Here is a 70,715-nt window from a genome sequence, read left to right as displayed (position 1 = left end):
GTATAAAAAAGTATCCAATAAAAATGGTGTCCAATAACAAACTACGAATCATCCATTTGAACTAGGTCTGAGAGAGTGTCTTCATTTGAGGAACAAAGTTTTAAGACCGTAAGCAATTGACTTCATATAACAATATTCACAACTTGGATTCATCTTTTATGAAAAACTATTTGATTTTCATCAGCCGATCTTTTTTATGGCCACCAGCAAGAGGGGGCCTGCTGTGCTAGTGCTAGCTGCTAGTGTGGGCTTCTAATCAAGGTTTTACGGTAAACAGACTCCATGTTCATAGCTCAGCTCCATCATCATCACCATTCTCTTAGCCTTTGACTCCAGGCACCACGCTGGTGCGTAACATCTGGGTCATCAGCACGGCACCTTCGCTGTGCCAGGGCGGACAGCAGGGGTCAGCCGCGTACCTGGATCTCCTTGGGGAAGGTGGCGCTGAACATCATGGTGTGGCGGACCCCTTTGGGGGGCATGGTGTCCTGCTCCACGATGCGGCGGATCTGGGGCTCAAAGCCCATGTCCAGCATGCGGTCAGCCTCGTCCAGCACCAGGTAACTGCACAGCAGAGAAGTGGGAGGGAGAAGTTAAGCAACTTGGCATTGTACACAAACAAGGGGAGACAGAGCCTGAATCGTAGCCTCGCGAGCCATCCACGTACTTCCGGCCAAGGATTGCCTCCACTACGAGTCTGGCCGTGCTCCTCTGTGGAGCATTCTGCTCAGAACGCCCCCCCTCCAGAAAGCAGCCAATAAACGAAGAGACGGGTTGGTGGGGGCGAAAGGGGGAGGGCGCTCGTGACGATGACGTTAAACGCCTGCGCTATGTTGTTATGAGTAACTATCGCCGATTGGGTGAGAGCTGTCCAATCAATTCAAACCAGAACTGGGCGTTACTTCCCGCTTCCTGCAAGCGCTTCAGAGCAAAGAAATGCCAGACCATAATACGAAATGAAATGGTAGTATTATGGGATGGTTAGGACCAGGCTACCTGAATCGTGGCCTTGCTGTAATAACTGGCATTTTGTCAAAAGAATGAAAACTAAAATCTACACCAATTAGGCCATTTGTGCAACATCAGAACAAATCTTTTATTATTCTGCTCATTTTAATCCAAATGCCGGTGGGCGAATCTAGGGCAAATGCTAAGACACGGATTTTCAAACAAACTTGATCTGGAATGGTATGTGTGTGTGAGTGAGTGTGAGAGGGGGTTGGAAATCCAACAGCGAGTACTCAGTAACAGGCAAACTGCCACTGTAGCCCCATCTACATTGGAAGGTTGGCTGTGAATGCTCAAAAAGTGGCCCAGATTTCCCCCCAGCTCCCGACGCAAAGTTCAAACAGCCAGTCCTCAATCTGACTTCAGTAAGCATACAACTGGCAGCGGATGTAGGATAAGAGTGTCCAATAGATGGGCTTTATTTTTAATGCGTGACCTTTAGTCTGAGTGTGTGTGTGTGTGTGTGTGTGCGCGTGTGTGTGCGTGTGTGCGTGTGTACACTTACTTGCAGTAGTCGAGACCGATCTTGCCCCTCTCCATCATGTCCACCAGGCGCCCGGGCGTGGCCACCAGCAGGTGGCAGCCTCGCTCCAGGTCACGGATCTGCTGGCCGATGTCGGCCCCGCCGTACACCACGCACGGGCGCACGCGGGAGCGGTAGGCAAACTGCCAGAGACACAAAAGAGCCCATTCAGACGCGGGTACTTTAGGCCCAGAACAAAAGGACAGCTCAGCGAGAGGGGAGAGTGGTGGGGTGGGGTGGGGTGGGGTGGGGTGGGGTGCAGGATAGGGCAGGGGAGGGGGTGGAGTTGCGCATGCGTCAGATCAGGGCAGACTGTGGCGCAGGGAGGCAGGAGCGAGCGCCGGCGCTAAGAGCTCAACGTTACCTTGCGGGACTCGTCGTAGATCTGAAGGGCCAGCTCACGGGTTGGAGCCAGCACCAGAGAAATAGGGAATTGCTTGCGGCGGCCATATTTCCCGTTCTCCTGCAGACGAAAAAAACAAAACATCAACATTCAATAATCATGCATTCATCAACAATGAATTATGTCACTGTATGACTATAAGCTTTCTGTTCAATATTAAACAATTAAATTATATTAACTCAAATGATATCATATTAATCTAGAATGCTGTTTTTGACATTCTAATATGCAACAGACATTTTGCTTGCTCTCAACACACAAGGCTGCCAATGTTCGAGGACGGCAGCATGGTTCTGATTTATTCAATGTTTGAATATCTGAGAGTGGCATTAGTCAACTGCCAGCCTCTGGATTAAAAAACAAAAAGCCTTCAGTTCAAGATGCCAGTGTGCCGTGCCAGAGCTGCCCGTACCTGTCCACTGTTCTTGGCAGCCTGCAGGGCCTCTCCAGGGCCCTCCATGTAGATCTGGCTGAGGATGGGCAGCAGGAAGGCTGCAGTCTTCCCAGAGCCTGGGAACACAGAGCAGACCCACGTTAGAGAAGGAAGAATGAAGGGGCGACACTGAGTTGTGGCAAGTACTGCAGTTTTACTACTACTAGTAGTAGTAGTAGTAGTAGTAGTAGTTTTACTAGCTGACACTGTAGGTGATCATGCAAATATGGTCATTATGAACGATGTGTTGGAGGCTGCAAGAGCACTCTAAAAGCTTAAAACATCCAATGTCCCATGATGCATTGCATTTTGTGTGTGTGTGTCGACGCGTGGCTTGTGGTGGCATCCCTAGCAGACCTGCCTACCTGTCTGAGCGCAGGCCATCAGGTCTCTCTTGGCCTTGATGATGGGGATAGCATACTTCTGTACTGGGGTGGGCCGCGTGTAGCGGCTCAGAGCGATGTTGCCCATGATGATCTCCCCCATGTCCACATCATGGAACTGAGGAAGATGGACACGCGTTCAGAAGTTAACATTTGACAAACGTTTATGCTGTAAAATGCCAGTCAGTAATGAGATTCCATGTTACCACCCATACTTGGAGACATTCATTGGAAATTATAACAAACACTAATATGGAGTACCAACTGAACTTCACATCTACAGAGGGAAGAGGTTTTACTTTAACAGGCAGACAAGGCAAGCGAAGATAATGACTGCAATCCAACTGTGTACTCCTTCACACCATTTAGTGTAGGCATTTAGAAACATTTCCGCTATGACTAACTCGTCTGTGCAACGTCACGGGGGCCCAGAGCAGCAGGAATGGAGGTGAGGCGGGACTAGGACTTACGCTCTCGATGTGAGGAGGGGAACTGGAGCCAGTGGCTTCCACAGGAATGTCGTCATACTTCTCAAAGTTAATCCCCGTGTTGCTGGCAGCGAACAGCTCACTGAGAGCAGAATGAGACGAGAGACAGAATGAGGGAGAGAGAAAGAACGTGTGAGTAAAAAAAAACGATAATAGCACCATGAGAAACCAAAACTGCAATAGCTACATCTATATATCTCCAGGCTTAGACCCTCGGGGTCATTCCCATGATCTAAAGTTGCTTGAAGGGTAAGATGATGGTGGGTGAGTGACTCACTGTTCCAGGCGCTCGTTGGGAGGGGTGGGTTTGGACCAGTCCTCTTCATCTCTGGATTCCTCCACCCAGCGGCTGTTCCCTCCGGCAGTGAAGCCCCCGCGCTCGTACCTACAAGGGACACCAAGCGCATCGCACCCATCAACCCAAGCGGCACATCGCAGACACTCAGAAACATGCAGTGCTCTGCTTGCTTTGTAGGCCTGCACAACTGTGTATGCTGCAAATACGTAAAATGCTATACATTCAGATTTTGAAGATAAAGAAACCTTGTTTGAAGCGATTTGTTCTCATACCTTCCTCTGGACCCGGTGCCTCTGTCGTTAAAGAAAGCGGATTTGCCACGGTCGGCCCGTGCCCCAAAGCTACTGTAGGCATCCCTGTTGACCCCAGCGTTCCAGCCGCCATCTTTGTTTTCATATCCATAAGGTACTTCAAAAGAAATGGCAGTACGAACAAAAGTTTGGATACACTTTTTTCTCCACATGATTAGCAGAAGAGGTGTTGGCTAGAATCACTCTATCCCTTTTTTAAATACATAATGCTTTAGACATACTCTTGCATATGGAGTGCATTGGTTTGTTAAAAAAAAGAAGAAAAAAAATACAGAAAGACAAAAGTTGTCCACACCTGCATTGTGCATGGGCTGCGTGAAGGTGCCGCCACGGTTTCCACGGAAACCGCCACGTCCGCCTCCCCTTCCGTCGTTACGAGGTGGGCCACGCCCAAAGTTGTTGCCGCCGCCATTCATCCGGTTGTCATGGTAGCCATTCACAAAGCCGTTGCTGCGCCCACCGTCCCATCCTGGGGAATCTGCGGAGAGGAGGCGGCGAGGTCAGATGAGGAGAGGAGGAGGAGGAGGGAACTAACTCCCCCCCACTGACCACCATCACAAATCACAGGGGGAAGCTTCCAAGCCCAGATATTTACGTTAAAACTTGATTTGGGCTCTGACAAGATTTTGGGTGGTTGTTTTTGTGATCATGACATTTCTGTTTTATTCATCTGAAACAAGAATATGGGCATATGTAGAGAGCAGGGGGGGGTTTAGGGGCCATAGCTGTGTTAGGCTTAAGCAGGCCGAGTGAGAGAGAAATCTGCCCCCGTGCAGTGAGAGGAGAGATAGCAACTGGGGGGGAAAAAACTAACAAAACAAAAAGAAATACCACTTTACTTTTGAGAACCAGAGTTGGCACTCCGAATATAGCTTGGTCTACACACACACACAAACACACACACAATTATGGCCAAATGTGCCGAGACAAAGAGCTTTGCAGTGACGTTCACCCACTGGAACATGTTGCACCAGAACACTGGTCAGCCGCAGAAGGCCATTACAGCACAGGGGCCATCTACACTCGTGACTGCCACAATGACATGCACACCAAGCCACTACTCTCTCAGGGGGAAAAGTACTGCGTTTTCCCCCTCGTAAACCAGGATAGGGCGTACGTACGTATGTGTGCTCATTCGGCTCAAAACAAATGTCACACAGAGAGAGCGCTGGAGGACAGTGAGGGCAAAGACTGAGAGTAAATCAAGTCGTGCAACTGTGCAACCCCAGGACATTTACCACAGCGGTCAGCCCAGCTGAAGACACTTGAAGTGTCGTCATTTCCGTCCATCATCACACTGCTGTCAGTATAGGCCTGGGAGACTGGAGGGGACACACACACACACACACCCAGGTGACGAGTCCAACCTAGTACTATCTGGTCTGTAAGGGATGCTTCACAATGCAAGCACCCGCAAATGCATTCAACACACATGCAGAGACCAGCACCAGACCAGCACTCTGACAAACACAGCCAAGGGCCAATTACTTCAACAACAGGAAGCAATAGCATGGGAAAAGGTACGCAAGAGGTCTCAATAGCCAAATCCATTCCTTAGCTCTGAGTGGTAGATATTACCCTGTCCAGAGTAGACCAAGCTTCACTTCATCTCACACCACAGCCTCCTCTCTTAAGTGTAGAAACACTCATTCTGTGCAACCGATAATCACTGTGCAAGTACCTCATAAACTGGGCCTGTCTGGGCCACAGAATTGAAAGCTAAACAGCTAAGATGTATCAATTCAAACAAGCTTTTTTTTTAACATCAACAAAAACTAGACAGACAAAGCAGCTCACAAATCTCTATGTCTGACATGCTTCTGGACTTGAGAGAGGAGAGACAAGAACATCAAAACACTGGGCGCTCGTTCAGTTCCCTCAGGTCAAAGCACGACACTGTTCCATTCAAACCAGTCCCAACGTTAGTACTGGGCAGCAGCCTTCACTCCTCTGTTCCAAAACTGGGTGCCCAACACCATTTGGCATGTGGGTACAGTATCTGGCTCGTTGCTGGTCAAAATTCCATCGCTTCATTCACAGTGATATTGGACACTCCACAATGACACACAGCTAACAATCAGGAATTGATGAGTTCTAGACAACGAGCAATGATTTCCTCCTGGTTTGATTGGTTCAGCCTGGTATGTGTGCTTGTTGACAGGGGCCTGTTTTTTTTGTTTGTTTGTTTTTTTGCCCGCCTGGAGCAAACTCTGGGCAAGCATCCAGATTGATTTCTAGACCTTCTCTGATCAACTAATTTAATTCAAAACAGGTCCAACGAGTACAAAAGGTACAGCCAAGGCACTCTGGCTGCCAAGTTGCCGACACTGGGAAAAAAAAGGGCAGAGGTAAACCTGACAGAGATGAAAGAACATGGATAATATGCATCCTGGCAGGGTTAGTGGCTGCCGTCCTCTTTTGCATCAATAGCCATACCAGTGATCTACTCAAACACCCTTTCTTGGAAAGTGGCCAGTGTCCAAACATGCATCCCAAAACAAGCTAGGATTAGCTTGTCAGAGCAGAGTCAGATTAGAAAGCATATTAGCATCTGCTATAACTGGGCTAACTCCTAAATTTTACCACCACTAACAAGGGGGGCTTTGGCTGGACTAGGGTCTGCTGTAGGGTCTCAGTGCTGGGCTGTATCAATGGTGAGTAGAAGCAAGAGGAGTCAATCCCATGCACACAATTCAGGTATACCACATCTCTCGGACCAGCCACCACTGTAGCTGTGGTAATAGGAAATCTCCTGGGTTTGGTATCTTGGGTAACCTGAGCAGAAGTACAGGGGAACTTGTAAAATAATAAATAAATATATGTTTAAAAAAATAAAAGAAAACTCTTCCCACTCGCCTCTCAAGCAATCCAAACCAAGATAATTGCATTTGGATTATTAGCTTATTGGCTAATAGTTACCAGTCCTATAGTAATTCCATCCTGCAGTACAGTTATTTCTCTCTCTCTGCTCTTCCAGCTGCCTAGTTTGCGGGTGCTGTTTGGGAGAGTCTTTGGAGGACATTTTGGATTCTGGTTCTGTTTTTATGATGAAAACTACACCCACAATAGACAACACACATAATAACATTGCATGCCCCTCATTTTCTTATCATCTTCATCTAAAAACACTGGAGAAATTGATGAACTGGTGAAATTTTAACTTTAATTATGGATGTTAGCGGAATAGGACAGTTGAGAATGCAAGCACCCAGCTGCTGCCTTGTGAGCATAGAGTAGGACCCACTGAGTAAGCAATTGAGTTGGAAACCATGTTGGCTTAACATGTGACCATTTCTAAGAGGGGGGGGGGGAAGTTAATTGTGTGATGTTGCTTGTTTTGTGATAAATTGGAGCTCCCCTGCATATTGGCTCTGATGGTATGTAATTAAACCGTCATGCATTTAGAAATGCAGAGCACCCTCAGCAGAAAGCCGACAGAACAGAACTTACAGCTCCTTACTGGTGGCACTGAATAACCGCTCTGTCTACCAGAGGGAAAAGCATTTCCTGCTGTGAAAAAATGAAGATACAGTCAAAACGTCTGGAAGGAAGGTCAAAGTGAAACGTTCACCGTTTGAATGACACACACATCGAGTGCCAGAGTTTAAAACTCTTTCTGTGCCAAACTGGTTTTTGAACAAGTCAAGTCAAGGTACTTGATGCTAGTGCACCCCGAAAAGATGCATGAAGAAGCATGCTAAAAGGGGCATTTGGAAAAAAAGACTTAAATATTCTTGGGTTGTTTTTGCTGGAAAGCAAATAATGTTGAGCTTAGGTAGTCTGAGCAAATAGCCTTTTGGTTGTGGAGATGGTATTGTGGAGTCAAACTCAAAAGAGTCAGCAGGAGAGACTCCAAGAGGGAGGCAGCCGAGAAGATCATACATCACGAATCACAACAAAGATCACAATGGGAAGATGACCGAGCTTTGAAGTGCACTGAGCAGTGGCGTGCTTGGTCACAGATCAAGTGTGAGTGTTTTGCTCTATCTTTTTGAAGTGTGGGAAAACAATTCCCTGCCATTTTATTTGGACTTGGTGCTACAAAAGAATTAAAGATAAAATGGTCGGAAAAGATTAGGAGAAAATACATTTTACAGAGCAGATGGTAACAATAGTCTGTCACCAGCTTGCCCATAAAGTACCGATTTGCCCTGCACCATGAGGGACTATGTCCATTAAAGCACCCATGGCCAGACAAAACAAATATGCTGCCTGGGCTTCAAAACGGCAATCCAGTTCAATATATGCACGGCCAAACATTGTCATGATTGGATGCATGACGATAGCACCATATCCATGGATTCTTATTTTAAGTAACCTTTTGTCATTTCTCAATTGTGTGTTAAGAAAAATTATGACTCAAACATTGCTACATTTAGACTATTTGCATTTGGAAACTTTTTTTTTTGGGGGGGGGGGGAGGGAAGAGAAAACTGCTTTTGTCTTAAAGAAAAGCTCCTGTCACCAGGTTCAATACTACATTGCAGTCAGATGAATTCATTCAGTAGACGCTTTAATCCAGAGCGATTTACAAAAAAGTATGTATGAGTGTTGTGCAGTTCAAGAATCAGACATAACTATATTATAGCTGATAACAGTTAGATAAAACTGCTACTAGTGAACACCTGTATGCATACTTACCATTTTTAGAAGCCTCTTTGTTTCTCAAGTGAGGCGGAATGTAACGCCCTGGACAAAAAAGATCAAAACACAACAAACAATTAACAATTAGCTGGCCCCTCAAAACGATGTTTCCAAGTTATGCAAGAATATACATATTATTCTGATTTGATTTTTTTTTAAAGCCAACATACACTTACTGCCAGTGCCACCACCCTGTACGTCTGCAGAGTTCAAGTCTAGGACAGCAAGCTGAAAACAAAACAAATGGAAATAACAACAATGTTTATGAAGATGCAAAATGGTCACATCAGGAGCAATGTCTTCCTGTGCCAGCTGATTAAACACATACATAAAAATAGCCTTGAACATCTGAATTTCCCTGGATGCTTTCTAACATTCAATGCCATTTATCAGGCTCGTGAGTATCATGTGTTTGCTAATTCAAGATGGGGTTGTGATGCAGCCAGCTCCAGTGTGTGGTGTCTGCAACTGAGAAGGCCACCTCACAGAAGTTGTGCTGAAGTTCATCTGCGTAGTTCCTTTTCACTGCACGCATAGGTTATTTAACCTGTTAGACGAAAGCTAGCTTGTGCAGTAACGTCAGAAAAACAAACACATGCCACGTTCGTCTTTTCAGAAGCTGCAAACCATCGCGGCTTGTACCTAGGACTACGGAATATAGCCAAGTGGTGTTGTTCTCTCTGGTAGCAACAGCAATAGACTAGCACTAGACATCGAAGAAAGATTTCACTAGTCACTAGTGTATTTCATATCGGTCGGTCTCCACAGCCCTCTGAGGAGAACGTATGTGCGTACTGTGCTTTCAACTTTAGTTAGCAATAATGTGCACAATATTAGGCAGCTAACGATTACTAACATTACCCACAAAATGTCCGACAAGATCCGGCAAGATTTCTTAGGAAGTAAGCTCCATGCTAACAGCACTGCCGGCAAATCAACATGAGATCGAACTGTATGCAGGCAGAGTTTGAGCAACCTCTCTCTACATGTACCACAACAGTCAACATTAAACACGAGATACTTGAGACAGCAAAACAGCAGCACAAGAGTACAAGCAGATACATTATTAATATCAACTACCCCTCCCCTGGTCGTAATCAAGCGATTTAGTAGCTAGCTGCTATGGCAAAATGTAGCCAGAAAGCTAACGATTGCCATGTTGTTGTTTACATAAAAATAACAGTTCACGTTAACAAACATTAGACACACAAATGTGTGCTAGGTAGCGAGCTATACAGACCGTAACCGGCAGTCCACATGTTGAAAAAAACATTTCTATGAAGAGTTTCCTTGGCCCATTCGATGAAATAGTTACATGCGTAGTTAACCAGCCATCTTGCATTGGGTTGACGTTACCGGCAACTTAGCTTGCTATGCTAAATACAGATCCCCAAGTTAACTGATGGAAACTAGCTGAAACTAAGTGTTGTCTTGGTAGAACACAATGTCATCTTGAAGAACAGGAACATCTAAATGCAATACGATAAACCATATCAGTAACGTTTACGGTGGGCTAGTCGCCATTAGCTGTGCAAAACACAGGCCGCAGCGAGAAAAGACGATACAGTCGCATTGAAATATGAAGCTCCGCCATCATCACCATCGCTGGCTAGCGTTTACAGTCTGGCTAACTAAGTCGCTAGCAACCACCATTTTAACGTTACCAGCTAACTTACAAGCGTCAATACATTAGCCAGAACTCTAAGCTATGCTAACTGATAGCACAGCAAGTCCGAAACAAAATCGTAACCCCCTTCAAAAAACAAAGAATACATTGCAAGATTTGCTAACTTAAATCACAACTTTAATAGGAAACAAACTCACCTGCTGCTCTAGACCGTGTGAATTGTCGACGACCACATGACTCATAACTAAAGTAGATAGTGTGGATTACTTCAAATGAGAAAAGGTTTTCTTTGTTAGCAAGCTAACTCGCTAGCAGGGGGTTTCTAGGTCTCCTTTGCCAACGACGTCACTCGTCCTTGTTTCCAATATAGTTTTTTGTAACGTTCAGTGCTCACCGACTAAATGTATACTTATAATTAATAAATGTATTTTCTTAAGCCTAAGATGGGCTGCCAAAAAAACTGTCCGGAATTCACTCCACTCCGATTAACACCTTTCCCAGTTTTGTCCGCGGTGGAATAAAGCCTAAAGAGCAGGTACCGCGAGATATCATTGGCTGTAGACAGACTACACCGGTGGACAGACAGAAAACATAGGTGGAAAATATCGCGATGTTTATTTCTTTCCCGGAAATGTCAGAGCGCCGACCAGTGGCGTTTTAAGGATTCTGCACAAAGTTTATTATTGACAGCTTTTAATGTTTCATTCAGACTGTACGCATAATGTTGGAATAGACTTATAACAGCTTATACCCTCTGGCGTTGGTGTGCTAAATATTTGCCTGTGGTGTGTGATTGTGCTTGTATGTGTCCATGACACTATCTGCGTTAAAATATAGCTTTGCTAACTTGTGCGTCCGATCCTAACTCCATATTTAATAGGAAGGTATTCAGCTAATGCACTCTGAAAATCAGTCAGCAGGTTGTTTCTGATTGGGCTTCTCCATTTAGATATCATTTTCTCTATGGTATAGCATACTCAGCAACAGTTCTAAAACAGATTCTGCACGTCGATGAAGTAGTTAAGTTGTAAGCAACAGATAAAACAAATAGGCGCGCTTAGCTATCGCCCAAATTCATGCAATGCTGCTCTGGGTCAACCTTTTCAGGATGAGTGGCGGAACTTCATAGGCCTACCAATGCTAGCCATTGTCATGTTCCTAATTCCCTTGCTTTCCCCCCCAGAGAATTATTACAATCTGCATCACAACTACACAGATAGGCTACCCATACGCACATTATAGGTTAGTAGCCATTGCACTTTATGTAGCCAGCATTATTGTTAACTTTTAATCCTCTATATTAGGCCTATATCTTAATGCAGGCCTATTTTGTATATTTGTGCTGTAATATTGTACAGAGTGTACAATTTCTGTGTCTGAAATGATCAAAAACGTTCAAAGGCATTTACTGTATTTATTTTCAAATCTCGAAGTTGAAATGGTCTGGTATTAATTCAGGCACAGTGCCTGACAACTTTAAACCCTGGTAGTATTGCCATTGTCTGTTGTCTGTATGTCTAGCCTAGTCTGTTGTCTGTACGTCTAGCCTAGTCTAGCCTAATCAATTTGTATGTGTGAACATGGTTGATGCAATCAGATTGTGATTCTGAATTGTTAGCGGACAGCATCACCATTGCTTTACAAATGCTATTATGCAAGAAAACCACCATGCACTGGCCCTATTGCTCATTTTCAGGAGGGCCAACATGCAACCAACAGTAAGGTCCTGAAATGGGCAATAATGCAATAGTAAGTCTAGTTGGTGATGGTGGCCATAGATCATTACTGCCTAGTGAGTAGGCCTACTTTGCTTATAGGTAAACTACCTGTTACTGTAAACTGGGAGACCTCCCTTGTGAACAGCAACATTTCCATTGGTGTGTTTAAGCAGGGAAAGGTCAAGAGGGGTCCTCTATCCTTCATTAACTATAGGCCACATACAGTATTATCTGAGATTTCAGGATTGTATAATACCTATGTGTAACACTTTAATATCATGCACAAGTTGTTATCACTTTGCACCCCAAAATCAGCTTACTTGACAGATGGCACCAAGCACTCTTTCAGTATGTTTTCAGTTGTTCTGCACCACACATTTTCCTGTGTGTGTGTGTGTGATTTAAAAAAAAAAAAAAAAAAAAAAAAAACCTACCTTTATAAGGTGGCAGCCGTGGTGTACTGGTTAGCACATCGGGCTTGTAACCGGAGGGTTGCTGGTTCGATCCCCGACCAGTCCACCACGGCTGAAGTGCCCTTGAGCAAGGCATCTAACCCCTCACTGCTCCCCGAGCGCCGCTGGTTGGGCAGGCAGCTCACTGCTCTGGGTTGTGTGATTCACCTCACTGTGTGTTCACTGTGTGCTGTGTGTTCACTAATTCGGTTAAATTGGGTTAAATGCAGAGAACTGAATTTCCCTCACGGGATCAAAAAAGTATATATTCTATTCTATTTCTATTCTAATCTTTCGTATTATCCACCATGTGGTTTTCCGTTCATTTTTAATCTTAGTCAGATATGGTCTTTTTCTTACAAACTCTCTATGCTCTGAGGTGTTGATTGAGAGGAATATCATATGATCTGTTTGTTATGTGCACGTTTCTGGAAAAGCTTGTTTTCTGGCCATTGTTGACCATACACAATTTGTTAATACTGACACTAGTCACAAATATGCCCAATTGTATTACTTAGTTAAATTAGCATGGGTTTACATTTGGTGTTTTAGCATGCACTGGAGTAATGGTTGCAGAAAATGGGCCTTTAAGTTGATACACTAAACACACACACACACACACACACACACACACACACACACACACACACACACACACACACACACACACACACACACACACACACACACACACACTTTAGTCAGTGGCTTTAGTATATCAAATGATGTTTGTGCCATAACAATTTGGTGTACCAAATCATGTAAAGGAAAGACTGTTTTAATTTAGGACATTTAATGTGAGATCACAAAGCACGCTTTAAAACAATAAATCTTGTCTGTCAGACAATCAGATCCTATCAGATACTTGCCTTGGCTGAAAGAGTTCAATACAATCTTAACTTACTTCTATTCAGGCGATAATACGTTTCATTTTCACAAACTATTGTAGTACTCATAAATAGGTTACAAAGTATATTTTTAAAACAGATAAAATTCAGATTTCTGAAGAAGGACTTTTGTTTGAAAACTTCCGTTTGCCCGCCCTATAATTCTCCGGAAGAAATTCTGTAACCTCCTCTTACACTTCCTCTTTCCGTCAACGGAGTTTGGTAGGCGAATGATTTTTTATTTTTCTCATGTCAATCTGCTTAAAATCTTAGTTATACATTGCCCATCCAAAGGTAATTGGCAGTCTAAGGTGTTATAACAACGTTAAAATATGTAGGCATTTCTGTTTTTTCTGCGAATGACCCATTTGGACATCTATAAGAGATACATGTTTGGCCAATGCTCCAAACTAGAGACATGATACAGACGTGTCTTCGTTATACGCTTAGCTAGCGGTATCTTCCACACATCTACAGCTTGCCAAAATTACAGAAGCCAAATTTACAGAAGCAGAGTCAGCAGTGTCCAAAAGACAGTCGCCTTGTAGTACTTATGGTCATGTTTATGGTTCTCGGACTTATTTGTGTGACATTAAAACTCGGGCTAGGCTATGTGTAGCTAGTAAAGTTAGCTAATCGACAGCTAGCCGGTGTGTATACACCCGCGGGCAAGAAATGTGTTCTTGTGTCTTGTTTGCGTAATTGCTGTAAGCAATTCCACAGTAAAATCGAACAGGTCTTCCGTTACTCTGCAACGTTATATCGATCAGGTCATGTCATTTATAAACCCAGACTTCAAATCAAGTGTGAATGGTGGTGTATCCATTGACGTGATTAGCTGGTCAGTCTTCACTGGGTCTGATTGTAACAGTTGTGTTTCTTTCCAAGCCGGCCAAAATGGGACGCGTCATCAGAGGTCAGCGTAAAGGTGCGGGCTCTGTCTTCAAAGCCCATGTCCAACACAGGAAGGGACCAGCCAAACTCCGGCACATTGACTTTGCTGAACGCCATGGCTACATCAAGGGAATCGTGAAGGTGGGTTCCTGAGTGATGAGGTGGTCAGGTGTTAAAATATGTGAAACTGTTCAGAGCCCTACTGACCCCTTTGTTAGATCAAAACATGCTGACTTTTTTTTTTATATGATTTAGACTGTAACAGGCTTTTTTTAAATGATCCATATCCCTTCCTTGCTGGCTGCATTTGGAGTGCGTGGATTGATCAGTCTTTTAATGATAAACTGTTGGTTGTGTTCTCTTCGCTCTGCAGGATATCATTCACGACCCCGGCCGTGGTGCTCCCTTGGCCAAGGTGGCGTTCCGGGATCCGTACAGGTTTAAGAAGAGGACGGAGCTGTTTATTGCAGCTGAAGGAATCCACACAGGACAGTTCATCTACTGCGGCAAGAAGGGTAAGCGCAAAAGCATGTGTTCAACTAGATGTTCCCTTTTTTCTGTTTAGAAGACCCAGTACTGACATAAGAACTTGGTTTAGGGGCTGAGTAAGCCTTGTCCTAGACAATTAGACAAGTTGAATGGAAAAGTAATGAATTATTGCAAAGGATAAACTTGATAGTGATGTGTCGGGCTAGATTGATTGCGAGGGGAGCACTGAGTTTGAATACTGGCATGTTTCATTGAAGAGCCTTTACTTGGTATACAGGTCAGAGATAAGACTATTGAGGAATAAAGGTGAAGCAATGTGTTCAAATGTGTGGCTGGTGAGACTGACGTATTGGATACTATGTTTGACCCATCAGCCCAGCTGAACATTGGCAATGTGCTGCCCGTGGGAACCATGCCTGAGGGTACCATCGTCTGCTGTCTGGAGGAGAAGCCCGGCGACAGGGGCAAGCTGGCCCGTGCATCCGGAAACTACGCCACAGTCATCTCCCACAACCCTGAGACCAAGAAGACCAGAGTCAAGCTTCCCTCTGGATCCAAGAAGGTCATTGGCTCTGCCAACAGAGCTGTCGTCGGTGAGCACTTGTGTTTGTTTGGTCTGCAGCATGCTGGAATACCTAATGTGAAGATTTTACAATGCATGATTGTCCAATGTGATGTTAAGCAATAAGCCCCAAGATGCTGTAGTGTAGCCCCAATTTGCAGTGATTTTAGAATGGGAGTTAGATAGATGGATAGATACTTAATTGATCCCCCAGGGGAAATTCAAGTTAGGCACCATGTAAAGTCACCTGTACCATTCATCGATAGTATACCTGCGCTTCTTAGACAGAAATAATGCTTTCTGTTAATCATCGTTTGTGTTCTCTGAAGGTGTTGTTGCTGGTGGTGGTCGTATTGACAAGCCCATCCTGAAGGCCGGTCGTGCTTACCACAAATACAAGGCCAAGAGAAACTGCTGGCCTCGTGTCCGTGGTGTGGCCATGAACGTAAGTCACAGCATCCATTTAATCTGCGTTATTAGCGAGGATGTCCCATTCAGTTGTTACAGAATGGGTTTTCCTTAGATTAGCATAAGACACTTTCTGAGATGTTAATCCATCTAATGTGTTGGTTGAAGTCACACGTGTAGCACATTGGTTACAAGCTTGGTTACAAGAGTTCTACAGAGAAAATTCTTTGTTATGAATTGTATTGAAGGATTGAAATGCTTTGGAGTGCCATGCGTGTTGAATTTAGTAATGGACAACCAGCTTTGATGTGATTAATCTGAGCATGATATGTCATAACTTCAGTAGCTGTTTCCTTGACTGGATCCCGTCTTACCCTGTCTGAAATATCAGATTTGAACATTCTTTGCTGAAATGTAATGACATTGTTTTTGTTTGGTTCTGAGAAATTCAGTGTTCTTTTTAGTACATGGAGGAGATTGAACTGGGTGTAACCATATGTGCTGCTTTTCTGATTTGTTCTTGAATGAAAGTGTTTTTGAATCCTGTGTTAACCTGGCCTCTTCACTCTCTGCAGCCTGTTGAGCATCCCTTCGGTGGTGGTAACCACCAGCATATTGGCAAGCCCTCCACCATCAGGAGAGACGCACCTGCTGGACGCAAGGTCGGTCTCATCGCTGCCCGTCGTACTGGCAGACTGCGCGGAACAAAGACTGTCCAGGACAAAGAGAACTAATTTCTGTCTTCTTAATAAAATGTTCCAAGAAATGTTCAGTTGTTCAGAGTTTTCTTTGGATTCTGAAATGGTGGTGAGGGTCATTGGATATCTTTTGTAATATTTGAGTTGGCTTCTAAAACCTACACCTGCCCAGTGTTACACTGAATATTTGTGTAAATGAGTGGCCAGAGGCACCAGTGGTTGTTAGGTTACATGTATTGGAAAACTATTGATATAGTATTGGTATATAGTATTGGTAGATATAAGGACTGATTAAATTTTGTGGTAGTTGGTTTGTACCCTTTCTTTATAATTGAAGAAAATGTCAGTTTCAGTCCATTTACTTATGCTATGATAAACTAAATGTCTGATGTGGACACAGCAAGGTGCTTGGAAACCTACACTTGACACTTTTCTGATTTTATTAATCAACTGGTTGAGTAAAGGGAAATGATCAAGTTAATCTACTATGACTACTTGTTAGTTGTAACCCTAATAGACCTGCAGTGGAAATTGGTCACACTATCCCTACTGTACTAGCTTACATTTTGATGTTTAAAAAAAAAAAATGTTCAAAACATGAACTCAAAGAGATAACATACAAATAAAACATGGAATTATTCAGTCTTTGATGATCTAGGTTAAAATGCTGTAAATTAATCTGGGCTGCACCAAAAATTGAATTGGGTGTTTTCATGTGCCAGGCACTAGCGTAGCGTTCATAGTCCTTAGAAATACCTTTTGAACTTGGCCTGATAATTTAATCTGGGAAGTAATTTTGTTTAGTGTTTGTGTACTTGGGCATGCTGTTGTACTCTTATTTGGTATGGTGACCAAACAGGTGATAAACCACACAGTCCCAGGATTCTTCAGATCTTCTGAATTTCTGCAAAATATTTTTTTTAAAAAGTATTTTCCACTGCTCGTACTGTTCCAAATGGGCCGAGGAATTTTGTGAACCGTTTATCACACAGAATGTACATGTGGTCAGTACCAACCAAATCGTTGCAGTACTCTGCCATTTGTATGACATCTTGTACATTTCCATCCCAATGAATTGGCTTTTGATGTCTGCTTCCAGCAAGACGGGAGTGCAGAATGATAAGCCCTGTGGCAGCACCTGAATGTGTGGTTTGCATTTGAGATTAGCCTGTTGTAATGTCAGTCATATTTGCCACACTTTGTAGTTCTTTGTACGTTTACCCGACGGGCTGAATTCTAATGGATGAGGCTCCAGCTCCTGACAGGTTGTTTCCTCAAAAAGAATACTTGATTTGAGCATACAGAACTTACTAATTATTGAAAAAGCCATAAGCAGTGATAACTGGGTTTTTAAAAAGCCCCTTCGAAATAACTTGCAGTCATTTTCATCAGATTAGTTTGTTTAACGATAATCATAATCAAACACCCAGCACCTGCTCAAACTCCACTCAATGTCCTAGCCTATTACGGAAGACCAGAGAGAAAAAGTGTCAAGACAACCAATACAGTTGTGTGGTCACCAACGTGTGAATAGGAGATATTCTATGTCAGTTTAGTCAACTGCTTCTGAAATGTGTGGGCCAGGGTCCAGCTTAAAGTCTTAACCTACTGATATTCCAACAAAGCAGTAAAAAACAAAAACCTTTGAGTTTGTGATATCAACATAGGCCTCTTTAGTCCTCCCCAGTTATTTGATGGTGAAAAAGAAACCACTTGTCCCAGAACTAGTTAAGTAACGCAACACATCAGAATGGTGATCTCGGATAAGATAAACCCTGGCAAGGAGAATCAAGAATAGGTCTCCATTCACAGTAATGGCTTAGTGTGTGGAAATTGGAAAATGAGGAAATCAGACTTGAATATTGTGAGTGAACTGGGAAAAGAAAGATATACATATAATGAAAACGTGATGTGGGGAAAGTCCTTACGAACAACTACCAAAGCTGGCATCCATTGAAATTAATACACACTCACACAAACATCAGACATATAGGAAATGTTCCCATGTAAACACATACCAATCCCACAAATTCTCAGTTTACAATGTACTTTTTGAATATTAAAAGCATTGATTATCTACATTATTGGTTGGAGGCCACAACAAAGAACTCTACTCATGGAAGTGCTCCTGAAAAAAAACAAAAACAAGTTGTACGACACTTCATATTTCACTGTGTTCAGGTTTATGAAGGGTAAATAGGCTGTAGTGTAATTTACCAGATGGGTTGACTATTAATAGAATGGTAAAGAACACTGCACTGACAAGTAGAGAGTGCAGCTCAGAGGTTTGACTTTATACACAAGATGGTAAAGAAAATCCTGCAGCAATAATACGCTGACAAAGTGAAGCTTTAAAGGTGCAATATGTAATATCTTCTCTCGTTAACACATTTTAACTATGACTGTCATTTTGAAAATTAAACAAATTAGTAATGATATGGAATGTTTCAAGTTTTTTCTAGCATTTCATGCAAATTTTTAGATACAAAATGGAAAACGAGGAAGAAAACTAGAAAATACAAACTTGAAACAAAAGAATCAAGACACTGGAAAATGTCATGTGACTAGCTTTTTAGTCACATTATGTCTGAAGACATTTGAATTTAAATTTAATTCACATCAAATTACTACATATTGCACCTTCAATTTCCCCCCCCCAAAAATAATTTTGCAGAGTTCTCCAGCTTGCACTAATTCTCAAAATGACTCTGCTCTAGATAATCCACAAAAGAACATTATTTTGTTATTTTTATTGTTATTTTTATGTGCACCACATATTTACAAAGATTCATAAATAAAACGAGACAGTTACAGTGTCAAGATTCCGTTTTCTTTATTCTTGAAGGGCGCAATGCTTTTTTTGTTGTTTTTTTTGTTTTGTAATATTTCTGTGCACAAAAAAACCTCACAAAGTGAAAGTTCACATCGCGACTGTAGCTCCAGAATTCAACGTCACACCATGGCCAAAACAAAAGTCGGCAAAAAACAGGGCGAAGAACTCTGTACAGTCAATATCTCCTTTAAAAATAACACAAGGACAAAAAATGTTCCTCTTAAATCAAATTCTATTTTTTAGTGAAATACAACAAAATAAATTCTATAAAATAAAACAGCAAAGTATTTAAATATTATATGGTGGGCAGAATATGTTCATTTGCAGGAGTATTTGGTATTTTTTTTAGACAGAGGAAGAGAAAAAAAAAACACGCATTCAAGTTACCAATTAAATACAGTATTTACTGATGGTTACCTTTTTACCTCCTAAAGAAGATTAACTTTAGCTCAAGTTGCAACATGACTAACCAGCAGTTATCTTATGATACAACCCTGCTTTTCTTGTCCGATCCCCTTGGATGAAGAGTCCGAAAATAATAAGCTTGCGTTCGTTCCAGTAGAATGGGCAGAGCGAATGGGTGGTGGGGGGTCGCTTCTGTCGTACCCCTCACCCAACCCACGCTATCTCTTTATCCACCAGGAGCTTTGCTTCAGCGTCTGTCCAACACTGGGTCCACCCAGGAAAGACAAACGGGCCACCCAAGCACAGTCTGTTATGCTCCCCGCATCCTGGCATAGCAAATTCGTTGCATATACATTTTTTCTCCATCTTTATATTAGTTTGTAATTCCTATTGTCCAAAACTAAGCGCTTTTAACCCATCACAGGGGAGGAAAATAAAATAAAAACAGGACTGTTTGAATGAGTGAGCGAGGATTATATGTGCAATTGAAAAGCCACTTATTCTTACATTGGTTCAAAATTAATAGCAGTCAATGTCTCAAGAGGAAAATGAAATTATAAAGAGCAGTAAAGAAAACCAAAAGAAGGCGGCTTGTAAGAAGAGCTCTGGATTAAGGATTACAGCTGTCATGAATCATCATATTCTTTCCCGTTTGGCTACACTAGTCTGGTGTGAAGCCATGCTAAATGTTACAGCATATTAACTAGAGCTTTCAAAAAGGTCTTGAATAGCAGAAAAAAAAAAACGGAAAAAAAAAAAAGGCAATGAAAGTTCTGGAAACAATATCACCACTTGTCACATCAACCAAAAAAAAGAGGGGAGAAAAATAATTAAAAAAAGACCGTAAAAGTTTTCACCCAACCACTTCTAAGGGTTTTCTCACTAGCGCCAACTCCAGGATCTCCAGAGCTGGTTTAGTAGGGTTAAGTCAACAGGAACAATTGAAGCTATGTTCTTTCCTAAACCTCAGTGACTTCCCACACTGCCGTTAGGCACACCAGACCAAACTTCACTTCTGAGCACAGGTGATAAAACAAAGTTGGTGCTGTTTTTTTGTGTTTTTTCCCCCTTTTTAGTATTTTTTTTGTTGTTTTGTGTTTGTTTTTATTGTCGTTTTTCTCTCTCTCATAGATTTGCAAGTCGCCCCCAACAGCAAACTGACACTTGTCGCGCAGTTTTTTTTCTTTTTGTTTTATTATTTTTGAACAGTCAAAACATTAACATACTATGTACACTGTCAAATTGACAAAAGCGCCTCAGGCCCGTTTTATGTATCTCTTTTTTGTTTGTTTGTGTGTTTTTGTATGTTTTGTTTTTTTTTATGTACGACGCTACGCACTATCCACTGCAGGCTGACTATCCACTGCAGGCGGGTTATATGTCAAGAGTCACACTGCAGGGCATATGGTGAATAGGACCCTCCACTCCAGGTCTGGTACAAAAACAAAAAATGAAACAAAAACAAAACAAAAAGAGGGGGGAAAAAAAGCTGAATTCTGGATACAGCGGGGCCTGGAGTGGAGAGGTGTGGGCAGGCAGGGGGGTTGGTTGGGGTGGGAGGTTGGAGGTTGGGGCCCCCAGACCGGTCCTCCTCTCTGGCGGAGAGAGAGAGAGCGAGAGAGATAGATAGAGATAGAGGGAGAGAGAGAGGGACAGAGCAGAGAGAGAGAGAGAGAGAGAGCAGACGGAGAGAGGGGCAGGAGGGTGGAGCGCACAGGCTTTTTAAGGGCGGAGGTGCGGCAACGGCGGACGATCTGGCGCTGGCGCTGACTACTCCTTGGTGGTGGTGGTGGTGGTGGTGGTGGTGGTAGTTGTGGTGGTGGTGGTGTTGGTGGTCTGGGCCGGAGGCACCTCCTCAGTGGGCTCCCAGTTCTCTTGTGCTCGTGGGCCCGGGCGCTGGGGGTTGTTCATATGCTGCGCTGCCGGGCCCGTGTAGGGCTGCCCATGGGGGTGGTTGTTCTGCTGCTGCTAAAACACGCACACAAACACACAAACACGTCAGATGTCAGCAAATAGCATCCCAAATGTAACATTACAGAAACTTTCACTTAGAATTTCTTATGCACAATTTATACACAACTACGTACAGTATGTACACCTGTTTGCATAATTTTACATAAAACTGGTACACTTTGCACACTATACTTTTATATTGAACTGATATGCTGTGCACATCTCTATATTCATTTCTATATTTAGGTTTTATATACGACTAGATATACCATACCTACACAAAGACTACTAATGATCTTTTTGCAAACTTTTACCTACAACAAGTCTATGTGATTATTGTGTGTGTAGTCTCTATATCAATTTCCCTACAAATTTGAATTTTTGAGCGTCAGTGTCCATTTTCCCAGCAGACGAGCAGGGTGGGGCGGGGGTGTATGAGTGTGAGTGTGAGTGCAGGGGGTCTACCTGCTGAAACTGGGTCCCTGGAGAGTGGGGGTACAGGGAGGTGTCCTCTGGGGGAGAGGAGTCCTGATCATCGGGGGCTTCCTGGTCGTCCGGCTCCTGAGGACGCACAGACGGGCAGAGGAGGGGAGAGAAAACAAAAACATCCTCAGAAAAAACATACATACTCTCACACACAGTCACTGATCATCTCAAACAGCACATGGCAGTATACGCTTCTTCATCTTCATCTTCATCTTTTTTTTAATGACATTTTTGACTTCCCCCCCTTGATCTCAAAAAAGAATAATGTGGTGCTTCTTAATTCATGAATGCGGCCATCAAAGTGGAGTGCCGAGACCCGCTAATTATGCTCGTGGGTGGAGAAGGCACTCCCAGTGTTCACTGGCACAATGTGCGAGTCTTCATTTAACGAGTAGCGCTCGCGTGCACCAGAGTCACTATCTGCTAGCTCAATCACTGCAGACGTCAAGAACTGTGACGTGCTGCGATCATTAATGGAACACTAAGGAAATTGCCCCCCCCCCCCCCCCCCCGGTCTCTAAACCAAGCGCAGGTAATAGGCACTTTAATTAAAAACTGGTGATTATTAAAGCCAATGAAGTGAGTGGGTCTTCTATGTGATTTGACAGCAGACTGATGATGTGTTTGTGTTCATTTAATCCCTGATTAGCACAGAGACATGGACATGAGACATGAATGGAAACAGTTCAACACCACGCATGTCCACAGAAACACACAGACGGCACACTGAGAATTGAGTACTGGCAAGGTTCAACACGGCTATGGGGCTCGACACACAAACTGTTGCTTCTGAGTGAAACTAAATGACTCCTAAGCTTACACCTACTGGTCACAGTGAGCATTATCTAGCCTTTAGAGAATAGCTGTCTATATTACACAGCATGTTACATTCTCACTGTGTGGTTTAGCAAGGAAGAGCACCGAACTCAAAAGATCTTAAAACATGGCCACAGTCTAGATAAAAATCGAACACTAACAACCCTATTTCTCAACCTACAAGACAACCACATCACTGTAGACAAACATTTGACACACAAACACAATCAAGAGAAATAGATTCTGTACGCTATAGCCAAGGCTGAGAGTTTTCGATCGCATTTCTTTTAGTCATTTAGTCTTTGAGCCGAGGTTGGGGAAGGAAGAGAAACAGGTGTTGGTTAAGAGAAGACACTGAGATGAAGACGATAGATTTAAAAAAATAAAAATTAAAAAAAAGATTAAAAAATGTATTAAAAAAAAATCAGAATTAAAATATATGTTTCTTTCAAAAGGCAGGGAGTGGGGTGGGGTTCAGGTCAAGTGTAGGAATGGGAGAATGGGACGGTGTGAGGTCACGCTCTGTGAACATTTAAGTTGTTTGTTTTTTTTAACAAAAACAGAAAAAAAAAAAAAGAAATTTAAAATCAAATCAATAGAAAGTAAACAAATGAATAACGCAGATGGCGGTAGTGGGTGCGAAGGGGGTGGGGTGGGGGGGTGGGGGTGGGGGTGGGAGAGGGGGGGAGGTGCGAGTCTTACAGTGTGCTGCGGTTGGACTGCGACCTCCCCTGGCATAAGCTGCTGAGGCGAGGACGGCTTCCGGGCAGCGTCCTCCTCCGACACAGCCTCGTGCTTCGTTAAGTGGCACTAGTTTTGAAATGGCAATTAACAATGCATACTGAGGTAAAAACAAGTGCCAAAAGGGTTACGCTGTTTAAGAATGGCTACGGTTTAACTTTGATTCTTAACATTTCACATTTCAAGCACTGCATGGCCAGCTACGGTCAAATTAAGAAAGAACGATCCTTACATAGAATAAATGAGTACATTTACAATATTACATTTTACATTATTCCTTTAGATTGGACTAAATAAGTCAGGGAAAATCATTTGAAAAATATGGGGATAAACTTATTATCAAAATGAAAGTATTGGTTCTGTTGAGTGGGCTTAAAACACTATACTACGTGATTAGGGGTACAAAATGTTCAAAACAAAACAGTCGAAAACTCAAAGCCCTCACTATAGTTAAGCACAGAGCAGTTATACAGCAGTCAGATTTACCCAGACATGATTATTAACAATCAAAATGCTGTTTCTACGGTCTTAAAGAAGCTTCAACTCACAGCCAAACCCACCCAGTGAAACATATCAATCAATGCCAAATTATTCCCCTTGATACTAATTATTACAGTGTCAAATCCAAACACTACAGAAAACGTCTGGCACATTTTCTCTAAATTAATCATGTATTCCAAAAATGACAAAATATCTTGACTACAATTATTGTTACCTATTAAAATGTAACACTAAACAATGTGTACCGGTAATTAACAAGGCAAACAAAAGCGGCAAATAACAACCTATTCACTTGTGATAACTGCAGTGACTTAATGACTACATACAACCTTGAGTTATATTTTACTAGGCTGTTTTCCCCTAAAGAGACATCCAAGACATGTGTGGTACTGTATCTCTGAAGCCTTGCCACTAGCGCAGCTCTGCAGTGCTATAGTAAAGGCATGCTGGCGTCGCCATGCATGCTGGGGGACACTAGGGGGCGCAGCTGCTGCCCTGGACCTACCTCCTCGGGGCAAAGCTCGCAGGCCTTGGCCAGGGTCATGCGGGCACTGTGTGAGCGCTCCAGGAAGTAGCCGTTGGAGGTCTCGTTGCTCTGGACGGGCGGGGACCAGTTGTTGTAGGTGTACTGGGCATTGCCCGTGTACGGCCGACGCTCCAGCTCGTCGCCGAGCCACTCCACCGCCCAGGTCCACTTCCTCTTCAGGTCGCCGTTACTCTGGAGAGAGCAGACAACACGCACAATTTAGGATGTGGTAGGTGAGTAGGGTTTAGGTGTAAGGAAATTATACAAAGGGTGCTCCAGAAGATGACCACCATTGCTGGATCATTGAAACCCACTGCCACCAATGTTATCCTAAAATGTGTTGCCAATCTTGTAATAACCAAACAACAACTAAACTATTGACCAGCTTCTCAATTTGAAACATTTTTCAACAGCGGTAAATGTATATTAGGGCTTTGAATTATTACATTGTATATAGATGAAACATATTTGTTGTGAAGTTGCTGAAACAGCAACAACCTGGCTGCTTTACGATATGAAGTATCAGACATATTATACATAATATCATATATAATATATATGTAGATATATATATATATATATATATATATATATATATATATATATATATATATTATTCTGTACTTGCTGTAAGTACTGTACCTGCAGGATCTGATAGGCCACAGAGCAGTTGCTGAACAGCGCCACCATGCATTTGATGCACTGGTAGGCCCTCTTCTGGTAGTGGTTCTTGGAGCGTTGGATGGTGTCGAAGAGCCCATCCCTGTCATCAGGAATCCCCTTCAACACATTGTGAATTCTGGCAGGTGGGGGAGAGCATAGAATCAGATTACAAATGCACAGGCAATGAAAGGTCCTTAAAACAAAAAAAAGAAAAATGAGTCAAATCGATTACATCAGTAAAGTTGAGACAAGTTACCTATGGGTCTGCCAGGAATCCTCGATAAGAAGGATCTGCAACAGCAGGTCCAGGTAAGGCCTAAGCTCATAGGTATAGGAGTACGCCACCTATAGCAAAACACAAAACATCAACATTTGTCAAAACTAAAACAGAATCGTAATAATCAATAACATATTATTCATGGACATAAATGGACAAAAAAAACAAAACAAAAAGTCTGAGCAATTCCCAACGCTAGAGGCTAGCCAAGCATAGCCAGGCTTTGATGCAAAGCAGTTCCTCCAGTCAACAACACTTTCAAAGTGTCCAGTGGAGAACTTGATGTGTTAATTATGGACAACAGCAATCTCGGTATCTGTAATGGCTGACTGGATACGGCTAGCTTTTAAAATCTTCTTTGTGATATTCAGATGAATTCTTTTTATGCATTGACTACTTCAGATATAAATAAATTATTACTGCGTGTGTGTGTGCGTGTCTGTATTTGTGTGTCTGCATTTGTGTGTTTGTGCTTGTGCCTGCATGTGTGTGTGCGCATCTGCGCACGTGTGTGTGTGTGTGTGTGTGTGCATGCATGCGTGTGTTTGCGGACCTGCCAGAGCAGCTCGCTGAGCACGGTGGAGGAGAACTGCGGGTTCTCCCAGCAGCAGAAGCGCAGCAGCTTGATGGTCTCCTCCGAGTTGCTGCAGTCCTCGATGATCTTCTTCACGTAGCTGGTGCGCACAAACAGGATCTCCGCCACCAGCTGCTGCAGGGGCATGATGGGGGCGGTCAGGTTGGGGTCGCCGTACGGATTCGGCAGGGGAGGGTTACCTGGAGGGAGACAGGAAGCATGATCATCTCATACGGTCTCATACATAGACGTGGTCATATCACCCCTTTCCAATTTTTCTAATTTTCAGCATCTAGTCAGTAGGCTACTACAGTAAACAGTATTGTTTTTAAAGTGTGATCATAGCCATACAGGAGTTATTATGGCTATACATATTCATGGCTAGATCATGGCAATTAACAACCGCTGATTGATTGAGGTAAAACGTGTTGGGTTATCAGCGGATGCTAAATGGCTAGAATATGGCACGTGGTTGCCTAGGTGCCCTCAGCTCCAGACTCTGCCCACACGGCATGTTTGCCTGGAGATGGCTGTTGAGTCAGTCACTAGATCCTGAGCAAGGATGTGGGTCTTCATCGGGCATTATATGCAATACTGTGATACTGAGAGAGAGAGCGAGAGAGAGGGAGAGAGAGAGAGAGAGAGAGAGAGAGAGAGAGAGAGCGAAAGAAAAAAAGAAAGGAGAGAGAGAGAGATAGATAGATAGATAGACAGAGATAGAAAGACAGACACAGACACTCACCATTAATAGAGGACTGCATGCGTGAGGCCACGTCACAGCAGCGCACCAGCTGCGACACCACAGTGAAGAGCTTGCCCAGCTCCGCGTACTGGTACTTGATGGGGGGGCCTGGACCCTCATCCAGGGCGACCAGCATGAACGTGGCCGGCACACCAAGCTTCAACAGCTGGGTCTTTTCTGCAAGGCCTGCAAACGCAGACAGTGTATTTAGCTTCCAGGACAAGACGATCTAATCGAAGTCCAAACCACAAACCAATTGCGAAGACAGAGACCGAGAGTCTTTGGTTGACAAATGACAAACAGGAAACGGGTCAGAGTAAGAGCCTGAGAGGGGGGCGGGGGGAGGGAGAAAAACGAGGCCAGTGGAGCAGGTGTTGTGGACGGGTGAAGGGTGCTTACCCAGGTTGGCGTACATGACGAACAGGTTGAAGTACTGCTGCAGGTGACGGCCGTGCTCGGACACCTCTCTCCGGAGCAGGTTGAGAACGGCACGCAACAGGTGGTCACTTAGGCTCAGGTTATCACAGGCCTGAGGGACAGAACGAAAAGAAAGAAAGAAAGAGACAAAAGAGCAAGAGGTACAAAGAAGAGTTTGTTAAGTAGACTAAAAGAGCTGAAAGAACAAAAACCTGAAAAATATTCAAAAATATTTCGATATTCATCTTAAAATCTAATGACAAGGCATAGTAGACTACCTAACACACGCCATGAGCTAAATAATAATAATAATAATAATAAAAAAGAGATAAGATTACGTAAAGGTCCACATACCACTTCAGGGCTCACCTGACTCGAGGGTCCTGGAGAGGCAATCGGTGAGGGGCATGGTCCGTCTTGCAGGGAGAAGTGCGCAATAAATACTATGAGCTTGGCGAAGGCGCCGCGCACCTCTGCGCTGGGGCACTCCAGCAGATACTCGGAGAAGCGGTTGGGGTAGGCGAAGAGGACGTTGTGTGCAAACCAGTAGCGTACATTCTTACTGTGCCTCAGCAGGATGCACAGGGCATCATACCTGCAGGGACACAACACAGGGCTGTCTCAGGCACAGGAACCAGTCATACCAGATATGGTTCAGGAACTAGTCATAAGAGGTATGGTTCAGGAACTAGTCATACGAGATATGGTTCAGGAACTAGTCATAAGAGGTATGGTTCAGGAACTAGTCATACGAGATATGGTTCAGGAACTAGTCATACGAGATATGGTTCAGGAACAAGTCATAAGAGGTATGGTTCAGGAACTAGCCATAAGAGATATGGTTCAGGAACTAGCCATAAGAGATATGGTTCATGTAAAGGCCTATCAGTAGGGACCTTGCATACCATATTGACAGGCGCCATTCACATTCACTAGACCACCTCACGGGAAGAGTTACTAGATCATCCACACAGAATAGAAATATCCTAAAAATACATATATTGCATGGAAATGTACTGGATGCTTGGTAACAGCTCAAGCCATTCGTTAGCTAAGACTGAGTAACCTCTGACCAACACACACACACACACACACACTTACCAGTCACTGGCTGGGCCTCGCACTATCTTCTTGGTGTGGAATCCAGTGCTGAAGAGGAACCTGGCAGCGAGCTGAATGCTGATCATTGCTATCTCCTCCGCTTCAGGCAGAAGATGATCTTGGCCTAATTGAGTCCGAAATAAACATCATTAGGGAGGAATGAGCAGTCGGAGCCCAAAATTGTGCGCTGAAATGAGAGTGCAACCCAAACAGCTGCAGCGCTGTGTGTGTCTGTGTGGGTTTTAATGCGCGTGACTGCCACTTCTTTTGAGTGCCTAACTGGGGGAGAGGGAGAGAGAGATCCACATTAAGATCATCAGTATGTTTAATATTCCCCTGAGCCGGGCAGGAGGAAATCAAACGCTTTCATTAAAGCAGCGGAAGAGGTCCTCATCTGCTGGAAATGGGCGCAATGACGGGAGAGAGACGATTTGCCGTGAAGGACATGTCTGCTCTCTCGCCGCTCCCCCTCACTGTCTTTCTCTAACACACACAGACACACAGACACACAGACACACAGACACACAGACACACACACTGTAAAAACTCAAGCAATCCAAACACAAGTGCTTTTGTGCTAAAAGGCTGGTGACCTTATAGTTCAACTTCCAGGGCTGAGGATTCTGGCCTCATCATAAAAATTAACAGCACTGCCACAAATTAACTCCTAATAGAAAGAGTACTTCAGCTTGCAATGGCACATCTTTGGCCTCTAACTAATTTAAGCCATTTTAGATGGTACCTCATGTACCTTCAGTAGTTACCCAACCCTCCAAATCAGATGTTCTGGACAATACAATATCCTTAACCCAAATTTAACCGAGAAAAGCAGCAATAGTGGATTTTATAACAGCCCCTTTTACGTCTTAGCAGGTAAACATTACAAAATATAACGAGTGCATTGACTGAATAGTACAAGACAACTGCTGAAGCTTCTGTCCCTCAAAAACACTTTCATTTGGGGAAAGGAAAGTCAACAAAAATGTGTCAATGTGACTGACGATCTAAAATGTTTCAAGAGATGCATGGGGGTGCACTTGAATCAGTCAGATGCTGCGCCTTAATCAGATAAAAGCCTCGGCGAGCCACAACTTCGTCCGGAGGAACATCGACGCGAAAACAGCATGGGGGGGGAGAGCCGGTCGGCCGGTCGCTCGCTTACCTGGCGGAGGGTTCAAGTAGACGCTGTTACACGTCAGGAGCTTCTTCATGAACTGGAAGTACTCGAGGCTGTACTGCATGCGGTTGTGCATGAACTGGACGTTCTGCTTGCGCACGCTGCACTCGATGGCGCCGGGCATCTTGATCTGGTTGGGCTTGCTGCCCAGCGTCAGCTCCTGGATGTACTTGACCAGCTCGCCGCCGTCGCGGTCCGGCGCGTCCATGCGCTCGTAGAACAGGATGTAGGCGTTCCACCAGCGCTTCTGCCGGCGGTACGACATGCGCTTCATCATGTGGTCGAACACCTCGCCCATGTACTCGCCGCCGAAGCACTGGTTCTTCATCTCCTCGTCGTCGTCCATCTTGCACTCCGTCACCTCGCCGTCGTCGAACTTGTACCAGCGGTTGCGCTCGCCGTCGCACACGCCCCCACCGCCTCCGCCGCCGCCGACGGTCCCCTCGCCCCGGTGGATGACGTACGAGTAGTAGTGGCCGCCGCTGGCCTGTCCCGAGTGCACCAGCACGCCGACGAGGCGGTAGCGCGAGCTGGGCGACTGCGGGTCGGTGACGGCGGGCGGCTGCTGCGGGGGCGTGTCCGGCGGCGGCTGGGGCGACTCGGCGGGCGGCAGCGGCTGCTCCTTGCCGTCGTCGGCGCGCGGCGTCTGGCTCTCGGGGCTCGAGTCGGACGAGCCCTCCAGCTTGGCCACGCCGGCCACCGTGTACGGCTCCATGTCCAGCTCGCGCGGGAACTCGAAGTAGTCGTTGAACTTGATGGCGCACTCGCGCTCCCAGTCGTAGTCGAAGCGCTTGAGCTGGATGGCCAGCACCGGCGGCAGCTTCTTGATGAGGAGACGCTTCACCGTGTCCACCTGTGTCCAGAAACACACACACATGCCGCGATTAGTCCCCGACACACTCATCTGAATTCACTGGAGATATGGTAGCATTTCATACTAGCAATAAGCAATGTGCACTGTGATCACATCGGCCTGATGAGCAGACTTCTCAGTAGTTCCATTTCATTTGACAACTGACTATGAAAGGATGAGGAAATTATACACATTTAACAATATCAACTGTTTCTCCCCCAATGACAACCACACTCAGTTGTTAAAACTTTGCCGTTGAAAAATAAAATAAAATTCAAAAACTGCTACAAGGACAGCGAGAGCCTAGAAGCGAGCTCACCTTCTTGTTGCACTTCTCACAGTGATAGGCGTTGGCCCCCTCCAGCAGGTCCCCCTTCACGTACTGCTCCATCGAGTCCAGAAGGTTCTGGTGGTTTCTGATGTCTACATTCAGTGTTGTGAACGACTCCTCACATTCATATCTGCACACAGCAACACAAACGACAGCCATTAGGACAGTGTACCTCTGCAAAACATCCTTCTTAATCAAATCAAAAACTCCTCTAAAGCCGCTGGAGAGAACATAAGCCCTGTGACATTTGCATTTCCACTGAGGGCGCTGCCTTAGGCTGGCTCAGTTTTATAGCAATCACAGGAGCAACAGAAAACAACGAGAAAGAGACTGTGAGAGGAACAGGGAGAGCAAGAGAGAGAGAGAAAGAGAGAAAGAAAGACAGAGATTCTGTTGATCCTGAGGGAAAAGACGAGGCGTCTACCTGTGAGGACAGCCCTGGCAGATCTTCTGGTCGGCGAAGGAGCCTCCCAGCACCTTGCTGAGCATGGCCGGGTGGCCCAGGGCCTTGAGCGCCTCGTCCAGGCTGTCCACCAGCGAGTTGAAGAACTCCAGCGCGTCGTGCTGCTCCCGCAGGTTCACCGGCTCACCCCATAACCTACGCGCGGGAACGAGAGGAGGATCTCAGGAACACACGCAAAACTACAGCTACAACAATTCATTCCCAATGGATGAGAAACCTTGCAACAAGTCATGCTACATACACATGCTGATACAGCAACAGTCACAACCATTCAACAGCAGTCTAGTCTATTACACTAGCCAACCTTCATTTGTTATCACATGCAGCAATGACGCATGAAACCACACACCAGTCACATACATCACCACTAGACAGACAGTGACAGGTATGTGATTTAATACTTGACTACAAGTTCTTCCCACAAATGCTATTAGTTTTCAAAGCAGTAATAAAACTGAGGAAAAAGCCTGGGGGTTGGCTAGCCATCATTTTCAGTGTGCAAACCACCCCCCTGCCTTTTTCCTCCGAGATCTTTTTTGATTGTTCTGCACTTGGATTAGAGAATGTGTCATCTGAGCGCAACATTATCTTTTTCCCCTCCAAAGCAGTAATACCAGACTGACCTGAACTGCTTCCAGAACCCCCGGGGCACGTAGTACTGCAGGCGCGAGGCGGCCAGGTGACCGAAGATGACCTGCAGGTGGCGCAGCACGCCGATGTTGTACTCCTTCCGGTCCTCGGCCTTGTTGAGGGACGGCTTGTCGTCGAACTGGTGGTGGTAGCTGAACACCTCGTCCCGCGGGTCAACGTTGCTCTGCGAGGACGGAAAATTGCCTTCATTAGACTTTTTAAAGAGCAAGCAGACACAATGGCTGGAGAAACTGTTTGCATTCGACTTTGTCTTCATTTGTGTTGAAAACTCTCGCCACATGGTTCCCATCACTGGCCTCTGCTGTGTTCATAACATCCCGCAGTGCATCAGGTTCGCTGGAGTGACTAGAGTGGAATTGATTTTTTCGATTGCTTGCCAGTCATCTTTTTTAATCAAATGAAATCCATCATATGAGAATGAACCATCCAGCTTTCATTTCATGTCTATTAAGAAACGTAACAAGATTCAGCTTCAGATCAATCCCAGATGAGCCAACACATACACTAGAACGCCATGTCCAGCAGAAGAATGACTAAACTAAAAACCACAGTTTGGAAATGACTGTCGTGTAGGTTTGGTTTTGTCTGTGATCAAACAATCAAACATTTAAACAGCCATTAATCTGTGGTCGTGTGCGTCAACAGCTCGGTTTTCAACCAACGGTGAGGTAGTTCTGCTCCACCAATCAGATCTTGCCTGGTTCCTCTAGCCAGTGACACCGGTTATTAGACGACGAGCTGCAGCTGTGTTCAATCATGCGCTACCTCCTCATCCTGTTCCAACAGTGCGTGTTGATCATCGTTCAGCCTGCACTGTAAACCACTCATGCTACAGCCTTCGCTCACACAACCACAGGCACACAACACACTGATTGACAGTGTACTCAAAGCCATTCCAACCATAACATCTCTATGAGAAAGCCTGCCCAATTTATCTCCGATTTCAATGCTTATGACAACTGAAAAAATATAATTTGTTGTCAGCGACGACAGTGTTGTTTCAGTGGCTACCACTGCTACCGCTGCTAGAGACAGGTGGGGCTATCTGAGAGTGGGGAACGCGGCTGTTTCGCGCGGGGCCGTACCTCGTTGTCCTGCTTCTCGTCTCCGGACATGTCGTCGTCCACGTCGCTGCCGGTGCCCTCGATGGCCAGGATGCCGTTCCTGATGGGCGGGATCATGTAGAGCTGCTGGATGACCGAGTTCATGTAACACGTGGCGCCGGCGTTCTTCAGCCCCACGAAGCCCTTGGTGGGCCGCGGCCCCACCGGCGGTAAGTACTCCCATTCAGTAAGTGCCTCGCAACCTGCACAACAGACACAACGCACCAGGGGGTTCAGCCAATCAATGGACATTTAGTCAACACATTGTTTTGAAAAAAAATACACCCTAATCCTTAACCCTTAACTTTGATCCATTATTATTCTTTTTTTTAACACCTCCCTTCCATTTTGAAAAAGGGAGTAAACATTTCCAGTCATCCAATAGAACCGGTACCGTGTTTATTTTCAGAGCTGCTAACATGCTCCGACTTGCCAGAATAGGCTGACCGACTTCTGGACTTGTTGTGCAATTGGGTGTCGTTTTGCACTTCTTCCTACCGCTGTCATACGCATCAGCGCTCAATTCCATACCACAGTCATATATGTGATTCCATACCATGCATTCACTGAACACGTCAACACTGTAACACTGCAACCATGTTTGCAGATACTACTCATCTCACAGAAATGTTTTGCTGAGCATGTTGAAAACTAAATAACACACACTGGCTATCATCTATGGATCGAGTTGATGTAGTGAGTTGATGCAACATGCTCTCAAATGGAGCTTATAACAAAGTAATACGCTTCTCAGTAGCTCCAAATCAAAGTAGCATGCCAAAGCAATATGTCTGTCAAACATATTGTCCACACTTAACTAAAACTTATCGGAGTGTGTGTTGGTTTACACCCAAATAGAGTGTGTCCGACTGTCCGTACCTAAGTAATACATTTCCGTGAGCGTGTCGACGATCTGCTTGAGGTTGCGCATGCAGCCCACGGCGAGAGCCACCAGGAGCTCGAAGCCGGCGTTGATGGTGGCGGGACTGCTGCACACGGGGATGGCCTGCTCCGTGGGGAACTCGCCACTCTTCATGTACTGCAGGTACACGTTGGACGCCGGGAAGATGAAGTCGTCGATCAGCTCCTGCAGAGGGGGAAAAAAAGACGTGCACACCGTTGATCACACAAATAATCAATCCCACCAGCATAGCATGTAGACCGCAATGATTCCCTTTCATAGAAAAATAACTACTCATAAACATTTTGATAATCAATTAATATAGACAACTGATTAGACATTGCATTTCTGAGATACAGACAGACTGTTTATGCATGCATATTTTCTTTGAAGATGTCTCAATTGTAAGCATTAGTAATGGGTGTTGTAATGAGCTTGACTTGACTTCATGGATGTCATAGTTGTGAGGGCACACAACAGCGAACCAATTAGTGACGCACGAGCGCCGCTCCGTGCCACGAGCTATGCGTAACCCTACACTGGCGCTGGCCGAGGGCCCGCCTTCACCATGGCGCTGGCACCACAAACAGTGGGGCCGCTCTGCAGCGCTCGCTAACCTTGATGAGGTTGGCGCCGCCCTTCTCGCAGCCAATGTAGTACTTCTTCTCTGGGGTCTGGAAGGCCAGCAGCTCCTTGGTGACGCCCAGGTGGCCCTCCAGAATGGTCTCCTCCACGCCCGTCTCCCCGGTCCTCTTCACCTCGTCCTGCAGGGACAGAAACAGGGGGACGTCAGGAACACAATCACACACACACACACACAGAAACACACTACACACTACATACTACTAGACGTGGTGTAAGTCTATCTTCGTGGTCTCCATCTTGGAATGACCCGATAAATTCTGTTCCCAGCTCATTTTCCCTCGATGGGATTTGTCCTTCAATGCTCAAGCAGTCACCCAGGGAATGATTTGGGAAAACCAAGGGACCAAAAGAGCCAGTGCAAGCATTCAAGCAGCATGGTAGTACCACCTAACCTATTCTGAACAACTATCCTACACAATGCACCAATTCAGACAAGCTATTTCTTATACATATTGTGACTTGTGACATAAAATAGGAAACTTCTGACCATAAGCACTGTGACACTTGCATTTCCACTGAGGGTGCTGTCGTAGGCTGGCTCAGTTTTAGAACAATGACCGGGGCAACAGAAAGCAACGAGAAAGAGACCGTGAGAGGAACAGAGAGAGAGAGAGAGAAAGAGAGAGAGAGAGACAAAGACAAAGAGACCGAGAGAAAGACACAGCTCCGCTTACCCTAATTCTCTTGAGCCAGTCGATCTCGTTGTTGAGGAGGACCTCGGCGTTGGGGAGGTTGATGTTGCTGTTGTACGCGTAGTTGAGTAAGTGCCTTAAGAGAGTGAAGTAATCTCCGGCGTGCTTGGCACGCTCCTTTGCAGTGCTCTGAGAACACACACGGGACACGGTCACACACGGGTCACGCACTGGATACAGCTGCGCTTTTATTATACACACTTAGATGTTTTAGGATGGATTTCAAAACAGAGAGAGCAAGGGTGTGTGTGTGTTACTCACTCCTAGAACGGTGAAGAGGAGGGTGATGAAGAAGAGGAGAGGCCGGTGGCCCATGCAACACCTGGTGGCCATGAGGAAGAACTGCTCCTGCGCCATCTGACGCACAGACCTGAGAGGAGCACGCAACACAGTCATTAACTCAGTCAGTAACAACACAAATGCATACACATACACCAAATAATCTATCATGTCTTAGTTGTCTTAGTCGTGGAGCAAAAACTTCAGTAACCTTAAGATAAATAGACTAGAAACTGAGTAATGTGGTGGGGTGACATGCGATCTGAAGAAGGCCAAAGGCTGAAACATTACCGCTTTATTTAAAAAAAAACTCACTTATAACTCTGAGTGTGCGGCATCTCTCTCTCTCTATAAGCCTAAAACCTAGCTGCCTGCACCTTGACTTTGGTGTGCGTTTGCACCTCTCCTTCCGGGGCAACAGGAAAGAGCAGAAAAGAGGGCTGGTCACCCAGAGGGGACCCTGTGGGGACTCACTTGCTCTGGCAGTGCAGCAGCAGGTCTATGATGAACGTCTGCCAGGCCTTCTCCTTGCTCAGCGCGTCCAGGGCGGTGGGCGTGAGGGCAAAGCACAGGGTCATGACCTCCAGCGCCTCGCAGCACACCTGCTCGTCCTCTGCGTCCGGCTCGTTCCCAGCGTTTGTCTGCAGCGTGCGCGCACGCACACACACACACACACACACACACACACACACACACACACACACACACACACACACACACACACACACACACACACACACACACACACACACACACACACACACACACACACACACACACACACACACACACACACACACACACACACACACACACACACACACACACACACACACACACACACACACACACACACACACACACACACACTTTAGTACGTCTTTACTGATCACTCTCACAGTGCTGAGAAATGTGTGACAGGGGCTCTCCTTAAAATTGGCATATGGGCCAAATCAGACACAGACACAAACCTTCTCATAGATCTTGCTGATTTCCTCATTGGAGCTGAAGACCAGCTGTACTGTGCCACATCCTGAGGCCCAGACGATTTTCTGTATGGCCCGAATCACACAGATGTCTGGGAAGTACTTTGAGGCCTGGAAGAAGTTCTGTTCACAAAGGCAAGAACAACAGCGATGAAGTTGGGGGGGGGGGGGAATAACAAAAGAAATCGATAATCCTTGTTAACTCAACTTCAGAAAAGATTTATGGTCCTCTGTGGGAAAACTCTGGTATTAATCTCTCCGAAATAACAAAGTATTGAAGAGGAGGTCGGAGGATGACATAATACTGATTGGCTCTGACCTCACCACATTTTTACACAAATAGAGGTAAATCAACCGTGATGTATTTATAGTTCACATTTTCAGAAAGAGATAGAACAGAGTGATACACAGTGCAGACAGAAGACGGGAGAACAGAAGAGTGGTGGTGCGGACTCACCTCGTCGGAGATCTGTTGCGCGAGGCGTATGGCCACGTTCCGCAGCATGCACTCGGCCGAGGGGTTGGGGATGTTCTGCAGGGCGTTCTGCAGCACCAGGGCCTGATCGTGGGTGGCCTGGTTGATCTGGACAAAAACACACACGCGAGGGACCAACGTTACCACAGCAACCCCAAACACACGAGCGCGTCTCGGTAGTTAACTGGGGAAGAGAGACACCGGCTCCACCGCAAGAGATATGTGATGAGAGGCCATTTTCCTTGTTTTAGGGGCACGTAAACGGCTACGATTTTGGCACGCGTCGCTGGCTAGAGCCAGTGGCCCTTGTAAAATGATCTAACCATAACACGGACTTCATCATCCCAGTTAACCTTTCCAGGAAAATCGATCAATTTCATGCACGCGAGTCCACGAGTATGCCGCAAACCTCCAATTGCACAATGCAACACAGACATCGATCCACTGAACAGGGAGAAAAATAAATAAACAAATAAATACAACTTTCGGAAGGAGTCATGGAATCCTCAACCTTCACAAAGAGCCTCAGCAAACCCACACTGAGCCTTTTCTCAGCCGCTATCTGCACAGCCAGCAGCAGACAAAGAGCCAAGTGTGAGGCCACAGGAGGGTTTGTGGCCTGAGACGGCTTCTGCCGAGACATTTTTCTCAGACACATGGACTTATGCCTCCAGGGGGAGGGGGCGGGGGGGGAGAGAGGGACATGGAGATGGAGGAGAGGAAAGGAGAGGAGAGGAGAGGAGAGGGGGACATGGAGGAGAGAGAAGGAGGGGAAAGGGGGTTCTGGCAGAGGGATTCTGCGGTGGAAAACATGTGCATCTGCATTGTAATTTTTTTTTTTTTTTTAAATCTCATTTTACAGCCTGAATTCAATCCAACACAAGACATAAAAAAACAACAAAAAAAAACACTTTCTTGAATCCACAGGACAGCATCTCTCTTTCTCTCACTCTCTCTCTGTGGTGGGGTGTGCATGTTTGGGGTCTAGCGAGGCACAATGCGAGGTCACGCTCCATGGCGAGCGCTGCAGTGGCATCTTGCTGTATTTGTTAAGGACACTCATTCTGCCAGACACCCAACACCCCTGACATTTCCCAGCCGAGAAGCGAGTGGAGAGAGGAAGATTGGGTGGGGGGTGCGAGGGCGGAGGGGGGGTGGGGGTTGGGTTGGGTTGGGTAGGTGGGGGCATGGAAGGCAGCGAGGGTTGGGCACGGGGAGGGGGTCCGCTCAGGACTTTCTTAATGTGATTGATGAGCCCCCGAGGAGCGTCCTGGAAGGGGTGGCGGGGAAAAGGTCAGACACTCGGACAGAAATAAGATTTCCTTCTGCACTGCGGTGTGCGCGCAAGTGTGCACAAGTGTGTGTGTGTGTGTGTGTGTGTGTGTGTGTGTGTGAAGGCGAGTGGACTGACACTAAGGCTGCTCCTATTTCATTACTAGGGGAACTGTTACTTGTCTGTCTTTTTTCCTTTTTTTTATCCACTGCATCTTGTTCACAAGGGTAGCATTGCACAGGATGAGATTGCCTCAGATTGCTTGCTGAATGTGTGAGGGATGGGTCTCTCAGACTTCAATCCCCCCACCCACACACACACACACACACACACATACACACACACACCTCTATCTCTCTCCATCTCAAAAACATAAATATGAATGCCAACATCCCCTGAAACAGCACATCATCTCATTTCTATTCAGGCAGACATCTCAAACGTGAACACAGGAATTGCCACACTCCAGAACAGAGAGGCACAGAATGAGATAGTGTGAGTCAGTGTATGCATGTATGTATGCTTGTATGTATATTTGTGCATCAGTGTGTGACAGAGTGTGTGTGTGTGTGTGTGTGTGTGTGTGTGTGTGTGTGTGTGTGCACGCGCGTTTGTGCGCGTGTGTGTGTGTGTGTGTCTACTTACTGGCGAGACGGGCATGGTGCCCTCCACCACCGGCTGGCAGGCCTCGGCGACCGCCTTGACGTGGCCGAAGCCGACGGCGGTGAGCAGGAGCTTGGCGATCTTGAGGGCGTTGAGGTAGGCGCCCCGCCGCGTCTCCATGTCGGCGTTTGGCAGGAAGTTGTTGCGCGTGAGCATGCTGAGCACCAGCGGCAGCCCGCCACTCTTCAGGAAGTTGTACTGGAAGTCGCTGGCGTCCTCGCCCAGCGTGTGGCTGGCCGGCATCAGCAAGGCGTACACCACCTGGGGCGGGACGAAAAGACAGAGAGAGGTCAAGAGCGAGCCGGACACTCGCGAGACACAGCGAGTCGACTTGTCTAGCCAGGGGTCATCCGACGAGTGCGTAAACAAGAGACGGAGCCGTGGAGTTGGTACGGTTTCTGGGCAAAAATATGGCAACGAATGAGATGAAGAATTCCCTTCCCCATGCCCTGTGCAGCAGCTGGCACATTTAGTGCTCCAGCCCTGATAGCAGATTGGCAGCTATAAAGAACCGCTGTAGTGCTCGCAGATGGGCACAGACAGAGTATGTGAGTGGGCCAGGGGAAAAAAGCCACGTGTGTGTGTGTGTGTGTGTGTGTGTGTGTGTGTGTGTGTGTGACAGGTGTTAGCCTCGTAGCGGTGTGATGTTCAGACTGCAGATGACGTGATGCTGCTGATGTGCGGGGGGACAGACAGGTACCTCGATCAAGTAGAGCACTTGAGAAGGCGACGGGCCAAAGAAGCGGGAGTCGAGGGTGGGACTAAGGCTGTTCTCTCCCAGTTTGGCATGATCCAGGCAGATCGCTCGCAGGTTCTCCATCGTAGTGTTATCTGGGGACATCACAAGAGCCGGATTCAATAACTCAACACAGTGGCAATTTCAGCAGAGACTAGCATAATGTAATCACTAGCATAATGTCAAACCGGAATGACCTATTCAAACCAGCAGCGCGGATTCTCTTTCCGTTTCTGTTTATTTCTTGCTCTCTCTTTCTGTTCCTTCGTCATACTGCATCTCTCCTTTTCTCCTTCTCTCCATTCCCCATCTCTTCTCTCTCTCTCTCTCTCTCTCTCGCTCTCTCCCACCCATCTCTTTTCTCTCTCTCTCCCTCTCTCCATATTTTCTCTCTCTCTCCCCCATCTCTTTTCTCTCTCAGTACCCCAATTACCTCATTACACATTATTAGGCCATTCAGCTCATTCCCTGCATGTGTGGCTGTGCGTGTGTGTGTGTCTATCTCTGTGTGTGTGTGTGTGTGTGTGTGTGTGAGGACAGGCTGGTGCGGACGTGGTCACCTGGGGGCATGAGCTTCATGAGGACGCGAGCGCCGTCGCGCAGGAGGGGCATGTTGAGGTTGCAGCCCAGATCGGCCACCTGCCACAGGAAGGAGATGTAGCGCAGGTGCAGCGACATGATCTACAGGGGCACAAGACAAGACGGGACACGTCAGAGACCGGACAGTCCAGTCAGGGAGGGCACAACACCGCTAGAGAAGGGGCTTTATAAGGATGATCATGAGACTGAGAACATAAACAGCACATAGGTTTCCATATACATAGAATGGATGTTGGTTTTGTGCCATAAATAGTAAAAAACACAAGAGGGCCATAAAGGGTGTGTGTATGTGTGTGTGTGTGTGTGTGTGTGTGTGTGTGTGTGTGTGGGGAGGATTGAGACAGAATGAAAAGAGAAGGAGCACAAGAGACCCAGTAGAAGCTTCACGACTGACAAAGAGCAAAATGGACAGCCACGGCTCGATGCGTCACTTTGCCGTCTGTCCACCCAGGCTACAGTAACAGCCAGCATCACACCCAGGCCTGCCCCCTTCTGCTCCCTCCACAGCTTCCCAGCTCCCCGACACACACACACACACACACACACACACACACACACACACACACACTGTGGAGCCTGGCAGGTCGTCCGGCGCAGAGCGCTCAGCAGTGGTGGTGAAAGTGAAATATGCTCGGAGAGGGAAAAAGAAACAAGCGCGGGTCCGCTCCAGTGGGTCTGTGAGGACAGCAGCTGCTAACGGCATCACTGTCAAGCACCCGAGAGGGCAGGAGGAGACGGAGGGAAGGAGGGAAGGAGAAGAGAGAGGGGAGGGGGGGAGGAGGAGGAGGAGGAGGAGAACAACGTGCAAGGGTAGGCTCTGGGTCCACATAAGGTGAGGAAGGCTGGGTGTTGGGTAAGAGAGGGTGTGTGTGTGCATGTGTGTGAGTGTGTGTGTGTGTGGGGTATGAGAGGGTGTGTGTGTGTGTGTGTGTGTGTGTGTGTGTGTGTGTGTGTGTTGGGCAAGAGAAGGTGTGTATGTGTATTGGGTGCGAGAAGGTGTGTGTGTGTGTGTGTGTGTGTGTCCAACTGGTCCTCACCACTCCAGGCAAGCAGCTCTCCACCTCGGGGTTGGGCCCGTCGCTGTAGTGGTTGCCGTGGTTTCCGGGCGAGCCGGTGGAGGAGTCCGAGGAGCTGTCGGGGCTGGAGGGCATGTTGGCGCTGACCTGCGTCAGCTTGGCCGTGATCAGCTGTGGGCGGGGCAAGAACAAACGGTCAGACCAATGGAACGCCACTTCACCATGACATAGAACACGCAATACAGCGATCACAGAGGACATGCCTTAACACACACTGTACATACAGTAGCGGCCTACAGAAGTCCAATGACACTTTCTGTCCATGCGCACCAGCAACAAAATATTTCAACGACAACCATTCGATAAACGGTGGATTTTATTGAGCAACGCCGACAAAAACACAGCTGAGTCATGATCTGTCCAGCGGCAGTGAAAGTTGTTGGGGGGTGTGCAGGGTTGTATTGAATACAATGGAATCTAATGTCATCGAACGTCGAAAGTGGAGTGAGTCATGTCGGCGCCTATGTGTCAGTCAGGCGTAAGTGGAATGAAGCCTGTACTGACTAGAACATGAGCATATGTACACTTTAATCAAACCATAGCAACTAAAGCAAATACTGTAAAGCATCAAGAGGTCCATCTCTCCAGGAAGGAAGGAAAAGGCAAAGCATCACCCATCAACAGGAGCGAGAGGAAGGGACGATAGGAGGGAAACACTTCCGCCATTTCTCACCGTTTTATCCTTGAGGTTGAGCTGGCCAATCAGCTTGCGGTCGTCGTTGGGGTCGACCATCTCTCCGCCGATGTAGAGCTCGATCTTGGTGTGCGTGCTGTTGGCCTTGATGCGGTTGAGGATACTGCGCCGCACCGAGCCGATGGTGTCGTTGGTGTGCGACCAGATGTCCAGGTCGTCCACCTGCCGGCCTTGGTTGGGGAAGCGCACGATCAGTGTGATGTGCTTGCCCCGGAATGCTCTGAGGGAGAGAGAGAGAAAGAGCGAGAGAGAGAGAGAGAGAGCGAGCGAGCGAGAGGGGGGACATAAACAAAGATTAGGAAAATGCAGACTGAAGTCCCTTTATAAAGACGACTCCTAAAACACTTGTTAAATGTAGCTAGTACGAGACCAGGTAAACAGTGAACTTCAAGTGACGATCAGCTCCCGTTTAGTTGGACAGGCAATGTAATCATCATGGGCTATGATAAATGGGGGTGATTATCCTAGAGGTATTTTAAATATAAATATATATGTTTTATCATTGTTTTATAATGTATTAATCTATTTAATGTGCTTTTTTTTTTTTTTTTTTTAAATGTTTTAAATGTGCTTTTCAAACACTGCGGACATGTTGGCTGCATCTCAACAGCAGTCTAGGGCCCTTTCTGGAACTAGCTACTGTGCCCTCTCCCTTGCACTCTGCTCCGCCATATTAAGGGCCAACCGAAACCAATTGCTGTTAAGTGGCTGTGTGCTATAAACCCTTTAATGCCGAACTTGTCAAGAGAACGTGTCAATTAATGCAGCACATCATGGAGAACGCTTCATACAAATGAGAGTTTCGTGTGAGTAAACCTGCAAACGAATTCATGATTACATCGGGACCTGTTTTGGCTAAGGAGAGTTAAAGCCGAGAGTGTGCGAATTTAGCTGTGAGGGGGATTCCCACCAGTACACACTCCGTAACACTTCGTACACTCCATAACCGAGGAGGAGTGTGTAGGGACTAGTTTCGGGAAAAGGCATGTCACGCCTACCACGAGAACTCCTAGCGTGGCACCTCTTTATCCTGAACACTCTGGTAAGGCAGGGCAATTACAAGCACCTGCTCCCAATCCAAGGGCACACCCATCCACCATTCAAGAGATTGGGTGCCTCTCAACATCTGTCCTCGATCCTCGATGCTCGATCATCGAGGGGCGTTCCCACTGATCTATAACTAACACTGGATAGAATATCCCATTGTTGCCGCCGCATCATTCTTTATCTAGATCAGTGAGGACGAGGATTGAGGAAGGAAGGGAGGGTGTATAAAAGACCAAATGAGAGGCACCCAATGATAGGCTGCGCTACATCTTCCCTCAGTTCCAGCCAGTAATTGAGCAGCACCGTTGGGTTAGGTGCTGTTATCATACCTCACTCTGAGGTATACAGCTCCCTCTAATTGTGTGTTTGGTAGTGTTTACTCCTTGTGAGCTCATGTTTGTACTTTGAGGAATAAATTCTACCAGCACATGTATCCTGCTGACATGAATGAATCATTCCATAGCCTTCAAACTGTCCTCACACAATACGCTGCCTTTGAGAGTATGTGTGTGTGTCCTATGTAGGCCTACCTGGACATGGGTAGGATGGTGCGCTCCTCGTGGTAGTCGCTGTCACACTCCGTGATGTACTCCCTCAGGACGGTCAGCACCCTGACCATGCGGATAGCCTCCTGTCGGGCACAGTTGATGCTGTCCTTATCGCCGTCCAGCACGCACAGGGTGTCGTACGACGCCTTCAGACGGTCAAAACACGACTGGATGAAATCCTCATGGATCTCAACCTGCAGGGGAATATAAAGGGGAAATATTTTAGATATTTTTTTCTTATGTAAGCTTTAAACAGTCTTAAATAAAACTGATTTGGGCGTGCTTTTTGTGTTATCTGACAACACTGGCAAGTAGTCACCTGATTGACTTGCAATTTTGGTCCGAGGTTTGTGTAGATCTCCTTGAGCAAATCTATTGCACGGCTGGCGATGTCATCACTTCCTTGAATCACAACCTGAGTGGAGAACATAAATACAGATAAGAGGAGGAGTGAATAATAATAAAAAAAAGTGACCCAGGGCTACCACGTGTTGAGTTGGATCTCAGTCAATGTTGATAGTTGAGCTGTGAGTCAGCAAGAGAGAGAGTGAGAGAGAGAGAGAGAGAGAGACTGAGATGGAGAGAGAGAGAGTGTGTGAGTGAGTGAGAGATTGAGAGAGAGATAGAAAGAGAGGGAAAAAGAGAGAGAGAGGGAGGAAGAGAGAAAGAGAGAGAGAGAGAGAGAGAGATCGTCTGCCGACAGACTAAACTTAGCACAGCGCAGTAGACTGCTCAGCACCTTCAGTCTGCTGCATGACAAGGCAGGCCATCAAGGCCACGAGGGAGCGACGCTATGGAAACGGCGTGCGGACGACACGACACTGATCCAATATGGCAAAACCCGCTCCGAGTGCTGCCCAAAATGAAATCAGAGCTGACCAGATTAGCTCATTTGGACAAGAAAGGTGGGCCCAGTTCTGGAGGAATGAAAAGCTGCATTCATGTACGAGAAACTACACAGAGGCGGCGCCTCCATTTTGGCCCCCGCATTCTATTCTCTTCGGCTAATTGCGTCAAAGTCGCGTAATTGACGACGGACGCAAAACTAATTAGAACTCGCATGGAGCGAGGTGGGGTGTGTGTGTGCACCGTGTCGGACACGCTCTCTCTCCCTCGCGCTACTCGCTCGTTACATAAGGCGGCGCGATTGATCGGACTCGTCTGCATGCCGAGTGCCGCACGAAGGAAACACAGGAGACGGGGTCACGAGCGGCAGTTTAATGGGCTTCTGTTCCAGCACGGCGTCTAATCAACGATAACTGACTCGCACATTATGATGATGCCAAGGGATGACAAATGGCTATGGAGACGGACATGACGCATGGACCCCACAATCTCGATGTTGATCAGACGAGTTTGTGTGTGTGTATGTTTTATAAATAGCAGCACACACGGGCATGACATCCCCATCACTCTGTAATGAGGAGGGAGAAGAATTTCAGGGAGCCACATACAGCAGTACGTAAACGCAAGAATAACAAGACAATTCTTCATTAGGAGTTACTTAAGAGAACACCTCGGCTCACAGTCACTGAAGACACAGTAGAAATAGAACAACATCCGACAGTCACTGTCAAGCCAGCACAGACATCCCATGATGGAGTTACGCTAAGCTAAGCTGCTACAAGAACTAACCCCATACTTGGATCCAGTACTTGAGGCAAAGGACGGCAAAGTTATGGTTAATCTGAAACATCCACGACTCCCACATGAAATATGTACTTCAAGACAGCAGAGCATTAAGCAGGCGATGACTTCAACATGGCCTCCTTTTAGACCATTACATCACTGCACAAGCCATAAAGTGCTTCCTTTGAATGCCAATATAATCTGGCATTAGCTGGTAATGTGTAGACTCATTCTTTTTTTTTTTATCCATTTTAAAACATGTATGGCTGTGCTGAAGTATATAACTTATTAGCAGGCCTGTCGCATACTACCACTATGGGATGCAGATGGTGGTATAACATTCAATTCTGCGTACATCACAGGGTCCCTCTCCACCATCCTCACGTTGCGAATAAAAGCATGCATTCATCTTTTTATTTAACTCTGCTTTATAGCGTTCTCGTCCGTCTTATATAATCCTCATTAACATATCCTCCCGGTTCCCTAGCCCCTCGAACGGTCACCACCGCCGTTGCAGCAGAGCGCCAAAAACTTAGCGCTCGACCGCTAATCTTCCCCGGCCATCCGAGACACAGGGGCAGAATCGGCGCATTGTGTACAGTCACGCCTCGTCCGCACTCAAGCCAACAGAGACCTCACATTCGTTCCCCTCTAATGTAATAAAAACATTTTATACGGCAAGATTAAGACAATGTAGGTCACTCCAAAAAGCAGCCACGCTTTAAGTGGGTCAGTGCTCTTTTACAGCCATACTGCGAACGTATCCGCATTTATGGGCTGAGGGGTCACTCGGTCACCATGGTTACTTGACTGCTAAATGAGGAATTACCCGTCACACGCCTGACGGAGAACCATCCTCCTCACGCAATCCAAACACAGGTGGAGACAATCTAATCATTTAAACTGGCGTATGCTGCTTTCACTTTCACTTGAGAAATCATACAGCCATCATGGTCCGTGTTTGTTTACGGTCATATCAGGCATCATCAGCAGCATCGTTATCCACTTTTACGATAACACAACTGGGACAACATCCACATGCCACACCTTTGACCAACGGCTGTGGTGGAACAAGAACATAATCTTGCAAGCTCCTATGGTGTTCTGCAGCAAACTGTGCAAGCCACCTGCATGGATTACTCTGCAATGCCCTTACTCTCTTACATCACCATACATGTTACTGCTGTTTTCTTACAGCATTTGTTTGTGACACTGTTTAATGACAAAATGCACAAAGAAGTTGCATGCAACACACCAGTGCGTGTCTGATGTTTCACCGCAACCAACCCACTGTACACACAGTGTGTGTGTGTACGCGCATGCGTATGCATAAGAAGTGTGTGTGTGTGTGTGTGTGTGTGTGTGTGTGTGTGTGTGTGTGTGTGTGTGCGTGTGTGTGTTCTGATGGCCATAGACGGGGGGGCGCCCAACTCACCCTCCAGAGGTAGTCCAGGCCGATGAGCTCCAGGTCGTCCATCATGTAGGCGCGGCGCTTGGCCACCAGCTTGCCCTCGCGGCAGTTGACGGCCTTGAAGAAGCGCTCGAAGCACTTCATGCCGTTCTCCGTGAGCAGCGAGGGGTCCAGCTGCAGCACGTTGTTCTCGAAGAAGTCCTTGTTGATGTCCGGGTCCAGGTCGGGCTCGTCGCCCATCAGCTTGGAGTACCACTTGAAGCAGGCCTCGCGGTCGCACAGGAACACGGCGTTCTCCGCCAGGCACTTCCAGATCTGCTTGGCCTGCGGGGCGCACAGCCACAGCTGACCGTCCTTCAGCAGGAACCTGAGAGCGTGGACGAGGGCCAGAAAAGCGAGAGAAGGAAGATTACGGACGGACAAAAGATTCATACATACAAGCACACAAATGACAGAGAGAAGTCAAATAGTAAACAGGGAGATGGAGCAACAAGAGGACACAAAGACGACACAGGTGAGATCACAGGAGGACAGATGGATTGGACACAAAGAATAAGGGATAGAGATGCACCGATATGGAATTGTAGGGCCGATAACGATAACCAATATTTATCGGTTTGTTTTGGCCGATACCGATACGATAAACGATAATGTTACTCTTGGGGGAAAAAAATAAAAAAAATGAATTGGGGACAATTAATCATTTAATCGCAGTAATTGAACCTACCACCAATGACGGTCATAACTCATAAAAGACCTCAGTGGTACAGCAGTCAACAACAGCAGTAGCCTAGGCCTATATGAGGCTCCTTTAAATGAACGTAACATCATTGAGTTGAGAGTGAGTGGCCAGGGACAGTGAGTGAATCACTTCCATATGGAGTAAACACTCAAAGCAGATAAATGACTAGAAGCTGTGAAAAAGCTAGTGACCAAACCAGAGTTTGTGTGGGAAACCTATTCATGTATTTAGCAGCGAGTAATTAAATAAAGCTGCAACTCCGCGCACTGCATCTTGTTGTGTCTGTAGGCTACTCTGGTGTGCACAACCTGCTGCAGCAGAAGTGAAAGGGGTTTGCGCCGAAGGTCAATATCTTATAATCATCAGTCTGGAACTGATGTAGGAATGGGAAAAAAAAAAAAATCGGTAATATTACAAAACCCAAGCAAACAAAATGCAAATGTAATACTAAAATACTTGGAACTACTTATGCGCTGATTTGTCCCACCAAAGGGTTTGTTTGTTTATTTGTTTCTCTGACTGGCGCGGGAAAGTGCAGACACACCAGCAAAAGAAGGCAATTCGCTCAGAGTAGGCTGAGCTTTGCTCTGCTTAGGTTAAAAGGAAGATCGTTCACGAGAGGATTTTGGGCTGCACAGATTCAACGTAGATCTTGTTAGAATGGTGAAATACAGTACATCCAAACAGCTGACATTATGTTGAGGATGAAGAAGCCAACCAAGTTCAAGTAGCATGTAGCCAGATGGGCCTTGAATAGTTTGGAAATTAGGGCTTTAAAAAAATGATTGGCCGAAATCCTGTTATCGGAACGACAATAATATTTCTTTCCCCCCCCCCCATATATCGTGCATCTCTAATACATCATGTAAAAGAAATAAGAAAAACACACATAAAAGTTGGCATAACCACCTATTCGGATGTGTACACATAGTTAAACTAAAAGGTTTAAGACAGTGGCCATTGTGTGAAGCACTGTGGCATACTGTTCTGTATAGTGTTCTGGTCAGTGTGTGTGGATACACTAAGAGGTGTTGAAGCACCACTGCGCTGCACAGAGGCACAGAGGGGTGGGGGATGGTCACAGACACTGTGTGGGTGTGTGCATGTGTGTGGGTCGAGGTACGGATACCTCAAGAAGTTGAGCCTCTCCTGGACCTCCTGTACGTGGCTGTACCGGCTACCAGGCCTCACCGTCTGCGGGTCAAAGTCGGTGTGTTCGGCTGCAAAACAACACGTTCACAGGAGCGGTCAGTTTCACCAGTGCATGCCCCCACGGAGCTCAAAGTACTTCACATGGTTCAGCAAGTCGCAGTGTTACACAGCCTATGAGCTATGCCATCTCTGGGGGCATTCTTTGAACTTAAACCGAACAACTACAAACAAGAGTGTGCCCTGTGTTTATGCAATGTGTTATGTTCTCACACATAGATAGAATGTACAGATCATGGACATTTAAAAGCTCTCTTTCATCAGAATGCACTTGCATGTCACCCCACTAAGAACTATAGCCACCAGAACTTCACTGGTGTGTTTTATTTCCTTTCATGCTGATGGCCTTGTAACAGACCATCTAAACCAGATTACAAACACAAAACCAAAGCTTAAAAACTAGATCTCAAAAAGTAGAGGTGGAACAAAATCTGCCGTGCTAAATTAAGAAACACCCCTCCCCACGTCTCGCAGCGGTGGAAAAGGTCCGAGTGAGTGAGTGAGCGAGCGAGCGAGCAGACGCACCTTTGGCGAACTGCCTCATGCTCTCCATGTAGGCCGACAGGTTCTCCGCCACCAGGGTGACCAGCGCGTGGTTGTGCTGCAGCTGGTTGATCAGGTCGTGCCGATAGAACACGTGAGGACTCCTCTGAGTTTGACTGCGAAGAGAGGATGAGAGAGGGAGCGGTGGGAGGGAGGAGGGATGGGCGGGAGAGAGAGAGAGATGGTGAGAGAGAGAGAGGAAGAGATAAAGAAAGAAAGAAAGAAAGGGGCAACCAAAGCCAAAGAGAAAGACATTATGAGTGTTTATCAAGGAGGAATAATTGAAACGTACTGTGTGTAGAGAAGAGTGTCTGAGTGTGTGTGTGTGTGTGTGTGTGTGTGTGTGTGTGTGTGTGTGTGTGTGTGTGTGTGTGTGTGTGTGCGCGCGCTTGTGCAGGCAAAGAAAGGCTGAGAGTGGGCAGCGTCGGAGCCTCTGGAGTGAAATTATTTGGGCCTCATGCTGTTCCTGCACCTTTTGAACTGTCAAGTTGGCGGGAATGAGGGTGGGGGTGGGGGGGATTTCTTATTTGAAAAAGGGCTCTCATTAGCAGTTGAAGATGACACAAGTGTGTCATTAGACAGTATGTGCTCCTTATGGTAGCTCTGCACGTGTGTGTGTGCGTGTGTGTGTGTGTGTGTGTTTCGTGAGTATGTTTCATGTGTGTGTGTGCTTCATGTGTGTGCACATTTGTGTGTGCACATATGTGTGTGTAAGTGCTTGGGGGTTGAACAGCACAGTACGGACAGAATGCAACTTGGCATGAAAGCCCCAACCCCACAGCAGAGCGTCCCGGTGGTCTGTCTCTCTTCTGCCCCTAGAGTCACCCTCTGGGATGCCCTGCTGTGGAGCCTCTGCCCATGTGCCCATGTGCCCATGGGCAACAAGGAGAAAAGATCTGGTTGTGTCTCTTAAGAACAATTAATAGTAAAAAATCACTGTGGTGTTAAAGTTTGGGAAAAAGTGAGTACAAGCAAAAACCCCAAAGGCCCAGACATTGTTGTCGGACACGTTACGGTGATTCGTGACAACAAGAGCTGCTGCGGCAGGAACATAAAAAAAAGAAGGCAAGCTGGCTGAAGCATGTGTACTTTTTTTTTTTTCTTTAGTTTGTTTTTTCCCGGGGAGGAAAAAAAAAAGGCAAAGAAATCAAAACAAAAATCAAAAAAAGCGACAGATCTGGGATGAAATCTGAAAAGCGTAATTCGGCTAGATTCAGGATCGGAGTGGCGGCCGAAGCTACCAGATTAGTTCTGCACTTACCCTTCTAAGCTCTTTTGTATGTTAATAGGTATTTTCTTTCTGAAAAAACAACAGGCATGTGTGCTATGTATTTGTCTGGGCTTTGTAAGTGTTGATATAGCTCAAACATACATGCTTCGTGTTAAAGACTGGCATGGCACTACGGTTACAGACGTAAAGTCAGGAACTCAAGCCATTAGTTTAACGGTCCCTTCTCACCAAAGTGGAGTAAGCGGAACCTTTGTTAGGAAATGATTTCATTAGGGATGCCAACATGCATCAAAACCAAATGAAAAGACAAATAAACAAATAAATAAATAAATAAGCATGCTAAAGCTACACACCAAGATGCAAAAGAATTTAAAAGGATCAGCATATAATTCAGCCTGAAAGCATGCATCTACCCGACTACTGCAGATGCGAAACCTGGCCCATCGTGTTAACACATAGGAGATGAGATGAGCTCCAAACCACCAGGCATGAGTGCTTATGGGTGTACATTGGGTTATCTCGCTCTAGAATTTGCATCTAAAATAGCTACATTCTTTAAAAGGAATAGAATACACTGGCAGGTACATTCTAGGGAGGGCAGGCGCGTTCTAAAGACAAAGCTTGACGGTACCTCAGGTTCTGAGGAGCCTCTCCAAACAGGCTGCAGATCTCGCGGATCTGCTTCAGGGCGGGGATCACCCACTTGTCGTTGGTGCGCAGCTCTTCAATGAAACGGTCGATCCACTGGATCTTCTGAGTGTCGCGGTCCTGAAAAAAACATAGATTGGGACATCCTCAACTGTATGCAATACTTCCCGCCAGTATTCAGGTTCAGATCACTACAGCTAGAACACTGAAACATCCTCTCCAAAGGCCTCTAGGCTCCAGACTTCACAACCATTGGAATGTTATTCTCTTGTAACACTCTTGTCATGGGTTTATTATAGCATCAACTATTGCAACAGAAATTAAATAAATAGAAACAACATTTTCCACTACATTCCTGTTCATGTGATCAGGTGAATCAGAGAAGCATCTGTTCCCGTGTCAGCTAACTGAGACATGTTGGCTCAGTGCAGTGCTACCTATCTGGTCTGCATTTTATCAGGTCAGAGCCATTTCCACAGTGCAATAGGTCTATTTAATACACTACCTCACAAAAAGTCAATATTCAGCTTTCGGGTGAAATTTCAGGGTGGACTTAAAATCCACTATAACCTTTACAGGTGAACTTAATGTAACCTTCTCTAAACTTTTGAATGTGCATGTTCAATAGTTCAGTGTTTCAGTACTTTCTGTGCTGAAACAATACATTTCACCCGAAAGCCAGATATCCCTAACTTTTTGTGAGTAGTGTCTCCTTGGTCCGGTCCGGTCCGGTTCAGTCCGGGTTAGTGTACCTGTGAGCAGCTGTAGTCCAGGATCTTGATGTGGGCACTCAGCGCCTGGTCCATGATGTCCACAGGCACGTCGTCGCTGTGCGCCAGGTTCCACAGCAGGTTCAGCACCTTGTGGGCCATCACGCCGTCCTTGTCGTCCTCCGCCAGCCTGCGGATGAGTTCCAGAAGCTTCTCCCGCTGCTTTTTGCTTGCATTGGTCCAGCTCGCCTGAGGAGTAAATAAATCAGACATGCATAATTTTATTTTTTTAACTTCACTGTATAATCTAATAATAACTAAATATCAGATGATTCATTTGAGACGGATATGATTGATTAGAGAACATTCACATAGGTTAGGGAGCAGCTCCGTGAAAGCACTCGCAAGGCACTTGGGTCTCACCTTGAAACAGTCAAAGAGATGGTCCAGCTGCTCGGGAGAGAAGTCCCAGGCCAGCTTCGCTAGGAGGTCATGGACATTTTTTACAATGGCTTCATGCTTGCCAGCCTGTGGGCAAAAGAAACACAACCGATGAATGAGCAGCATGCAAGCCACCACTCAGCACAATTACATAACAAATGCACATTTGAACCACACAGGGTTAAGCCGGAGGAAGTAGTACACTTCCTAATTAAAGAACCCTGCAGAATATGTTTAGCACTTATTGTGACATACAAGTTACACAAAACCACACGCTTAAAATACCCCCTCCACCACTGGAGAACAAGCCAAGGCTACAGCTTGCGTGGAGAACGGCTCATGCTGTGTCATGTTTTGAGAGGCTTCGGGGAGGTTACCTGGGCGGCCCAGATGTTGTCCAGATCCTGGAGGGTGAGGGCCTTCTCCTTGATGACGAAGCGCAGGATCTTCTCCAGCTTCTCCACGTACTGGGGCTGATGCAGGCTGTCCCGCAGCACGATGGACAGGATGTTGTTCTGCTGAATCCATTCCTGCAGGCACACACACACACAGACAGTGAGTGGGCGTGCTTTTGAGCGAGCAAGCGTGTAAAAGGGCGAGCGAGCAACTGAGGAAAAAGGCAAGACCAAGACAAGAGAGAGAGATAGATGAAGATAGAGAGAGAAGGGACAGGTCAGAAAGTGACTAAGAGGAGAGAGAGAGAGAGAGAGAGAGAGAGAGAGAGAGAGAGAGAGAGAGAGAAAGGACAGGTAAGAAAGTGACTAAGACAAGAGAGAGAGGGGGGAGAGAGAGAAATAAAGGCAGAAAGAACAGATCAGAAAGTGAATAAGACAAGAGAGCGAGAGTGAGAGAGAGAGAAAGAAAGAAAGACAGATGTAGACCGACAGACAGGAAGACAGAGGATATGTCCATAATTGTTGGGGTTTGGGGGGGGGGGGGGGTTAAACATGGCCATCTGTGTGATGCTTACCGCCATGCGTTCAGCAGTCAGCCACTCCTCCTCCTCCGGGTTACCATGTCGATGAGTGTAGTAGGACACACTGGAGATCACCTTGTTGACTTCATTTAGTGCATTCATTTTGCCATTAAAAGAAGATATTTGCAATAACCTGAGGATACAAAATAATCACACAATCAGATCAGACCTTGAAATGTTTTAGCTTTCGGTTCCTCTGTAAAATAATCAGGAAAATAACTGAGATTTTGAAGACATCTTACCTAAGAATCATTTTTAACCTAAAAATTTCTAAGTTCTTCACGGTCTCCTCCTGACCCGGTAGCCGTGACGCCAGGTTCTTGAGCGACTTGATGATCATGGACAGGGCGTCGTTTTTGGCTTCGTTCTTGGCCTCCTTCTTCAGCTCCTCGTCCGTGAGATTTTCCAGGAACTGGGGGACCATTTCTATGATGGGGAGGAAGTACTTCTTCACCGTGTGCAAAGTGAGGAACTCATAGCACTGCCCGAAAGGCCTGCAGAGAAGACAAGAAAGGCACAGACGCACAAACAAACAAAGTTAGGCAACAGCTTGTTAACTCGGCTTGTTACATGATTTACAGCGTGCATGTTCAACATGTGTATGCTTGTGCAGTTTATGGCCAAAAGTGAAAACAATACCAGCACATAGACCAGACACAAGTCTGTGTTTGACTCCCGTGAGACTGCCAGAGTGTGTGTGTGTGTGGGTTTCTGTGTGAGTGTGTGTGTGGGGGAGGGGGGGGGGGTTCTCTGTTTCTCTGTTTCTGTGTGTGTGTGTGTGTGTGTGTGTGTGTGTAACAAAAGCCTTACTTGATGAGCGCAGCGATGATCTGCACATTCAGAGCTTGGCCGCTCATGAAGCGATCATGCAGAATCTGGAACCCGTTTAATGTGCCAAATTTGTTTATCAAATCCACCAGCCAGCCCTGTAAAGGAGACGAGAGAAAAAAAGAAAAAATGATTAAAACACACACTCGGGGGTCACCATGACGGGAGAGAGAGAGAGAGAGAGAAAAACACAGTCACACATTCGTTTTCTCCTTTCTCTCTCTCATTCTATCCCTCCGTCTCCCTCTCCCTTTCTGCTGGGCAAGACATGGTCTCTCTCTCTCTCGTTCGCTCTCACTCTCTCCTAGGAGATAAACTCCCACATGTGTCTGACTCAGAGGAAAGTAGAGGTGGGAAGCGCTGGCCTTTCCAAATGAGAAGTTCATTCCATTAGAGCGAGGGAAGTGTTTGCTCTTCCCTCCAGGCCCGCCGCCTCTGCTGACCCCCTTCCCACACTGCATTTGGCAGGAGGGCCTTTTTGGTGTGTGTGTGTGTGTGTGTGTGTGTGTGTGTCTGTATGTGTCAAGGCTTAGAAGAAAAACAACAGCTTTGCTTCATTCATACAAACCCAGTGGTCGCCGTTCCTGGAGCAGCATCTTTTACGATTGGTCGAGAGCATTTTAACGCACGGTGACTCATGTCTTCAAATGCTAGCTTATAATATGTTCGATGATGGGACTCGCTTTAAGGGACTGATGCTTTATGGTGTCTCATGGCAACAAAATCATTTTTTGTGTGTGTTGCTATGGGGATGGCACAACAAACTTTGGGAGACCTGCATGTGCAAAGGCCCAACATTTGCAGCTAGACCCAAGAGAGCATTTCTGCTGCAGGTACACAAAATGCCAAGAGTGGTTGAAAGCAGATCTTTGTCCTCCAACAATGAGACACCCACAAAGGCTCTAAACATCTTGACAGTCATCACTCCCACTCAAAATAAAGACATCTGGCGGTATCTGCCTGCCGAGTCAGCAGTGGTCAAGGAAGCCTATGAAAATACTTCACACCTCACATGCAATTATGGTGTCCCAAAGCTGTCACTGACTCTCATGATACACACACATCCTCCCCGTAAGGGAACATGGCATACGAACATTCAGTAACTAAACACTTCCTGCTAGTGTTGGCTCTGGGCCTCTGAAAGTTCTGGAACCATGGCAGAATAGGACTACAGGGGGGCAAGCTGAACTCAAACTCCAGACACTGATCCCTATGACTGGAGCACATCTATGGTAAAGGGATCACCACACCGCAACGGCACCGCGGGAAATAAAGCATTCGCATGCCTTGCACCTTTTAAAACACCTGTGCTTGCAATTTATTCCGTAGGAAAACGAAATCTAGGTCTTGTGTGGCGATTGAAAGCAGCGCGCAGAGCTTCTGCATTGCCATGAGGGTGTCACGTTCGACAGGACGACGCACCTTGGGAGAGCGCGGGTCCGGCGGGCGGGCGAAGAGCTCGTCCTCGGCCAGCTGCACGCCGGCGGGCACCGTCTCGGAGGGCCGCGTGCCGTTGTAGATGTGGAACTTGCAGTGCGGGTTGGTGGCCATGGCCAGCAGCTCAAGCAGGGGGAACCAGTCCTGGGAGAGCTTGGCCACGCACAGCTCCACCAGACGGTGGGTGTTGTTGATGATGCACCTCTGTGGGGAGGAAAGGGGGGAGAGAGAGAGACAGAGAGAGAGAGAGAGGGGGGGGGGTGGGAGAGAGAGATGCAGATTTAGAGATAAAATAGAGCAAAACAGAGGGTACGAGACAGAAATAAACAGAAAAAAAATTACACAATTACAGACACACACACACACACACACACACACACACACACAAACAAACAAACAGGAAGAGGAGAAAAAGGTGCAGAATAGCAAGAAAATTCAAGAAAAACAAAAATGATAGAAGAGGATAGACCGTGACAAAGGGATGGAAGAGACAGAGGAGGAGGAGAGGCGAGGGGAGCAGTCGAAGATGAAGTGATAACGACATAAAGGAGAGGAAGAGGAACACACACACACACAGAGACAGACAGACACACACACACACACACACAGTGTAGCCCGTCGGGGCGTCTGAGCCAGGCCGAGACGGCCGCTGCCTCAACCCCCCACCCCCCGGCCTCCTCCCCTCGTCCGTCTCCACCGGAGGGGGCTCGAGCGGACAGCCACGGGGTTATTGTTCCGTCACCCCATCGCATCGCTCCGTCCCGGCCGCCCAGGCCCCACACAAACCCTCTTTGATCAGCGCCACGCTGCCCCGGGGGGGGGGGGGGGGGGAACAAGGCCGGCGCATTGATTCCGACGCTCAGCTGCCCAATAAAGGCTGCGATTTATGTGGGGGGAAACTGGGATTCGGTAACGCTTCAACACTGGGCTGGATTTTGGAGGCGAGAGGGCGCCGTGTATTACACAGCCTCTAATGGCTTGGCATTTTGCGCTGTCTTTCCAGCGCAGTAAACACACACACACACACACGATCACGCAGGCTCTCCTGTACTCACGTGGATCTCAAACTTCCATCCACTGACGGCCTCATCGGTCAGTATCTTGGTGAAGGAGATGGTCAAGCCGTCTCGGAAAAACCTCTGGCATGCTTCGCACTTGACGTCGAGTCCTGATGAGGAGTGGGGGAAAACAACAAGAGCAACGAGCGATAATGAGTTTGACAGAAAAACAAACAAGTCTGACAAAACAAGTAAGGAGCCTATTAGGACATCGACATTTACGCCGAGACCACTTGTAGAGGCTCGGCGGCGGCGGCAGCAGCACTTGGCTGTTATCAGGCTTCCCAAATTACCACAGCTCATGGAGGCTTATGAAATTCACAGAGGCTGAACACATTAGGCCTTTGTTTCAACGGCTAATTTGGATCTAATTTTTAGAGCTTGCTAGCTCAAGAAAATGGCTGTCTGCTGCTGAAAAGCTGGGAGGGGGGGGGCGCTGAGTCATGACAAATAACCTATTGGGGGTGATCTCATGTTAAGAACACAAAATGAGTCATCAAAACAATCATCAGACTGAAGAGGGATGAACCTCCATTACCTTTTTTACTAAGATCTATAGCAGCTTCCAGAAGAACTTCTAATTCACCCTTTGGCAGAACTGGAACAACCCAGCGGGGTCTGCAAGAATAAATAGATTTATGAAAATCTCAACACACATACGTACTTACATGCCTGCACAAGTACAAACATACACATACAGAAGGAGCATTTGTTGGAATCTCCATAAATCCTAAGGTACATGGCTCAACAATCTGGGCAAGCTTACAGCGACCACATCAGTGTGAGTTTGTGAGTGTGTGTGTGTGTGTGTGTGTGTGTGTGTGGATTCATTTTACGTCTGTCAAAATAATCAAGCGGACAGACAGATAGGAGCCGAGGCGTTGTGAACAGTGAACTGAGTGAGAAGGTGTTGAAGGATTCACTGTGTACCTGTTGATCATGTTATGCAGCTTTCAGTAACCACATATGTGTGTTATGTGTGTGTGTTGTGCGTGTGATGTGCGTGCGTGCGTGCGTGTGTGTGTGTGTGCCCAGACTAATTTTACATCTGTCATAATAATAACACGGAGACAGCAAGAGGAGTGCTGAGCGGTGGGGCTGAGGCGGTGCGGCGCGTGTACCTGTTGATCATGTCATCCAGCTTGGCCAAGTCGGTGTGGGGGAAGGCCGGCTCCTCCTCCTCCAGCTGGGGAGGGCAGTCCCCCTGGCCCTGCTCATCAGGAGGGCTCACCGGAGAGTTCTCATTGGAGGAGTTAGGAGAGGACGTCTGCTGGAGAGGCGCACACACACACACACACACACACACACAGGCAGAGGGGGGGAGCAAGAGAGAGGGAAAGAGCGAAAGAGCGAGAGAGCGCGAGAGAGAGAGAGAGAGGGAAAGAGCGAGAGAAAGAGAGAGAAAGAGAGAGCGAGAGAAAAAAAAATCAGTCAACACACTGGAGACTCAGGTGACACGCTAAACAGGAAGTGGAAGACATCCAGCAGTGGAGCCTCCCGTCCCTCCCTCCTGCCTGCCCAGAGACGGAGTGCCTCTCGGCAGCCTCATTGTCACCCCTCCTGGGCCTCGGGCCGGAGCACATACCACTGGCCATTAATGCCAAACGGCCTGCCTGGTTTTAACAGTGTTTTCAAACGAGTTCATGACCCATATCAACATCTAGGAGGAGGAGGGGGGGGGGGGGGCATAATATCTGAACATGAGAGGACACAAAGTAAGGGAACACCAGTGCGCTTCACACAGCATTGCATAATGGCAAGAACATCTGCTTAAGCCATGGGTCTGTCAGTGACAGGGATAACTCTAGTTAACCCAAGTATTTTGGGAGGGGGTGGGGGGGTTACTTTCTAAGCCAAGCAAAACATACAGATGGCTTGGACTGCTAATGCCATTTTGTGAAATGATTTTCAGAAAAAGGGGGGCCCTATATTTGTGGAGGGGCAATCAGCAGCTTTCGAGGCACACAAATTCCCTAACTAGCATTTCCTCACACGCTGAATTATGCATGGCACAATCAGTGAAGTGACAAGGAAGGAAACTTTCAGACCTTTCTGTGAAATCTATCTGTGCATGTCTGAGCACTCTGTGTGAGTGAGTGTGTGTGTATATAGAACACTGTACATGTATGTGTGTGTGCAACAGCATGCATAGGACGCTGTGTGGGTCACTGAATGCATAGGACACGGTGTGTGTGTGTGTGTGTGTGTGTGTGTGTGTGTGTGTGTGTAGAACACTGTACATGCATGTGTAACAGCATGCATAGGACACGGTGTGTGTGTGTGTGTGGGGGGGGGGGGGGGCACTGTACGTGTGTGAGTGTGACAGCATGCATAGGACGCTGTGTGGGTCACTGAATGCATAGGACACTGTGTCTGTGTGTGTGTGTGTGTGTGTGTGTGTGTGTGTGTGTGTGTGCCGAGGTGTCAGACAGAAGAATGTGGCATGATGACAATCAGCTGTCCCACTGTGTGGAGTGCAGACGGCGTGGACAGGGGAAGCGGCTCCGCCACATTTCCTCTTCATGCTTAATGTGTCTTTATTCACACCCAGGGATGGGAATGTGGGAGCTGGCACAGAGGGCTGAGGGCTGCTGTGTGTGTGTGTGTGTGTGTGTGTGTGTGTGTGTGGGCAGTAAGCTAATTACAGCATGATTGTGACTGAACCAGGGATGCATCAGTGTGTATGAGTGTATTATGTGTCCAGATGTCTATGAAAGAGCCAAGATCGCAACATATGTGCATTTACGCAGGTCTGTATGGATATAGAGCATAGAAAATGGTCATGTGTGCGTGTATACTATATAAGACTAAAATATATAAAGAGTAGCTGTGTACGTGTGTGTGTGTGCGTGTAGATGCTCTCTGCGGCTTTCCTGAGGCGCATGTTGGAAACTGTATATGTGTTGTGTTCTATATTTGTGTGTGTGTGTGTGTGTGTGTGTGTGTGTGTGTGTGTGTGTGTGTGTGTGTGGATGCTCTCTGTGGCTTTCCTGGGGCACGTGTTGGAAATTGCATCTCTGAGGGAGCCGGCAGCGTCGTAGCATTGGGAATCGTGGGGGTGTTGAGCCGGAGCTGGAGCTCAGCGCGAGAGGAGGAGGAGGAGGAAGAGGAAGAGGAGGAGGAGGAGGAGGAGGAGGAAGAGGGGAGAGGGTGGGTGGGTGGGTTGGCGGGTGTGGGAGAAAAAGAAAGAGAAAGGGGTGGGGAGGGGAAGGGGAGCGGAGCTCCAGCTCCTTCTGCTTGGCTGACCTACATAGGCAGCTTGCTTCTCACATCGGTGCGCCACTCATCCCTGACAAGCGGGAGCATCTCCTTCTCTCTCTTTCCCTCTCTCCCTCCCTCCCTCCCTTGTTCATCGACTCCCATACCCCCCCTCGCCACACCGCTGGCTCGGCAGGCGGGCGCGAGGTGTGAGCGGCGCGCTGGCCGCCTGCTGCAGTTGGTCCCAGCAGCACAGGGCAGCTCCCCTCTGCAACATAATTCAATTACAACTCTCTCCTTCTACCTCTCGCTCCCTCTCCCTCGCTCGCTCCCTCCCTCCCTACCGGCGTCCATCTCCCGCTTTCCTTCCCTCTCTCTCTCTCTCTCTCTCTCTCGCTCTCTCCCTTTCTCGCTGACTCACTCCCACACTATCCTTTTTTTCCTCTCTCTCCCCCCCCTCTCTCTCTCTCTCCATCTCTCTCTCTCTCTCTCTGACTATCTCCCTTTTTAATGTTTCATTCAGCAAAATACTGGGGACACACAAGCAACAAGCAAAACTGCTCGGGCTGAACACGAGTCCGAGAGAGATAGACCGAGCCTTAAAAAAAAAACGAGACACTGGACAGCCCTCCACAAAACATGCTATTCTGCACACGCCACGATGCCAATTCTAGACTGCCTTGGAGTCAAATGAAGCCCTGCTGACTTGACCACGGTCTGCTGGATGTTCTGATGATTCGGGGTCATGGCGGTGGTGACGACAGCCACACATCTACTATTTAAAGGGAGAGAGGAAGGGATTTTTCGTGCGGCCGTGGCGATATGTTGTCTCGCGCGCGTCGCCCCTATCTCCATGAGCAGCTGTCTACACGGCAAGGCCATTAGGCCGTAAACATGAAACCCAATGACTCGCTTTGAAAGCGAAAGTGCACTTGGACATAAGGAAACCAAACTGTGGTGCAACGAAAAAAAAAAAGAGAGAAAAAGAAAGGAAAACAAAAAGGAGAAAGAAAATAACAAAAGCAGAAAAAATGAACGATTAAGAAATCGGAAGCGTCTGAAGCCGCAGTTCTAACGGAGTCAAGTGGAGGACAGATGGATTTGTTGCAGTGATATTGCGTGTAGCGGCCCCTGTTGAAACGGTTTGCGCTGAGAAACAGAAACTGGGTCTGCAGGGTGTTTTCCATCTCAGTAGGTGTGTGTGTGGTCTCGCTCCCTAGTTTTTCGCTGCAGGTGGAACAACAGTAAGCGTACAATCGAACGAGAGGGCGAGCAAATGAGCAGGATGTCGTCTGTGCTTCTGCACGTGGATGTGCACCCTTGTGCACTGAAAGTGTGTGAGTGTGTGTGTGTGTGTGTGTGTGTGTGTGTGTGTGTGTGTGTGAGGGGGTTGTTTTTGTATGCACGTGACCACACTGGTGTACATGTTGTTGTGTATGTCTGTGTGTGCCTGTCTGTACAAAGCATGCATGTCAAAACCATGATTATGTTCAGGGTGAGAATCAGATAATGCAAATACAGCATAAAATAAGCAACGTACTTGTCGTCAGATCCACAACACATTCAGACAAATCTGAGTAAACTCCAAATAATAAAACATAAACCACTATTGGTGAAATTAATATCATGTCTGTTGATATGATCTATGTGTCTACATCTTTAAACCTCTCAACTTATCATGTCTGTTTATATGATCTATGTGTCTACATCTTTAAACCTCTCAACTTGTGTGTGCATACTGATCATAATGATGAGCTATTAGTCTATGTACCTGTGCTTGCATGCTGTATGTGGGAGAATGTAGAGTGCTTGTTTGTTTGTGTGAGTGCGTGCACATGTGGCTATATGCATGTTTGTTTGTGTGAGTGTGTGCACGTGTAGCTATATGCATGTTTGTTTATGTGTGGCCGTATGCATGTTTTTGCGCGTGCACGTGTGTGTGCGTGCGTGCGTGTGCTGCTGACCTGGTTCTGGGGCAGCGGGGGCTGAGACTGGCCGTCGGGGGCCTGGCCCTGGCCCTGACTCTCGTTGCCCCCCACCGGAGAGCCACGCGTCGTGGCCGTCATACTCGACACGGGGCAGATCTTTGCAATCTTGTCCACTTATGTGGCTGGCGCGCGGGGAGAAATCACAGCCTCCTCAAGACTGACGGACAAGCGGCATGCGCGGGAGAGGGAAAGCACCACCTGAAGCACTGGAGGGATTGCAGAGACCATTGCATAACCTGCAGGGAGCAGAAACACACAGAGAGGGGGGGGGAAGAGAGGAGGTTAAGATAGCGGTCAGTCTAGGTGAAAGATATGACGTGATAAGAATTGCATTACATTTCACGCTAGCATTATACTAGGCTCAATGCCTACCGAGAGGACCTCTGCAGCGCACAAACTCGCGGACCACCGCTTTTCCTAAAATCATGCCGCTAGCATTGACTCTCGTTCTCTTGACATCCTGGTTGACCAACATGCTACTGTGATGAAACATAAAGCTATGCTATAACACAAGCAATATCCTGTTGAGCAATACAGACAGATATAATATAGGCTCACATATTTGAACAGCAAGCTAGTTAAAAGCCGAGCTATCTAATTCCCCCCCCCCACGTCTCGTGTCAAAACATGAGGACCTGCACAGCACCAACATTTTACAAAACAAACAGCTGTCTGTCTGTCCTGACGCGACCCCCTCGTATCCTTTTCGGAGCCCGTTTGGCACTTGACGGAAGATCGGCCAAGAAAACTTGAGAGGTTCGACCAAGTGCCGTGTAACCTAACTGTCAGGGTAGCCGGGCACCAGCCGGTCAGCCCCTGGCATACTCTCCCCTACCTACCTACCCACCCACCAGCAAGCCCGCCCGCCCATGCCCCAGGTCAAGCAGGAGGGCTTAGGGACTGGGAGGGCCTTGACAGTAGCCACATCCACCCAGCTAGCTAGCTCCTGCCATGGCCCGCCATGGCTCGCGCTCAAAGGGCACTACGGGAGATAAGACACTAGAGAGGGGGGGGGGGGGGGGGGTATTAAAAAGCAGGAGAAGATTAGAAAGACTGCAGGAGAAGATTAGAAAGTTTATATGCCAGGAAAAGTGAAAGAAAGTGTGTGTCAACTGGTTGACACTTCTAGCGCCCCTAGTGAAAGACGACAGAGGAGAGAGAGAAGGGGGGGGGGGGGGGGGGACCAAGTTGCAGACGGAAAGAATTCCTCTCTGCAGCTGTGAGAGGGCCAGGAAGTCCTTCTCCAAGGGTTGCAGGAAAGCTACAGACGTTTAACATGTGGAGGTTTTTTTTTTTTTTTTTTTTTTTAAAGGGCGTCCATTTAAAATAACATGCCACTGGCAGGACCACTTTGCCTTGAAAGTATTCAGAGAACAGCCAAGGACTGACGTGAATGGAATACCCTTGTCTCCACTCTTACACAAGTCAAATCCACCCCCTTTCCCAAAATCATGGCTCGCATTTCCCTGGCCAAAGTTTCTCAGTCTTTTTTTTTTTCATTTTTAAATAGTCAGAGACAGCTGAAAGGAACATTCCAGCAAAGACCAACAAGCATACTTCCACTAGTTAACAAATGTGTCTGACATTCATCCACTTAATACATCATTTTTCAGTTTGCACAAAGAATTTTATGCAGTGGACATAAGATGGCAAAGCCAGAAGCCAGACTGTGCATAGGAGTAATGACGTGAACCTTCTAACCTTTGGCTTTTTTCACCAAACCAAACACATTTAAAGGGGGGGGGGGATAGGGCAAACACAAGCCAGAAAAAGGCAAGTATTTTTCCATTGCTTGGTGTCCAGGCAGATCAAAGACATCCAGAAAAGAATGATCCAAGCTGGCGTTGGAAAACGAACAATCCCCAAAACGATAAACCCACAATACACACTCTGTTGGGTTTTAAAACACCCACCAGGCTGTGATGCAATGGCAGTAGACACACGCGCACACGTACACACCTAGCCGGTGCAGCGGCCTGATGCAAATGTGTACCTCAGCACCCCTCCCTCACACACACACACACACAGTTTTCCTCAGCCAGGGCCGTATGTGAGTGTGCATGTGTATGTACAGACAGAACGAGCGAGCAAGAGAGAGAGAGAGAGAGAGAGAGAGAGAGAGAGAGAGAGAAAGAGAGAGAGACATGCAGACAGACAGAGATGCTGCTGTATCCTGGGCTGTGCCCGCCTGGCTGGACCACGAACAGAGAGGATGTGGCGCTCGCTGGGCTGCCATACCCAGAGTGCCTCTGGGGGGCCTGCAGCCTATCACCACTCTTGAGCCGCACCTGGCAGCGCGCCTGCAAGACCAAGCGGGCCGGGTTCCGTCTGCCTTGACCCGATACCTCGATTTATCTTCACTTGCCAACACACAGGAGGAACACAGACCAAGGCCTACTGTGTAGTTCCTCTTCAGATGCTTATCACAAGGCCTTTTTGAACACTCCAAATGCACTTGCTTGACTAATAACCCAGAGTATACTTTAAAAGATGTAAATGGGCTTGCCACTACAAAAAGAAAGATAAAAAGAAATGAGAGCACATGCGAGTGAGAGAGAGAGAGAAAGAGAGAGTGAAAAAAACAAGAGCGAGGCCAAGGTCTAGCAAACGAGTTTCCTAAAGTTATGTGTACGCTGGTCCGCATTCCAGGCCAGAGCTGTGCAGCGTATATCCTCACTACAGATAAGACTAGACTGAACTCTGGAACCATCAATCAGGATTTTATAGTACAGGGCAAAAGGAGGGCTAATTTTGGATGTGGGGGGAGGTGAGTGCTTGGTGGCTGATAACTGTACCGTCACCCTAAAAGCTAAAAATGACAGTAACCCAACATGCCAAGTCGAGTGTGACCCATGACCAAACACAATATGGCACAGCAACACAAAACAATTCTTGGTGATGATGAGCTAGTAAATTTCTATCATGTCATCTCTCTATTAATGCCATATGGTCTGGGTGCATTAGAAACCCGACTTACTTGTGTCCATAATCATCTCTTGGGACATTCCAGTCTGACTCTAGCATAAATGTTTTAGAAAGAGCTTTCGTTTTCTGGACAGTATTGTACAGGAAGTGCTTGTGAACGGAGAAGTCACAAAGCTCCCGTCAATACAAAGTCTCAATGCTGGATAATGTAGGCCAACCCAACCTAATGTGGAGAAATGGACTTGATCGGCCCTTCAATAAGCTCCAAAATCAAAATAATGATTAGGTCCGCTAATTCACCCCCAAAACACAACATGGCCAGAGTAAAGAACAAAGTCTCAGGCCAGATCCCACCAAGAAAGAGAAGGTGTGGCCAGACCACGGATGAACCACACCAAATTTCAGACCCCTGATACAAGGGGATTCCCCTCACTAACCATGGGATCTCCTGGCAAGGAAGCATGACTGGACTGACTCTCTCTCTCTCTCTCTCTCCCTCCCCTTCTCTCTTTACATCCACTGGACGACTGCGCTCGATGACACAGACGCTCTGGACCACGTTCAAATGCTATGTTTCAGTCAGTGGGATCCATGCCCAACCTCCGCCATCCATTCCTCCCTGCTGCACGCTTTCTTCCAGATTCTCAGATCCTTATTCGCGAGTGCACTGTCTGTGCAAGCAGGCCCCTCCATGTTTGTCCCTAATGGGCTCATTCATCGACCACTTTGTAGTAGTGGTGGTGGTGGTGATGTATTCAGAAGGATAATGATCCAGGATTATGATCCATGTTACAAATACACAAAAAGGCTGGGTGGTTGTGTAGAAATGGGGGAAAGTGAAAACAGAAAGTGATCCTTTTTAAACTGGGGAAACAAAAGAGGGGGGAGTGAGATTGCATCATCCCATATTCATCCATTGTAACATTTTACAATCTTTGGGGTGGTTGAGTTTAAAAAAAATAAATAAACGCTTCAAAATCCTTTAATTTTCTCAGGCTGGCCTGTTGCGAACGGAGGATGTCAATAACCTAACCTGATGTTTGAAACACTCAGATCAATCAGGTCATTAGACCACTATCCAACATCACAGTAAACCCACAACAGCTGTTTCATGCTCTCTGTGCACATTCCCTCCCAGCACAGACAAATACTTCTCAATCTGGTCTAACCAGATAGTTGTAGTGAGTGGAGGAAGGTGTATGGTTTGTGCTCACGGCCTACATTGTTGTTATGGTGTTATGACAGGAATTTAGGTAAGACTTTTCAAATGCTGGAAATTATATAGATAGGGGAATGCCGAGCACAAAACACAACCACAATTAACCCATTTATCCCTCCTATAATGCAATGTGCTGCATGTCTTAAACTCATAAGCATTTTTCACTTGTAGGAGTAAATACAAAGCATCAACCCATTAGACAAATAATGAGGTCAAAGAAACCTACAAAGAAGGCTGCAACAGCCAATTCTTAGGTATGCCATTTTAAAAGTCCTTGTTTTGCACTTGATACATATGCTCCTTCATATCACTCCGCTGTGCAAAATCCAAAATAACGAATATTGGGTAATGAAACCATGTTGCTTCCTGGTCGCTACAGGTGCCTTGCGCATTCAAGCATCTTTGCATGACGTCTTCGCTTCATGCATCCGAGTTCAGGTTTCAAGAACACAAACAATTTAAACTTCAAGATTCTGACATTCGAAAATCATGTCCACCTTATCCCATTTCTATATTTCATCAATATCACGTAACAAGAATAATCCACCACGAAATGAAACACGGAATGTTACTGGTGTTTTTTTCCTCCAACAGCTGGCATCAAAGCCAAAATAACTTGAAATGTGAGGTCTAACCAAATGCGAGTACTTATTTATAGCAAATCGACAACCGCCCAGCACCCATATGACCAAGCAGTACCGAACATGCTCTATTCCGACATAAACGTCTAAATGTGCATTAAATCATATCACATAGCAAAGATGGCAACTCTGGGTGCATACCAATTATATTGACAATTGAACCAAGAGCTCAATACAAGTGACAGATCTGTATTTATTAAAGCATTATCACGGCGTAGCGTTAGCTAACCGTGTTTTGATATGACTTCCTAACCATGACACTGCTTTAGCATCAACTAATGTTTAAAAGTTAAGACATATCATCGATATTGTAGAAAACAATATGTAAGCAATACTGCATTAGAAATACAATAGATACATACTGTCAAATTAAGCAATCCATTCAGTCGTTGTTTACGCGATCGTTCAAAATGGGTTGGTAACAGTCTAGCTAACTGAATTAGCTGAACTTACCCAACTATTAGCGCTGTCTGGAAACGTTAGCGATTCAAAGAAGATGACAGTGTGTAATACTGTTTCATATTACCAGGAAAACGACCGAAAACACAAATAAAACGATAGCTTACAAATCAATCATACACAGAAGCTCGATTGTCTCGATTATTGCTAGTTGTACGTTAGCTAGCTGACGTTAGTTATCGATAGCCACTTGATTTCTTGTCTTGTTCAAATCGCTGTCAAAAACACTAGGGTGTTATTGACTGGAAATATGTGCCACTAATGATTATACCCAACATTCAAAAACTTGATTTCAATCTAGGTCCATTGTATTTCCTCAAAATGTCCATTAACCAACCTTCCAAGTCAATTCGCTGAATAATTGTCCAACCCAAGGTGCCCAAGTTCCGACAGGCTACATAATGCTACCAAGTAAGTTAGCAAGCCTGCTAATGTCCTTTTGAGTGCTGCGAAAAAGCCAGGCTTCATCATGGGCGTTTCCGGTGGGTCAAACGTCAATAAATATTCCTCAAGAGTTGACTTTGCTGATCCAAATAATATGATTGAACACTTTCGTGTCGGAAAATGCAAATTCTACGCATTGCCCACCATTAACTCAGAGCGCTAACTAGTAAATAGGCCTAACGCTGGGTTCAGTTCAGGCCCGTTTCCTGATACGCTAGTGCTAGGTAGCTATAGAGCTAGCTTTAAGGTTCGGTAGCACACCATTCCAATTACTCCAACGAATATGGTAATGCCAGCTCCATCGTTAGCTTGCTACCAAGGTAATGGAGGAGCCAAGAGCTAACTAGGCTTGCAATGATGTCGTTTCGAACGTATCTGGTTAGCTAGCAACATGGCTGACAACATTTACCCACTAACTGAGCTTGAAAGGATGGGTTATTGCAAATATGTGGTTTATTCGAGTGTCTCGATACTGCTTGGATAAGGCGTCTACAAATGAGACATAACAAAACCTCTCTTTAACGCGCGTTGTGGTAACACTAGCTAGCTAGTCCAGCTAGCTGGCTACATAAGGAAGAGGCCGTCAGCCATTTTCACTTCAGTTTAGGCATCAACCGGCTTCAATATAACGTTATATTTTCAGCATAAGATCATGTAAGCGAGACATTGATGTTGTCACACTACTATCTGATGTCAATACAATGCATCATCCGTGACCAACGACTCAAATTGTGTGCATCCCATATAGACAACTTTTGATTATGAAAAGAAGCTAGTGCTAGCTAACGTTAGATAAGTTGTGCAGTAGAAGGAATAACGCTAACGTTAGCTTGTCATGATAAGCTAGCTACAACACCGCTTTTTTCAACTATCGCTAGCTAGCGAGCTAGCCCAAACATTAGCAATACTAGCCACTTACCAGAAATTAGAAATGACTTCTCCTCTATTCACTAGCTACTCCAGTCTCCAATAACTCATTTGTCATGTATCTTATAAACGTCTCGTGTAACTGCTGTTTCGCATTACATTAAATTAATGTTGAGGCGATCTCAGTTCCTTGGATTTTTTTTGTCTGCTCTTGGGTGTTTTTCCTGCGTCACCAGCAACGGCAGCCCCCCCAACTCTTCTATCCCCGATCTGTTGTCAGTTCAGTCCGAGCAAGTCAGTCACTGCATGGCAAACAGCGGAGCCTCGCTCAATATGGCGGCAGCAGCAGTCTTCGATAGAATGTTGCTAGCCAGCTAGCTCAAATTTGATCAGCTTGCACGGATAATCAGAATTCGTGCGACCTCAGAATGCTTTCTGAGGTCCTAAACGATCACTCAAGAATCCTCTTGTGACCAATAACTTGTCAAAATCATACGAGTTAGAGGGAACAATGCCTAAGTACGTGGCAAGCTAACTAGTAGCTCACTCCAGCTCTATCATAAAAATCCATTTCAGGTTTTAGGTTGCCCGGCTGATTTGCTAACTATGCAGATAGGAAAACGCTCAACCTTTTGTATCGCCACCTGCTGTTAGGGGTGGATCTTGACCATGAACATAGATCTAGTTGTATGATCTTGAGTGTTGGCCTACCACGAATGTTCCTAAAAATATATTTTTTATAATGCATCAATGCAATAAATAAACCACTATTACAACTTGGAAAAGACATCTTTTTATTTTTTTGATGGGTCTACTTGCTCGAAAATGTAACTCCATTTCCTATCTAGAGATGCAAAGCAAATTACTCACATTACATTTTTGTTTGCAACATTTGTTTTTGTTTTTTTTTAGTACCCATAATAATTATTATAGCCTAGCTTTGGGCAATAACGGTCACTACACTAACATGTTAAAAGGGTCAGATTACCAATAATTCCTATCTCAAGCTAGTTACCATGGTAGGCCTATCAGTTCATTTCTGTGGTGTGTGACCAGTTGCCTATTGAATTAATCTGGTACAGATGTTGCGAATCTTGACCATGACATGATTTATTATGAAATGTAATAAATACTTCATATAAGTTGATGAAAACCTTCTTTTTTTTTGGTCAGTTCAGGTTTGCACATGTAACTTGAGGATTTGAAATGAAGCGACAGTGATGTAAGGACAGCACTCTTCCGCAGAAAAACTAATGCTGACTCATTCAACAGCCATGTATAGCCTGTGCGGCCTGACCAGGATTAACCCCCCTTTATACAAGCCACCTCCTAGGCCACAGTGTGTACTGCTCAGCACAATGTTGTTACAGACACTAGCACGTTTTCCTGCATTTTCCCTTCACATTACCTTTGGCATGAACCCACTGACCTTTGCTCTATTTCTACAATGGGGGTAACGTTGCTGGCCTTAAAGACCATTCGTCACCCGTGCCCTTCCTTGTTAAAGAAAACATGAAAGCTGCTTTATAAATGTGTTGTTGTACTGTTTAATTCATGGTAAATGAGGAAACACACAATTGTGCTTGTTCTTCTTGGTCAGCTAAGCCCACAGACAGTATTTCATTACTTTTCTAAAGTATTAACACGAAGCAAGGGGATGATGAATTACAGGCAATCAGCTCCTAACTCATCGCCAGGCCAATCACTTAATATCATAACAGAAAAAAATCCCAACAAGCAATTCATTAAACAGCTGGCGCAAAGATCGCCAGTCAACCTATCATATCAAGAGGAATGGGACAAAGGTCACTGGGTCACATCTGAAATCAACTATTACCTCCCACTTGATCCTTTCATATGTACTTTATCATTGCATTGTGTGCTTCTACATCTGAAGGGAAGGTCTGCAATGTTATACATCCACAGATGGTGTATGAGATAACATAGTCTGAAGCACTTTTCTGAAATGGAGGTAGTAATTTTCAAAATTTGGGAAAGTAATTTTGCAGACCTCTCATTGAGATGTAGCACACAATAACAGTCAATAAGGAACATGTCAGGGAACCAAGCAGGAAGGGTTTAACTGCTCAGTCTGAGCCTTCAACAAAATGGAAAATCTGCATGTTGTCAAGTCTAGACAAAGGTGCTTGCATATAGCATAAGTGCACCACAATAGACAGCCTTTAATAACACAACAGAATAAACACAATCACAATTTTTGACACATTCTCAAAGGTATGAAGTCAGAATAGAGGGAATCAAGCTCATTTAAGGTAAAGTGATCAACCATGATTTGGAATTCTTTTGGAAATCATGGATCATTGTATCTTCTGGACTAAAGAAGAGAGGGACTAATCGACTTGTTATATTGATCAGTTTCAAACTCAGCATCTATGATGGTACTGGGGTGCATTAGTGCCATCTGGCAAGGCACTTAATTCTGAAAGATCTTGAGAGATTTCGAACATGCCATCCAGACAATGTGTTTTTCGGGGAAGACTGAATATTTTAGGAAAACAATGGCAAAATGAATTCGGCACATTAGAACCGTGTGGCTCAGCGGAAGAGTGCAGGTGCTAGAATGGTCCGTCTGCAGTCCAGACCTGTCAGATTGGGTGCATCAAATGAAAAACCTGATCAAGAAGACCCCAGACTGT

General features: G+C 46.3%; 3 protein-coding genes across 27 annotated transcripts in view; 1 reads left to right on the top strand and 2 right to left on the bottom strand.

Moving 5' to 3' along the window:
• Positions 1-10,666, bottom strand: part of ddx3xa (DEAD-box helicase 3 X-linked a) — an 18,759-nt gene extending 8,093 nt beyond the window's left edge. For 2 of the 16 annotated variants that reach the window (XM_062534259.1, XM_062534275.1), the window contains exons 1-15: positions 10,316-10,666; positions 8,662-8,719; positions 8,489-8,536; positions 7,298-7,357; positions 6,551-6,622; positions 5,086-5,169; positions 4,143-4,325; positions 3,809-3,944; positions 3,516-3,623; positions 3,221-3,320; positions 2,733-2,868; positions 2,347-2,444; positions 1,896-1,994; positions 1,514-1,674; positions 420-564 (exon numbers count right to left, since the gene is read on the bottom strand). In XM_062534259.1, the coding sequence (XP_062390243.1) occupies positions 420-564; positions 1,514-1,674; positions 1,896-1,994; positions 2,347-2,444; positions 2,733-2,868; positions 3,221-3,320; positions 3,516-3,623; positions 3,809-3,944; positions 4,143-4,325; positions 5,086-5,169; positions 6,551-6,622; positions 7,298-7,357; positions 8,489-8,536; positions 8,662-8,719; positions 10,316-10,360 (1,533 nt within the window). In that variant the 5' untranslated portion in view covers positions 10,361-10,666. Of the gene's footprint in view, positions 1-419; positions 565-1,513; positions 1,675-1,895; positions 1,995-2,346; positions 2,445-2,732; positions 2,869-3,220; positions 3,321-3,515; positions 3,624-3,808; positions 3,945-4,142; positions 4,326-5,085; positions 5,170-6,550; positions 6,623-7,297; positions 7,358-8,488; positions 8,552-8,661; positions 8,720-10,315 lie in introns of all 16 variants that reach the window. The other 14 variants (XM_062534267.1, XM_062534270.1, XM_062534273.1 and 11 more) reach the window with 12 other exon arrangements.
• A 2,629-nt stretch (positions 10,667-13,295) lies between these two features.
• On the top strand, positions 13,296-16,294 carry rpl8 (ribosomal protein L8). Its single transcript, XM_062534258.1, has 6 exons — positions 13,296-13,397; positions 14,064-14,210; positions 14,443-14,584; positions 14,933-15,151; positions 15,450-15,565; positions 16,104-16,294. Exons 2-6 carry the CDS (start codon positions 14,073-14,075, stop codon positions 16,260-16,262), a joined length of 774 nt encoding a protein of 257 aa, XP_062390242.1. The 5' UTR covers positions 13,296-13,397; positions 14,064-14,072; the 3' UTR covers positions 16,263-16,294.
• Positions 16,295-19,042: 2,748 nt separating this feature from the next.
• Positions 19,043-68,563, bottom strand: usp9 (ubiquitin specific peptidase 9). Of its 10 annotated transcripts, none has more exons than XM_062534250.1 (47): positions 68,111-68,562; positions 61,480-61,739; positions 57,439-57,587; positions 56,856-56,935; positions 56,315-56,427; positions 55,245-55,463; positions 53,805-53,920; positions 53,237-53,488; positions 52,989-53,127; positions 52,396-52,548; positions 52,001-52,105; positions 51,620-51,826; positions 50,851-50,987; positions 50,250-50,288; positions 48,971-49,104; positions 48,366-48,456; positions 46,519-46,861; positions 43,774-43,869; positions 43,437-43,648; positions 41,839-42,079; positions 41,127-41,276; positions 40,050-40,170; positions 39,454-39,584; positions 38,736-39,014; positions 36,800-36,925; positions 36,328-36,465; positions 35,831-35,997; positions 35,339-35,447; positions 35,060-35,206; positions 34,358-34,504; positions 33,719-33,926; positions 32,822-33,042; positions 31,709-31,899; positions 31,047-31,220; positions 30,611-30,752; positions 29,424-30,291; positions 28,262-28,385; positions 27,515-27,755; positions 27,143-27,272; positions 26,744-26,929; positions 25,981-26,201; positions 25,407-25,495; positions 25,130-25,286; positions 24,467-24,679; positions 23,422-23,529; positions 21,883-21,978; positions 19,043-21,429 (listed from the first exon to the last, which is right to left on the bottom strand). In XM_062534250.1, the coding sequence occupies exons 2-47, from the start codon at positions 61,579-61,581 to the stop codon at positions 21,235-21,237; spliced, it is 8,007 nt and encodes a 2,668-aa protein (XP_062390234.1). In that variant the 5' UTR covers positions 61,582-61,739; positions 68,111-68,562; the 3' UTR covers positions 19,043-21,234. The 10 variants fall into 10 exon arrangements, with proteins under 10 accessions (XP_062390234.1, XP_062390235.1, XP_062390236.1 ...); XM_062534251.1 differs by having other exon boundaries at positions 19,043-21,432; positions 26,744-26,920; positions 68,111-68,561; XM_062534252.1 differs by having other exon boundaries at positions 19,043-21,432; positions 27,530-27,755; positions 68,111-68,561.
• Positions 68,564-70,715: the final 2,152 nt, after the last annotated feature.

Source organism: Sardina pilchardus, chromosome 4 (assembly GCF_963854185.1).
Source record: "Sardina pilchardus chromosome 4, fSarPil1.1, whole genome shotgun sequence".
Lineage (NCBI taxonomy): Eukaryota > Metazoa > Chordata > Actinopteri > Clupeiformes > Clupeidae > Sardina > Sardina pilchardus.
The sequence above is the reverse complement of the archived record's forward strand: the minus strand, read 5'-3'. Positions and strand labels throughout refer to the sequence as shown.

Bases quoted from the DNA above. Each gene is read 5' to 3' on its own strand.
- rpl8 (XM_062534258.1), top strand. From the start codon at position 14,073: ATGGGACGCGTCATCAGAGGTCAGCGTAAAGGTGCGGGCTCTGTCTTC. The intron at 15,152-15,449 runs GTGAGCACTTGT...TGTTCTCTGAAG, and splicing joins TGCCAACAGAGCTGTCGTCG to GTGTTGTTGCTGGTGGTGGT. The intron at 15,566-16,103 runs GTAAGTCACAGC...CACTCTCTGCAG, and splicing joins TCCGTGGTGTGGCCATGAAC to CCTGTTGAGCATCCCTTCGG.
- usp9 (XM_062534248.1), bottom strand. From the start codon at position 61,581: ATGACGGCCACGACGCGTGGCTCTCCGGTGGGGGGCAACGAGAGTCAG. The intron at 43,870-46,518 runs GTGAGTTGGGCG...TTCTCCACTCAG, and splicing joins GCCTGGACTACCTCTGGAGG to GTTGTGATTCAAGGAAGTGA. The intron at 39,585-40,049 runs GTGACCACGTCC...TGATGTCCCCAG, and splicing joins CATGAAGCTCATGCCCCCAG to ATAACACTACGATGGAGAAC.